Source organism: Acomys russatus, chromosome 11 (genome assembly GCF_903995435.1).
Source record: "Acomys russatus chromosome 11, mAcoRus1.1, whole genome shotgun sequence".
Taxonomy (NCBI): Eukaryota; Metazoa; Chordata; class Mammalia; order Rodentia; family Muridae; genus Acomys; species Acomys russatus.
This window is the reverse complement of record NC_067147.1, coordinates 62,283,132-62,352,447: the sequence shown is the minus strand read 5'-3', so window position 1 is coordinate 62,352,447 and position 69,316 is coordinate 62,283,132. Positions and strand designations below refer to the sequence as shown.

General features: G+C 49.3%; 4 protein-coding genes and 1 non-coding gene across 7 annotated transcripts; 3 read left to right on the top strand and 2 right to left on the bottom strand.

The window, feature by feature from the left end:
• The first annotated feature begins 3,084 nt into the window (after nt 1-3,084).
• Trim40 (tripartite motif containing 40) lies at nt 3,085-9,539 on the top strand. Of its 2 annotated transcripts, none has more exons than XM_051153634.1 (5): nt 3,085-3,426; nt 7,922-8,017; nt 8,692-8,808; nt 9,292-9,314; nt 9,473-9,539. In XM_051153634.1, the coding sequence occupies exons 1-5, from the start codon at nt 3,085-3,087 to the stop codon at nt 9,537-9,539; spliced, it is 645 nt and encodes a 214-aa protein (XP_051009591.1). The 2 variants fall into 2 exon arrangements, with proteins under 2 accessions (XP_051009591.1, XP_051009590.1); XM_051153633.1 differs by having other exon boundaries at nt 8,692-8,886.
• A 5,867-nt stretch (nt 9,540-15,406) lies between these two features.
• Nucleotides 15,407-24,023, bottom strand: Trim10 (tripartite motif containing 10). Its single transcript, XM_051153645.1, has 7 exons — nt 23,478-24,023; nt 22,262-22,357; nt 21,273-21,503; nt 20,520-20,542; nt 19,884-19,999; nt 18,643-18,675; nt 15,407-16,045 (listed from the first exon to the last, which is right to left on the bottom strand). Exons 1-7 carry the CDS (start codon nt 23,904-23,906, stop codon nt 15,492-15,494), a joined length of 1,482 nt encoding a protein of 493 aa, XP_051009602.1. The 5' UTR covers nt 23,907-24,023; the 3' UTR covers nt 15,407-15,491.
• Nucleotides 24,024-26,436: 2,413 nt separating this feature from the next.
• Nucleotides 26,437-32,918, top strand: Trim15 (tripartite motif containing 15). Its single transcript, XM_051152543.1, has 6 exons — nt 26,437-27,246; nt 27,549-27,644; nt 29,794-30,024; nt 30,743-30,765; nt 32,388-32,503; nt 32,899-32,918. Exons 1-6 carry the CDS (start codon nt 26,788-26,790, stop codon nt 32,916-32,918), a joined length of 945 nt encoding a protein of 314 aa, XP_051008500.1. The 5' UTR covers nt 26,437-26,787.
• A 4,001-nt stretch (nt 32,919-36,919) lies between these two features.
• On the bottom strand, nt 36,920-44,220 carry Trim26 (tripartite motif containing 26). Of its 2 annotated transcripts, XM_051153616.1 has the most exons (8): nt 43,679-44,220; nt 43,481-43,576; nt 42,059-42,289; nt 40,582-40,599; nt 39,096-39,118; nt 38,562-38,677; nt 38,298-38,330; nt 36,920-37,873 (listed from the first exon to the last, which is right to left on the bottom strand). In XM_051153616.1, exons 1-8 carry the CDS (start codon nt 44,114-44,116, stop codon nt 37,191-37,193), a joined length of 1,638 nt encoding a protein of 545 aa, XP_051009573.1. In that variant the 5' UTR covers nt 44,117-44,220; the 3' UTR covers nt 36,920-37,190. The 2 variants fall into 2 exon arrangements, with proteins under 2 accessions (XP_051009573.1, XP_051009574.1); XM_051153617.1 differs by lacking the exon at nt 40,582-40,599.
• Nucleotides 44,221-55,764: 11,544 nt separating this feature from the next.
• On the top strand, nt 55,765-55,864 carry LOC127196044 (small nucleolar RNA SNORA51). The gene has a single exon (XR_007831442.1). It is a non-coding gene; the product is annotated as a small nucleolar RNA SNORA51 (small nucleolar RNA).
• Nucleotides 55,865-69,316: the final 13,452 nt, after the last annotated feature.

Sequence of the window (69,316 nt, the reverse complement as noted above, 5' to 3'; positions counted from 1 at the left end):
GGGCCATTAGTTTCAGCTAATTCAAACTAGAATAATTTAGAAGGTACACTGAACTTCAGTTGGTGAGGAGATCAAAACAGGAATGAGATGGGGCTAGAGCTCAGGGGGATTCAAGGCCCTGTTGGGGTTCCCTACAAGGAGAGTGAATTCTGAACCTGGGCCTACACTGGAAGTTGACTTCACTGCACCAGCATGGAGTATGGTGAGGTCCTTAGGTGAATTAAATCCTCTACTGACATAGTTTCCCATATCAGACAAGAAAATAGGAAACAGAATTTTTAAACGAAAAGTGGCTTTGTTTAGTTTGGACAAACCAAAGAAAGAAGTAATCTTAATTTCCTTCTTTTCTGAAGCAATTTATAATCCTATAAATCAGAGAATATGTATGTTAATCTAAGAGGAAGCGAAGGTGGCAGAGCTATGTGACCCTCCTTTTCTGACTGGCACAAGGCTTTATCCTTTCCCTCCTCCAGCGTGAGACTCCTAGAAAACCTATAATTCATTGGGGTTCAGTAGTCTGGTAGCCAAAGGGAAGGGTACCCTGACTCTCCTTACAGCGTCTGGTCTCCCACCAGGGTCAAAATCCCAGCATGCTGAGAGACGAGAAATAACCAACACCTAGCAGACAGGATCCAAGTGGGATCACTGATGATCCAAAGTGTCAGTCATCACTGTGTGTGTAGACTGATAAAACATTACAGGAATCTGTTTAGAATTGTCAATACGGACTTTAAAAATCTGATGATACGGCTGGGGATGTGGCTCAGCTGTGGAGTATTCGTCTGGTGTATATAAAGCCTTGGCTTGCCCCCCTCCCCCAGCATTGGTGGTTCATGTCTCTTGTCTCAAAACTTTGGAGGTGGAGGCAGGGGGACCAGAAGTTAAAAGTCATCCTTGGTTACATACAGAATTCAAGGGTAGCCTGGGCTACAAGAGACTCTGTCTCAACTGTGACCCTTGCCCCAACCCCGAAGAAGAAATAAATGTTGGTTGTTGTAGCTTTTTGGAGGTTGGCATAAATCCATTTAGTTTGTAATTCTGACAACTTACACATTTCTCTCCCAGGACTACAGAATCTGAAAGGCTATGTTTAAAGGCTATGGGATGATGGAAAGATACAGTCTTGCCTCCCTGATGCAGACAGAGTGGGCAGCAGCCTTCAGAGGAGGAAGGAATAGAACTGCCTAGGGCGTCAGTGAAGAACACCCTTGGGTGTGTCAATAAAGATGCTTCCAGAGAGTATAAGTGAGGAGGGAAGGCCTTCTCTCAAGTGGGAGATATTGTTCCATGAGCTGGGGTCCCAGGCTGAAAGGGACAACGCCAGCTGAGCACCACCAGGCATCTCTTTTAGCTTTATGGTCCACGCAGATGTGAACTTGTAGCCTTAGGCTCCTGCTGCCCCAGCTTCCAGCCACTCCTGCCTCCGCGCCTTACCCACCATGTCTGAATGCACCCTTCCTCCTTACGTCACTTCCTGCCATTCTCCCTTACATCACTTCCTGTCAGGTATTCGGTCACAACGTTGAGAAGAATAGAGATACTTAGTAGTAACCAGCAGGTGTCGCCAGTGTTCAAGCTGAGACCATTAAGGAAGGTGGTGTGGACTGTCCCCAGCACAACCCAGGTGTCATGGTCATGTGACACATCTTGTGCTTCCATGTGTGTGAGGTTCTTGTGGTTCATTCTATGAGTCAATTCCCAAGTCCTGTGAGATTTGCATTAAAGGCACCAAGACCTTCCTCTTCCCCATAAGCCAATATGCCGCACCCTGCAGCAAAGTCCATCTCACCACTGAGTTAGCCCAGCTTATGGGTGTTTTCATTTCCCTGATAATTCAGCCCTAAAGCAGGATAAGTCTCTCCACCTTCTCCCTGGCTTACAGGCGGGTGAGCATATATAGTTGGCATAATTCAAGAAGAGTCGATCACCTGTGGCCACTCTCCCTAGGTCTGGAGACCAAGAAAATGAGCTCAAGTTGGAAAGGAGAAATTTGAGGTAGGGCAGTAAGAGAGATATTTAGGGGGGAGGGTGCTCAGACAGGAGCTGGGAAAAGGAGAAGGACAGGGAGGAGACGGTGGTGGAGCAGGAAGGGGGGCAGTGCTTCCTCATTTGGGTCATTTTTGCAAGTTTTTTGAAAGGAAGGGACAAAGTAGCCTCAAATATTATGTTCTCTCTCTCCTCCTTCCCCCTCCCTCCCCACCTCCATCCCCTCCCTCCCTCCCTCCCCACCTCTCTCTCTCCCTCCCCCTCCATCCCCACCTCCATCCCCCCCTCCATCCCCTCCCTACCTTCCTCCCTCCATCCCCACCACCCTCCCTCTCCACATCCCTCTCCTCCTGTTCTCTCTCTCTCTCTCTCTCTCTCTCTCTCTCTCTCTCTCTCTCTCTCTGAGGCAGAGTCTCTCTGTGTACCCTTGACTGTCCTGGACTCACTTTGTAGACCAGGCTGGCCTCGAACTCACAGCGATCCGCCTGCCTCTGCCTCCTGAGTGCTGGGATTACAGGCATGCGCCACCACGCCTGGTTTCTCTTTCTCTTTCAACGTGACAACGTTTCATTCTTGGAAACCTTGGTGGTTAATAAGGACAGGGTTCCACCTTGAGTGGTCAGTGATGCCCAGCAGCAGCAGTGATCCCTGTAGGATAAGAGCCCAGGAAGGACACATGACTCTGGCTGAGCTCTCCCCACCCACCACCCACTACATAAGACTGGCAGCAGGTCATCGATGGTTGCCTTCTGGCCAAGACTGTGACACAATGACCTGAAATTTAGCTTTGAACTGTAAAATGATCACACAGAAAACTCTCAAAACAGAATTGGGCTTTGGACCACCTGCTTCCCCCAGGTGTATGAAAAACAAGGAACAATTTTAAGTTCAGCAAGCGCTGAGTTGTTTCTGAAATTCCTGCATGGTTGTGTTTCTTACAGCCCAGGTTCTGGCTTCTTTGCTACAGGGTGGGCAGTGGCCTTAAGTCCAGGCCTCAGTCCACTCTATACTGTTCCAGATCAGCTTCCACTGAGCCCTCTCACCTGGGACTGTCTAGTCTTCAAAGGGCCCAGTAGGGAAGCTAGTGAGGAGGGGACCATGGTCCCTCTGCACAAGGACAACCAGGAGGACATTTGTCCTATCTGCCTGGATCCTCTGAAGGAGGCCGTGAGCACCGACTGTAGACACCTCTTCTGCCGCAAGTGCCTCAGCCAGCACATGGATAAGGCTTCTGTCTCTGGAGTCTTCGGCTGCCCAGTCTGCAGGAAGCCCTGTTCTGAGGGGGTCCTTGGAGACGGTTACATGTGCTACAGCCACCAGAAGAAGATGTGCGTGTTCTGTGAGGCAAGCAGACATCTCCTGTGCGTGGAATGCCTCCAATCGCCTGAACACCAGTCCCATACTGAGCTCTCCATTGAAATTGCCATCAGCCACTACAAGGTAAGGCTGTGTCACCCCCACCAGCCCTGGCACTGCAGTTACTGCTTCCTAAGCAGTACATGGTGTCCTGTTTAACTCTATTCTTCCTTTACTAATCATGATTGCTGTTTCTTGTTTTATTTAATTTTTTTTTCTAAAAAATGATTCATGCTTTTGGTAATAAACTGAGGCAACAGCAGAATATAAAATATCAAAGCTAACAATCTTGCCCCTGGCATAGGAGATAGTTGTGGGTAAAGGAGCCTGTCACCAAGCTTCAGAATTTGATGGAAATGACTCCCACCCGCCATCTACTAACACACACAAGTTCCATGGTGTGTCTCCGTCCAAATAAATAAATGTGATAAAAATGATGAATCCTTTCCCCTCTTTACCCCTTCTCAGTCTTCAGGGGAATCCAGCATTAGATTTCTTTTAATCTATACTTCCAGAATAAACAGTTTTTGAATGTTCTCTTAAACACACACACACAGAGAGAGAGAGAGAGAGAGAGAGAGAGAGAGAGAGAGAGAGAGAGAGAGAGAGAGGCTATAGCTCAGTGGTAGAGTGCCCGAGCTCTCTACACAAATGAAGCCATGGGTTCAATCCTCAGTATTTCAAAAAAAACAAACCAACAATGAATGCATAAAGGATTCTATTCATTTATCTATATATGATGTGGTCATAGGCATCGGAGGTCAGAGAACAACTTTGTAAAGTCAGTTTTCTCCTTTTAACTAGTGGGTTATCAAGGCTGAACTCGGTTGTCAAACAAGGTGGCAGACGCCTTTACCCACTGAGCCATCTTTCTAGCTCCCTCATCTTTTCCCGTATGTTTTTATCATCTAAAAATATGTTTTGGGTGTTTTCTGTTTTCCCTTTAAGGCATCCAGATCTCTGGAACATCTTTCATCAGCTGCTTTCTCTCAAGTCCTGTGAATGGACCAAAGTTAGAAAACTGGATTATTCACAGCTTGTTGCTTTTAGGTTACACAGAATGTCATGATTAGTATCTTTTAACATGCATCTTGGTGAAAGTATAGTATAGAAACCTGACTTTACCTTTTCCCAAATTATAGTAAATTGTCCCACTGCCACATACTGGATGTTCCATGTAAACCCTGCTTTGTTGTTCTGTATATTCCTGCCTGTGCGCCAAGGCCCCAACTCCTCCCTCTTCTCACCTCCTTCCCTTTCTTCTTTTTTTCACTCTTCTTTCCCTTTCTCCTCCTCCTACTCTTCCTCCCATAGTAGTAAGATTGAACCTAGGGTCTTGTATATGCAAAATATAACCAAGCTATGCTAAATATACAGGGTTTCTCTGTGTAGCTTCGGCTGCCCTGGACACACCTTCTAGATCCTCCTGCCTCTGTCTTCCTGAGTGTTGGTCTTGCAGATGTGCACCACTGCTCCTGGCTCAGTTTTCTTCTTCTTCTTCTCCTCCTCCTCCTCCTTCTTCTTCCTCTTCTTCTTTCTGTTTTATTTTGATGCCAAATCTTACTTTTGATCCCAGTGCTACAGCCTCCAGAGTAGCTAGATTTCATCCTTGTGACACCAGACTGAACATGTTAAACTATTTTAAGAATTGTACATTTATAATATGGCCAGCTTTCATTGTTTTTTTTTCTTTTTATAACTAAATTTGTTTTTATTTTATTATATGTGCACAAATGTATGGCCTGCATGCATTTATATGTGCACCTCAGGCATGCCTGGCATATGAGGAGGCCAGAAGAGGTCAGCACATCCCCTGGAACAGGCAGTTGTCTCTGCAGGGGCAGCCATGCTATTAACCACTGAGCCACCCAACTCTCCAGCCCCATTGCTCATATTTCTTGAGTCAAGAACTTACTCTGTAGCCATAGTTAGTCTGTACCTGATGTCAGTCCTCCTGTCTTAGCCTGCTGAGTGCTGGAATTACAGATATATGGAACCCCACTTCTTTCCGAGTCTTAATTTTGTCTCCTTTCTTCCTTCTTTTTCAAAACTAATTTTTAAAAACAATTCTATGGTTTGAACTCAAGGCCTCGCATGTGCTCTGTAGCTGTACTTTCTCTCAGTTGTATCTCCTCCTCAGCACTGGTGTTTCCTTGCCTGTTATTCACAAGTTGAAGGAGTCAAAGGCATACCTTGTAACCTGCTCATCTGCCAGAGAAACCTGTGTCATCTGGGGAGGCAAAACTGAACACTTCTGAGATTTCCTGTGATTCCATATCCTTAAAATGAGTTCTAGTCATTTCAAAGTCTCCCGTGGAGTGGCCTCACCCACCCTTATCCTGCCACCTTCCTCACGCCTAGGATCCCACTTCCCATGCCCCTCTGCTTCAGAAGCAGTGAGCAGGCACCTACAGTCACTTGACTTCCATCCACACATCAACGCCTAGGAGTGAGAACTACTGTTGCCACGCATACACAAAGTTTAAGCCCCAAAGCTTCATGGGTGCTGCCATGGTGGAAGCCAATGCTGACCTCCGCCTGACTGCATTGTACATGCTTCCCAGTCAGATCCTTCTATCGAGTAATGAAGGCAGAACATTTTCCTGCATGAGTGAGGCCCTGGGTTCAAACCACAGCTCCACAAAGCAAGAGGGTGGGGGGACAATATCCAATCACTGAACTTCTTCCTCAGCCTGGAAGGGTACATTTCCAGCCTCTCAGCTAGCTGGCCTTTACAGGACCTTGTCGTGATGTGGACCAGCAGATGAGGGAGTCTAAATCAGAACTGGATTCACAGGGTGATTTGGAGAGCTGAACAAACCATGCTCTCCTGTGCCTACTAAGTGCAGAGACTACAGCAGGAGGGGCAGGGCACTCCATGAGTCAGGCGTGCAAGGACAAGGCACCTCCATCCTTGAATGATTGACTCAGGTCTGTGATTTCCGTAAGGTGTCACACCAAACACTGGGAGGAAGTACAGAGGTGATTCATGACTGCTGACTTCATGTCCGTATTTAAGTAATAACAGGAAGTGCAGAAAAATAAATAAGAACGTTTGTCGTTTGTTCCCGCAAGGCAAACAGTGAGTGTCTGCTGCACGTACCCAAAAAAAAAAAAAAAAAAAAAAGATGACTAACAAAACCGACTGCACTTGTTAGAGAGGCAGGCCAGAAATCGAAAGAACTACAAGCGTTTATGATCTAAGAAGGAGAATAATGAGTGGCCCTTCTCAATGTGGCCAGCCACAGCCTAATGGGAGGTGACATGGAAGCTGAGACCCAGAGAAAAGACTGCACCAGGACAAAGGCTGGGTGCAGGGGGCAAATGGAGAACTCAAGGCCAGGGAAGTCCTGTTACACTTGGAGAATTTATAATCAGGGTTTGCTTAAAGTTGCTTTAATTACTTTTTCATGTTAGTATCAAAATAATGTCTTGGAGGCAGGTGTGGTGGTGCAAACCCTTAGCCGCAGCACTTGGAGGCAGAGTTTTGGCCACATAGTGAAACCCTGTCTCTACTCAATAACAACAGCAGCAGCAAAAACAGCCCTCCACACACACACGGGTGTGCATGCGCGCGCGCGCGCACACACACACACACACACACACACACGGTCCTGCAGGAGTTAGAGGATTGGCAGTTAAGAGGGAGTATTGATTGCTCTTTCAGAAGACCCAAGTCTGGTTGCCAGCACTGACATCAGGTAGCTCACAGTCACCTGCAATTCTATCTTCACTGAATCTGGTTCCTTTTCTGGGCTCCCTGGGTACCCACATGTGTGCACAGATTCATATTCGTGCATATGCTCATACACATAGTTAAAAATAAAAACAAGAGCCTGGCGTGGTGGCGCACGCCTTTAATGCCAGCACTTGGCAGGTAGAGACAGGTGGATCGCTGTGAGTTCAAGGCCAGCCTGGCCTACAAAGTGAGTCCAGGACAGCCAAGGCTACACAGAGAAACCCTGGCCTGAAAAGCCAACAAAATAAAATAAAATAAAAATAAAAACAAATCTTTACACATGTTTATAAAAATGAAGAATTCCATTTTCAACATGGTGAATGACACCTTGCATTTTCCCAATATTGTGTCGTGCATTTAAAGTTATTGACATTATGTGTTTGTGTGTGTGTGTGTGTGTGTGTGTGTGTGTGTGTGTGTGTGTGTGTGTGTGTGTGTGTCCTTGGAAGTCAGAAGAGAGGTGGGTGATGGATTCCCTAAAGCTGAAGTTACAGGCAGTTGTGAGCTGCCCACTGTGGATGCTGGAAACCAAACTCAGGTCTTCTGAAGACCAGCAGCTACTCTTAACTGCTGAGCCATCCCCCAGAAATTGCTTTGTTTTGTTTTTGGAAACAGGGTCTCACTACATAGCCCTGGCTGACCTGGAAAACTCTGTGCAAACCAGGCTGGCCTCCAACTCAGAGGTGCAGCTGCCTCTGCCCCCTAAGTGCTAGGATTAAAGGTGCAAAGCACCACACCTGGTCTGGGTGTTTATTCTCGGTCTCACCCAAGGCCCCACTGTGCTCTGGGGAGGATGCCCCTGTGGGTACGGCCTCACCCTCCAGCTGTGTCTGTCTCTAGGAAAGACTCAACCGCAGAATCAGAAAGCTCAGAAAGGACCTTGGTGACCTTCAGCGGCTTAAGGCTCAGGAAGAGGAGCAGCTGCAGGCTCTGCAGGTGGGTGTCTGGGTCCCAGGGATGATCTAGAATCCTGAAGGGCCTCCTCTTTCCTTGAGGACAGCTGCTTGTCGCTGGAGTAGCCTGTTGTGGAATCACAGTCTTGCAGGCTGAAACTCTGGGCTGTGGGACTGTCTTTGAGATTGGTAAACAGAGTGACTTGTCACATGTGAAGCCTTCTGGCCACCATGCATCTGTTTCTTAAGGAAAAAAAAAAAAAAAAAGAACACATATCCCCCCAGGAATATGGTGAGAATGAAGAGAGAGTTGAAAAATTACAAATCATGAGATTCCAACCTGTTCATGGCAATCACTTTTCTGTCCCTCTCGATCACTTGGATGAGCTCTCTCCTCACTTACAGGGTTAAAAGCAGACATTAAAAGAACACAGCTGAGTGGTGTGTGTGTGTGTGTGTGTGTGTGTGTGTGTGTGTGTGTGTGTGTGTGTGTGTGTGTGTGACCCAATATCTGTAGATTTGCTCAGAACTGTGAGGTGGGCAGGGAGGTGCTTTGTGAAGAGAGCAGCTGCTTCTGTGGTGCAGTGGGTGGTGAGGCAACGCTGTGGAGGAAGGGGAGTGGAGGCCAGTGTTCCCACCTAGCTGTTCAGTGCATAGAGGGCCAGGAGAGCGCCCTCTATCGTCGAATCTCAGGTAGCTCCTCTTCTGTGGTTTTAGGTAGGTTGGGCGAGCCACGGGCTAAGAACTGAGCTGCAGAACCAAGGCCAAACCAAGGAGCAGCCGGAAGCCCTTCTTCAGCATTGTCTGGACCAACAAGAGGACCTACCGGTGGTGGTGGCAGTAACCCAGCTCAGCATCCTGGTCTCTGGCCTGGAAAGGATGGCCAAGGAACTGGATGCCAGTACTCTGAAGGTGTACTTCCTAAGGCACCCCGAAATTTAGAGAGGGAGTCTTTGAATAATAAACAGCCTGACTGCAGGTTCCCTTCTGGGAGGTATAAGGGGAGGTACTCCTGGGATGTGTGGTGGTGTGTGTGTGTGTGTGTGTGTGTGTGTGTGTGTGTGTGTGTGCTTGTGTGTGTTTGAGTGTGAGCCCACTCATGTGCACGTGCGTCCATGCGTGAGTGCATGTGGTGTATGTGTGTTGAGGGTGGGGAGAATGGCTTGTACAGAGCCACACCACGACACAACAGGGTGAGGAAGGGTGCTGTGCCCTCCAGCTCTCTTGGTGACATGCAGAGTGTCCTTCAGGGATGAGCTAGGAAGGGTCTTCAGTGGTGAGAATAACTGACTGTGACTGTCACCCTTTCTCTCTCAGGATGCCAGTGACTTACTGGACAGGTATGAGTCCCTCCCCCTCTGTCCCACACTTGAAGACATATGCAGACCAATGTGACATAGATGTGTATATGGGCTAAATTAAAGTCAAGGAGGCACTTTCATACTACCCGGCCAGTGGAAGATTCAGTAGTGTTTATGGATGATATCTTTGCTTTCAGGAGTGCACCACAGAAGTTAGAAGGACTCCTCTCTCATCTTCCTTCAGCCAGTCCAAAGCTCAATTAGTTCTCCTGGTGTATTCTCGTGTCCGAGACTCTCGCCTAACCTCTGACACAGTCTCCTTCTTAAGCCAGACTTCAGCCTGTGGTGTGGCCAGGCGTTGCAGATCTCCGCCATGTCCAGGGCCGTTTGCACAGTCTCCATACAAGCTGTGAGCTGGTGGGTATCACCTACTGCTTACGGCCTCCTGTGAGCATCAAACCATCCGGGTGACACAGCAGAAGGAGGCCACCTCAGTGTATGGAGCTCGGTGGGTAACCTGGGTAACAGTTCTGATTCTGATGGACGCCCCACCCCCCGCCGGCCGGCTGTGCTGCCCACTTTGTTCATTCCTTGTGACTGTTGCAAACAGACTCAGGGTGACATCCACAGTTCTCACCCTCATGTCCCTGTACATGTGTAACTCACATGCAACTCTGGAGTGTGGGTGGCTTCTCATCGAAGGACTATAGCAGGAGTGATGGCGGTCACTGCAGTGACCGTGTCTTCTTCCACTGGACTCGTTCTTGCTTTAGCGAGATGCGTTCTACCGAGATACACTCTAGAGACTCTTGCTGAAGTTACAGTGGCTGGGGGGCAGGGAGGGATACGTGAGCAGGTCTTAGTTTCCTAGAGCAGCCTCCATCTTCCTGCTGACAGCAATCAGGGGGCCTGGATCTTACAGTTGCAATAAATTCTCCCAACACCATGAGTCAAGTTGGAGGTTGATCCTTCTGGGAGCTTCTCACCCTGCACCTGCCGTCGTTTCCACAAGGCCTGGAAAATGGTAGAAAATTCCCTGTATTTCTGCATCTGTTTTTATAATAAACTTTCTTATTATTTAAGCTAACTGGGATGGGTTCTCTCTTCTTGGCAATAGAAAGCCCTTACAACATAAGTAGGGGAAAAAGTCAGAATTTAAACCTGTAGACGTCAGGGAAGGTGTGTGACACTTCTCCGGGGTCTCAGAAAGAGCAATTGGGAGCCTGGGAGATTTTAGACACACCGTAGCTCTTCCTGGGGACGCAAATGGAGTCTGGACCCAGCAAGAAAGGTCTGGAAGCCTGTAGGCACCTTACTGGAAGTTTCTCACCATGTAGCAGAGGCTGGCCTTGAATTCCACATCTTCCTGCTTCTGTGTTCTGGAGTACGTGCATACACCACTGCCACAGCTGTTTCACTCACGTTGGACAGGGAGATGGCTCAGTAAATAAAGGGCTTGCTGTGTAAGCATGGAGACTGGACTTTAGACCTCCCCCAGAGCACATATAAAAGCTGAACAGTGCCTGTAAGCTTGGCACTTGCAGAGGGGAAAGTCAGGAGAAACTAGCGAGCTCCTATAAGTGGCGAGTAACTGAGAGAGGCATCTGATGTTGACCTCAGGCCCCACGTACATGCACACATGTATGTACATGAACTCACACATGTGTACCTACACGTATAACCATGCATGCACATGCACAAAGAACACACACATAAAAAAAAAAAGAAAAAAATGGAAAATGATAATAGGACACATCGCAGAGTTACCAAAATAAGTACCAGAAGGGGCATGACGCTTTATAGCAGGAAGAAAACTTCATATACACGCGTCTTAGTGGTTCGTATTTATTTTTAAATACTCAACTAAAATCAATACAAAGAAACAGGAGAATACAGTCCATTTTAGTGGAACACGAGGCTTAGGGGCTGTATGTTTTAGCATCATATAGACCCTTGTACATGCCATTATTTTATATATATATATATATATATATATATATATATATTTTTTTTTTTTTTTTTTTTTTTTTTTTTAGTAGGGACTATTGAACACCCTGGAGAAAGTCCCTCTCTGATACTCTCTGATCTCTACCTCCTACCTGCAAGTCCTTTTCATCTGCTGAGTGGCCTAAGGTGCCAGGTGCCCTCTCCCTTAGGGTTGCGCCCTGGGTGGTTGGTCTTCTCACAGATGCAGCTCATGTCAGGGTAGAGTAAACAGCAAGAGTGTTAAGTAGACTATCAATGAAGGGCTGATTTGGGTAGGTAGAGCGTAGACCCAATAAGAACTAGAATTCATCACAGCCATTCTGTAAGGTTGAGAAAAATGTTTTTACAACGTATAAAAATTTAAAATACCACTTTGAGTTGGTGGATATGATTTTCCAAGTTGCAGGTACCCATTATTGGTGGCCAGCCTGGCACCCAAATAATTTCCAAGAAGGGGCATTGCGGCAGTTAGCACATGACCACAGCATCCCACCTCCTGTAGTGGATGGAAACGTGTTTTTGTTTGACTCCAAATGTGGGAATGTGAAACAGACTCGGGTGAGGGTGTGTGGTATTTTTCTGCAACTGATAAGCATCCTAGTATGGACACTGAAAAGATTATATATAAATATAAAATCTCCTGAAGAGATGCTCCTAAAGAGATTTGCTCCAGAGAATACTTGGAGTTTCCTGTTTCCAGCTGCTGCTCCAGATTCCCGCTACAGCGGTTGCAGTTACCTTTGCTGAATTGCTGGCTCGCTGTTTAACGGGTCTATTGGAATCCTGACCATGAAGAGTGGAATTGCTCCAAGGAACTGAGTATAAAAATGTCCTCTCCTGTTCTCCTTAACCTCTTTTCTCTCCTATCTAGGGTAGATCGGTTGGAAGGTAGGTGTAAGCATTAAAAATTCCGAAATGAAGTATGTTTGAAAAAGCTCAAAGCCTCCAACCTTCCCTCAGCTTCCTGTATCCACCTAACTCCCCACTTTAGATCTTCCCCACCTTCCTCTGTTCCACTGCATCCCACGGAGGTTTCCTTTTGTCCATTCCTAGTATATTTGAACTTGTTAGGCTTACGGAGACAGGCCATCCAAACCATCCCTCAGCATCCTCCGGGACCCTTCGGCCCAGCAGAAGAGTGAAGATGATGCTGTTTCTGTCCCGCCAACTGAGCTATTTGTGGCTACTTCTCTTCCATCGTCTCCTCTTTTATTTCAGCGGGTACCAGCTGATCAGGAAGAGAATTTCCCCAGGGAGTGAGTGTAGCCCTCGGGTTATGGTTCATGGCCATAACCACCATGCCCTGACCTTCACCTCACCTAAAACTGACACCAGCGGAGGGGGCGGCAGTGGGTGGAACTGGTGGGGATGGTACCATCTGTCCGCAAGGACATGAGGATGACCCAGTGCCTGAGGGAGGTCAAAGACCAGGTGAGGCAGCTTTCTCTCTTCCCCATTTCTAGGGTGGCTTCTTCCCTCCCGTCCTCTCTCACCACATGCATCTTTTCTCATATTCTCCCCAACAACAAGGCAGCATCCCTCCCATGCACACCTGTAATGCCACAAAGCGTCCAATGCTCTGGCAGACTCCTCCCACAACAGCCACCACACTTTACCTCATTGTCTTCCCAGGGCTCCTACTTTTTCTTTTCAGATCGCCAGTGGCTACGACGATTCGTTCACAGCTAGCACAGGGAAAAAAAAAATGTTTCTTTCTTCTGTTTTTGAAAGGTTCTACGTATTGTGTTACTGAACCAACTAGCTAGCAAATAAACATGGCCAGACTTTAGAGGTTAAAGCCAACAAACAAAAAACCTTTGTGCTCTATCAGGCAGGTTTGATGGATGACCATGACTCAGCATAAATAGAGAGTCATGCCATTGTATGTGAATCCTAACAGACCCAGCTTGGCAGTCCTGCAGTGTCTTCTCTCGGAATTGTACTGATTTGGTTACCAGTTTTTAATCCAAATCCACCAGGGACTAGGATGACGTGGTGGCTTAGATGTGAGGGGCTCCCACAGGCTCACATGTGCTTGGTTCCCAGCTGGTAGAACTGCTTGGAAAGGACTAGGGGCTGTGGCCTTGTTGGAGGTGAGTCACTGAGGGTGGGTTTTGAGGTTTCAAAAAGCACACACCACTCCCAGTTAGCTCACTCCATCTCATGCTTGTGGATCAAGATGCAAGCTCTCAGGTACTGCTCCAGCACCGTGCCTGTCTGCCTGATCCGTGCTCTCTGTTGCCATGATGGTCACAGACTGCAGCCCTCTGAAACTGCAATCCCTCAAATAAACTTTCTTTATAGGCTGTCTTTGTCGTAGTGTTTTATTGCTGTAATAGAAAAGTGTCTACAAAGACAACTATTTGTTCAGGAATCACTTGATCCTAAAAAGTACTCACACACACACGCTGTTTATTTTTTATTTATTTATTTTTTATTGGTTTGGTTGGTTTTTTGGTTTGGGAGGTTTTTTGTTGTTGTTGTTTTGTTTTGTTTTGGGTTTTTTTGGTTTTGCTTTTTCGAGACAGAGTTTCTCTGTGTATCCTTGGCTGTCCTGGACTCACTTTGTAGACCAGCTTGGTCTCGAACTCACAGTGATCCACCTGCCTCTGCCTCCCAAGTGCTGGGATTAAAGGCGTGCGCCGTCACCTCCCATGCCCGGCATGTTTTTCCTTTTTTTAAAAACTGCATTCAATGCCTTTTATTTTTATTTGACATTGAACAGGCAGTATTAACCAGCATCCTTAGTGAGTTTTGCGAACACTTGTCTGAGTGAGGACAAGACCCTAAAAGCACACCTCCGAAGGTGCACTGTGCTCCTTCTGGGGCTGAGTCTCTCCTCGTAGAAACCACTTGTAGATGGCATCGCCCCTTTGCCCTCCTCATGAGAAGACAGAAAAGAGGGGTGACAAAAGCATGCTTCGCACGTGACAGTGTCGTGAGGGGTTCCCTACTTTGCAGACAGCTGCTAGTACGGTTTTCACACCTAGTTACCTCATTCTGCTTGGTAACAGGTGCTAGGTACCAGGGCTCCCAGATGGTACATCTCATGGAACTTGCCATGATGATCCTCAGACCTGATGCTAAGGTTGGCTTTGTCACACTTCAGTAGCTTCTCTTACTTGGTACAACAGCCAAACGGAGTGACGGAGGCTGGTGTCACTGGGAGGCCTGGAGCCCACATAACCCAAGTGGAGCACGCCATTGATGCCCTGTATGGACATCCATGCCATCAATGATGCTGATGTCATTGCCTTTCATATCGTCCACCAGAAAATGGTGCCACTACCTTGTATTTGGGGTCTTTCCTGCTGGGACCACCCAGGCCCATGAGGGCTAAGGTGTAGAGTTTCTAGGGGTCAAGGATACTCCATGAAATGTGATGGACCACTTCTTTCTTTCTTTCTCTTCTTCTCTTCTTCCTCCTCCTCCTCCTCCTCCTCCTCCTTTTGAGACAGGGTTTCTTTGTGTAGCCCTGGCTGTCCTGGACTCACTTTGTACACCAGGCTGGCTTCAAACTCACAGAGATCTGCCTGCCTCTGCCTCCCTGAGTGCTGGGATTCCAGGCTTGCACCACCACGCCTGGCTGATGGGCCTGTTCTTAACCTGGGTGGACATCAGCACTTTGCCCAGCTCATCCACCTCCATTTTGTGCTGGGGCCACTCATCTACCAGGCTGATGTCCGCAGGAGGTGTCTGGAGTGGGTGCGAGAGCACACAGTACTCCTGGAAGTCTTGTGAGAAGCCACGTTGGGGGTACAGCACATGACAGTAAAAGATGCTCCCTTTTAAAATAATACTTTTATTTGCTCTTTCAGGGTTCCACTCACGTGTACAGGGTACCCTGATCATATCCACTCCTCCAAAGCGTTTCTTGAAGGCATGAATAAATTAGCTAATATCTTTGGAAGAACACAAAATGAAAAGGCCAAGTGTTTTGTTTGGAATCATGCAGCTGGTTGGTTACAGGATTTCAGCCGGAATCCAGGTCTTTAAGCTTAAAATCCGGCAACGGTTTGTACATCTGTGTCTGTGCTCGTTGGTGACAATGGCAAGAAAAGCTGCAGCCAGGGTCGCAGTCATCGTGAGCATCTTACGGGCACTGGGGGGAAAGGCTTGAACAAGGACGAGACTGAAAGCCACCTTGTTCCTCAGTGATGCGTGCCATCCCAGTTGTCACCTTTGTGCCTGGTGCCCCAGCCAAGAGTCAGCTCCCCGCGGCGCCAGATTCTAGTCTTGTACTCCAAGGATGGAGGCTGCACTTCCCTGACAGCTCAGGGAAAAACTGGACCCTCTGCCCCAGAGTCCAAACAAGGGAAAGATCTTCTGAGTGAAAGCAGCGGTGAAGGTATAGATATGTTCCTGGGTGACGGCATTGACGAAGGTTACCCAGCCGACCTCGTAGTCGAGAGACACCCGCACCTTCCGGGGTTGCTCCTGAAGGGCCAGCCTCGTGGGAAAGGATCCCAGAGCTGAGACGAAGCCCCACGCCAGCCTCACTGCCCATATTCCTTCCTCTGGCCTCAGCCGCAGTTCTCCCTTCCGCCGCACGTCTTCTCTCACCACACCCACAGTGCAGCTGCCTCCGTGGGCCAAGTCTACATTCACCACCCAGGTGTGCCTCCCCCCTGTAAAGCCTTGTTGGGCCAGGACACAAGTGGCTCGGTCAAAACGTTGCGGAGTGTCTGGCGAGTTCTGCCATTTGTAGGAGAACCGAGCCCTCCGGTGGTCTTCAGAGAGGAGGAGCTTGGGGTGGGAAGTCTGGAGGTCTAGAGAGATATGAGCTGTGGAATTTAAAAAAAAAAAAAAAAAGGAACAAGTATGTGAGCAGATGCCCTATATGACCTACTGGCATGGCCTCAAAGCTTACTTCCATACCTGCCTGCTAGTGTTGAACCAACGTATAGGGGAGCATGGGCGCCACCAAGGGGTTTGTTAGACTTACGGACTAGAAATCTGCATCCTAAAAGGATGCTGAGGGGATGCATGCACATGTTAAGGCCAGAAGAGTCAGTCACAGAGTGTGCTGCCCTCGCTTGGTCGGCCGACCTCCGGAAAGCTGTATAGCTCATGATGAGCTGTCCAGCCTTCTGTTGGTGAAACACACAACCTGCCTCAGTGGGCAGTGTCACAAACTGCCTCCTCATACACAACCCTCACACTCTATAGCCTTACGATGGCCTTTCGTCTCCACAGCTTCCTCTCAGGTGCAACTTCCTTGTAGAGGGGCACACTGATAACCTACACGCAGGCTCCTCACAAACACTCACACTTTCTCCCTGAACTCCCAGCCAGCCTCCCTCACACACGACCTCCCTCAGATACAATCAGCCACATACTGGCTTCCCTCGCTCACCCAGTCACACGTCTGCATGCACACTCTCCCTTCACAGAGTCTCCTCGCATACACAGCCTCCTCACACATACCCTAACGCACTACTTCCCTCACACAAGGCCAGCCTCGCAGTGTCCACACATTCCACACTTCACACGTGGCCACTCTCACACACAGCCTCCCTTCACAACAGCCCACCTGACACCCAACCCGCCTGATAGTCACCCTCCCACACGCCTCTCCTGCACACAGCCGTCCTCACACAGCTACCTTCCCACACAGCCTCTTCACACAAAACACTCTCACAAACCTTATAGGTAGCCATTTTTACAGCTTCTTAACACACTGGCACTCATGCACAGCCACCATTACACCTAGCCTCCCTCACACAGTTTTCTACACACACACACACACCTTCTCTCATATACAGTAACCCTTTAAACAAACATCCTTCACATACGAGCGCCGTCATGCACACATGTTCTCGTACACGGACTCCCACACAGCCTCCCACACACATGTCCACCGTCATGCACAGAGCCTCATACATACAAGGGGCCTTCACTCCCAAACAGTTTCCTCATACACGGCCCCTGCAGACAGCTACCTTCACACGCAACCACCCTATACACTCTCTCGTGCACAGCCTCCTCACGCATAAACACCGCCCTACAGGTCACTTTTACACATGGCTTTAGATACAGCTTGTGCTCATGCACACCCATGTGCTTCCTCCCTCAAGCATAGCATGTCCCCCACACAACCTCCTCTCACACGGTCACCTTCATGCTCAACCTCTCTTCTCACACTCTCCGTGCACGGCCTCTTCCTCCAGTCTTGTTCTCAGAAGCAGACATTTTCTTCCTTTCAGACTTGATCTAGAGTTTCTTCCCTGCTTTTGCCGGGGATACCGTGACTCACGTGTGCAGCCTTTCCTCCTGCTCACCCTGGGGTTATGAATGCTCCTTCAACCACTCTAAACTCTTGGACTCTGGGTGCCACTTTTTAGGGCCCCTGGTTCTCCCTATAAACTGCTGTTTGATATTCCTAAACTGAAGGAAGTTGGGCATGGTGGCGCATACCTTTAGTCCTAGCGCTCTGGAGGCAGAGGCAGGAGGATCGCTGTGAGTTCCAGGACAGCTAGGGCTACATAATGAGACTGTATCACAAAAAACAACAACAAAAATCTAAACTGAGAAGACCTCTGTATTCAGACTCTTCCGTGGGTAAAGGAGCCCCCTTCCAACAGTTCCATGACTCTCCTGGGTCTTTGGCTTGACAGGTGAGGAACTAACAGCATTAGATGGGGCCCTTCCTGTCTCTCTCATGGGCTGCTCTGCTTATATGGCTTAAATTACATCTGAGGGGGAGCAGAGGTTTCTGACAATTCTGAGAATGTGACTGTAAACCCGGAAAAAAGCTCCCCTCGTCCAGAAAGGCTTCCTTGACAGACTGTGTGTCTTTTTACTTGTTTATTTATTTGTTTATTTATTTATTGTTCTAACCAGCCTATCCAGTGTTCAGGAACAGACCCAGAGGCCAGATTTATCAGGACTATGTCCCGGCCCCCACTTCATGGCCCTCCTAGGGGCCTTCTACAGTCACACCTCGGGATGCAAGGTGTTTCTTCCAGGGCCTCTTTGCACATTAAACTTCACAAAAGTACTCAAGTACCTTATGCAAAAAGACATATTATTTACATGTAAACTACACACGCCTTCCCGAACACTTCAAATTGTCTCTCGGACGTTTATGTTGTACAATACAATGTAAATCCTGTGGCAATAGTTGTTATTTATACTACATTATTTAGAGGATAATGAAAAGGGTTGGTTTCCTATCTGGGGTTGACCGTGGAATCTATGGATATGGGTGTGAACACACACTCACATAAACAAGTGTGTATGGCACCTGTCATGTGTGCGTACTGTGCCTCTGCGCAAATGTCTACATAATTATTTTAACAAGCAGTGCAGAACCCAGAAAAGCCCAGCCTCTCCCTCTCACGCCTTCTTTGTTCTCCCCATCCTAACATGTGCTGCTTACCTGGCTCATAGTCCAACTCAAAGCACAGCTTTTCTGTAAAGAGGAAATAATGACAAGATGAGAGTTCATCATTCTCAAAACTGTGGGACCCTCGGTGATGAGGGGAAGGTGGCTCAGAAGACGGAAGGAACAGAGGGATGAATGGAAGTCAGAACCCTCTAGACCGGTGCTTTCTAAACACGTGCTTTGCGCCCTGACCTCTAAACTTAGTCACTCTCGCTCAAAATCCCGACACCCCGGGCCAGGGCTGCAGATATTCATCCTCGCCGTGGGTTACTGGTGCCCACGGAGCCCAGGGAGAACCCTGGCGCCTTACCTCTGAGCAGACAGGACGGTGTCGGCCTTGCCTACCTCCCTATCGTCACACACATCTACTTAGAACAGATAAGTCGGTTCACTATATTTTCTCTTCTACCAGGAACATAATGTTTGGGCCAGTCAGATGTCAGTGTTTGATTAGAGTAAAACGCCCTTTTACTGTCTAGCCCATGGGAGTACTCGGAGGAAGTAGGCTTCCAGGAATGTCCTCTCAGGGAGAATGGTTTGTGTGTGTGTGGGGGGGGGTGTGACACTTAGAAACAGGTGACATTGTCCATGACGTGTCACAGTCCACGGGGAGCAGAGAGCCGTAACTTACATTTCAAACTTCCCTGACTGGCTGCTGTTATGACTCCTTCTTCTGGGAAAGGGGTGGGGCTTGGTCCCTGTGAGGGTGTCTCAGTTTGGATAGCCAGACCAATAAAAAGAAATGGGGTGGGGAAGGCTGGGGATATAGGTCAGTGTAGAGCACTTGCCCACCATGCACAGGCTCAACTTTCAGTAGTGCAAAAACAAACAAACAAATGGCAGAAAGAAAGCAAAAGAGGAGGGAAGAGCCAGCTTCCGCACTAAGGCAAACGCTGTCACAGGCTGTAATTAACAAACTGAACAACAAAACACACAATGCTTTACACATGCCGCTGGGGGCGTTTTTGACAATGAAGACTATGGGTGTTGTTATTAATCGTTGCCTTTCCCGCTGCCTCATGCCAACTGGTCAGGTTTGTTTGGTAAGATGGTTCCCCGACCCCCAGACTTTCACTTTTATTTTCTCTTCACTGCCACATCATCCTGAAAAAATTCAAGACACTAAAGGAGATGAGACTTGCTAAAGTACATAGTACAGTCACTTGGCAGCAGAGCCAGGAGGCCATTCCTGAGCCTCGGCTAGGTGCACACTGGCATGCTGTGGACCTCCTTACCCAGAAATGTCTTCAGCTCCTGCTGCAGAGGGATGGCCTGTTGCGGGAAGTCCCGGATCCTTTGGCCCAGCTCTGGGGATATAGCCTCGGGTTTCCGGCACTTTCTGGTTTCACATCTAGAGGCGCAGAAATGGCAGAGTCTGGAAATTATTCTTTTAGAAAATGCTTAGTTTTATGTGTATTGGTATTTAACCTGCATGTACGTATGTATGTGCGTCATATGCCTGCAGTGTCCACGGAGACCAGAAGAGGGCATAGCTATCCTATGTGTTTTAGAAATGGGCCCTGGGTCCTCTGCAAGAGCAACTTGTACTCTTAACCGCTGAGCTATCTTTCTTGGCCCCAGAATTCTTCTTCTTTAATGATGTCTCCAGGCAGCCATCTTCTTCTAACAAGGCCCCGAGCAGCAGCTTCCCACACAGAGATGTCCGTTCTCTCAGACGGCCCCCACTGCTGCACAAGTGGGAGGATCTACAGCGGCACGTGAGAACGCATTTGAGCATGTGTAGATTTGCACGCGACTGTATCCTTAGTGGGGAAAAGCGGTTTATCTGCACAGCAATAATGGAGCGGGTGACACATGGTGTATGGATGGATGTCTATGCGGAAAAAAGAGACAGACGTTGTATCACTAACCTTATTAGGGTGCTTCTGATATCCTGGGAGAGGGAAGAAAAAGAAGGAGGGAGGGAGGGAGGGGGGAGAGGGAGAGAGAGAGAGAGAGAGAGAGATTCAGTTCTGGTTTTTCTCTCCCACTTTTGTAATGACCACAAAACACAAAACACCATATCCCTAGCCGTAGGCACGGGGAGCACCAGAAGCAAGCACCCAACTCCTTTGCTTCGTGGACAGAGTTGGAGACGTGACCTACTTCCCCCAGCTGTAGGCAAAAGCAAGGAAGTCCTACACCAAGGTCACTTATTTCTCAGTATCCAGGGCACCCCCTAAATCGTGCTGCTGGGGCCCAATAGCTCCTCCAGTCCAAGGAAGCAGTACAGTCTAAGGAGAAATTCCCAGCCGGTGGAGGGGACATTCGAGTTATAAAAACAAAAACAAAACCAAAAACTTTTGCTTTGGCAACACCAGCCAACAGTTGTTTGAAGAGCAACGTCTACACCATTTTGCTTGGGATCCCCATTTCCTCCCCATTCTGTGGACGGCAGGAGAGAAAGACCAAGGCCAGAGAGCACCGGGGAACTTGGAGGGAAGCTCAGACTGGAATTCAAGCCCCTGGCCCTGTGTTCCACAACCCACCAGGGACGCAGAGACGCGCGCGAGTGCGTGCGTGCGTGCGTGTGTGTGTGTGTGCGTGTGTGTGTGTGTGTGTGTAAGAAGGGGACCAGGCCGTGGTTCCGGGGACCCCAGGGGTGGGGGCAGGCCAGGCCTCACCGTCAGGAGCCCCCTCGCTGGTCGGCTGCTCTTCTCCTCCAGCTCCTCCATCAGAGTGCTGAAGCGGCAGATCTCCCCCGTAGCCAGGGAATCAAACTCTTCCTGTTGCCTCAGGATCTCCCGGTCCAACCTCTCCAGCTGTGCTAAGAGGACACTCTGTTGCTCCTCTAGGAACTGGCTCAGGTGTGCAAACTGAGAAATCACCTGCTGTCTCTTGGTGGCCACCTGAGTCTGAGAAGGGAAGGTGAGAGCCAAGGGGAATTTCTTTTTCCCTCTCCCCCATCAGAATCTTCTCCCATCCTTCCCTCCCCCCACCCACCCCTCCTCCTCCTCCTCCTCCAGCTCCTCCTCCTCCTCCAGCTCCTCCTCCTCCTCCCTTCCCCTTTCTTATACACCCCCACTTCCCTGCTGACCTGTACCCACACCTCCCAAGGCTTGGTGGTAAAATCAGAGCCCCCCGTCCGCCCCCCGACTCCCACCGGTTCCTTGACCGGTATGGATGTGGATCTGTGTTCTTCCTGTTTGCCAGCTCCACTCAGGGAGCTACACAGCCTGGCATTGGCTCACTATCATTACTGCGGCTTCTAACTGGGGGTTCAGAGAAGAAGGGCTCAGAGGTGCCTGGCCTCTTGCCCTGAGGGAAGCACTGAGCTGTTAGAGGCAGGATTACTCTAATTCCTGCAGTGATTCCATGAGGAAATGAACCTTAATCTCCATTTTACAGATGAGTGAGCTAAGGTTAGGGAGTTACTCAAGACGAAAGAATTAGTGTCAGGGGAGGGGGGAGGCAGGTGGATCACTGTGAGTTCGAGGCCAGCCTGGTCTACAAAGTGAGTGCAGGACAGCCAAGGCTACACAGAGAAATCTTGTCTCGAAAAACCAAAAATAAATTAATAATAATAATAATAATAATAATAAAATAAATTCAGAACACCTTCCAGTCTCTGTTCTGGAAGAAGGGGCTGAGCCTGGGGTGGGTGGAAACCTACCAGGAGCACCTGTATTCTTTTGTTTTCTCTTGATTGGATTTCTTCAATCTCCTCTCTCTCTCTCCTTAGACACATGAGACACTTCTGTATTTGTTCCTGGGTAGAAGGAATGTAACATACTAAGACGGAGGAAGTAACTACGAAGGGATGGTCACGCCCTTCAGTCTGTAGACATGAAATGCTCCAGAGATGAGAGCGAACACCAGCACCTCGAGAGACTCAAGAGTTTTCAACCCTGTTCTGACTTTGAGGCTGGATCTCATGTAGCCCATACTTGCCTCAAACCCAGGATCCCCCTGCCTCAGTTTTCCAAACATTAGGGTCATAGGTAAGCACCAGCAGACCGGGCCTTGAATCGCGTGCCCCTCCAGAGATTTTTTTGACCAGGGTTTTCCCTTCTCATGTTCCATCAGAGGTCATGCCTTTGCTCCCCGCCACCCCCCGCCCCAGGCCTTCTTTTGCACCGGACAAGAATTACCCATGATCTGGGCGCCATAAGTTCTTTCCTGGAACCCAGAGGAAATAACATCTCTCTTTTTACTAGAACCGATAACCTAGAAATGATACTAGAAATGAGAAGAAACTTAGATATAAAAATAATTGATGCGCTGTTTCATAAATTGTCCCAGGACAGAGTTAGGAACAAGCAAACACATAAATATCCTCGTCAAAAGATCACTGATAAAAATTGCTACACCAGACATACAAACACCTGCTTATAACAAAATGCAGCATAAAAGCAACTGAAACCAGCAATATACTCATATAATGGAAAAATAAAAGTATATGCCACAAATACCCAGCTAGCTTACTCACAGCAGGAGCACTCAGTCACCTTCTTCAAATACAACACACTCAGACCACAGCCCTCCACACAAACAAGGCATCCACTCTGGTGTAAATAGGCACACGTGGTCATCCCCTAAAATACAAACCTCGAACACACTTAACTACACAGGACACGCACGTTTGATGGCTCATTCGTTCAGAGAGGATTTACTGAGCTCCTGTCACCCTGTGGTCCACAGGGAAACAACACAGAAATCCGTCTTAATCACAGCCCTGTGCTTGATTCTACTGCCTCAGTGATCAACTAAGTAAGGAGAAAGAATCTGGAGTCAGGATATCCGTTCTACTCCAGAACCCACAACACCCGGTTCCATTTCCCTGAGTCCAATGCAGCTCCCACCAGGGCGCCCCCACAGCTCTTTCCTACCCTGTAGGGACCCGCCGCGTCTTCCAGGAAGCGCACCATGTGAGCCCTGTGCTGTCCGCCCTCGCGGCACACCACACACAGCTGTGCCTCATCCTCCTCACAGAAGAAGTAGACTTTCTCCCCGTGCTCGGGACACGCGTCCTCCACCTCAGGGCCTCGCGCGGACGCCAGCTGAAGGTGCTGGATGTTCTCCACCACGTTGGCCAGCTGCCAGTTGGGCCGGAAGCTCCCGGGGCGGAAGGGCTCTTTGCAGAGCGGGCAGCTGAGGGATTCCTCCAGTTCTGGGCCTGGGATCTCGCAGTAGCGATTGAGGCAGCCACGGCAGAAGTTGTGGCCACAGTCAATGGTGACCGGCTCCCTCAGGGTGCCTTGGCAGATGGGGCAGTTGACCTCATCAGCCAGGCTGGTCACAGAAGGAGCCGAGGCCATGTCAGTCCTTACTGGGCCTTCTGCCTCCTGGAAGTCACCGTCTCTGTTTGGCAGGGAAAATACACTCCACAGGCAAGCCAGGCCTGAACTCCGGCATAGTGACACACACTTGGGCAAGGGGCCAAAGGCCCCCCACTTTCCCTTTCTGCACACCGGGAGCTGCTGTCAGCAAGAGGAGGGTGTTTGGTCTCTCAGCAGTCCACTGTTGAAAGGGATCTCTTCTTTGGGGCCAGGGAGGAGCCTGACTCACCGAGCTGCCACCCCAGCTCTGCAACATAGCCACCTGTCTCCAGGGAGATTGGGGGTATCAGCCAGTGCAAGGTCAGTGGGCAGGGGAGTGTGGGGACTCAGATAAGGCTCTTGAGCTCGGGTGTGCACGGTGCAAGCAGCTGTGGCGATGCCTCCACAGGCCTATGATAGACTTTTAAAGAGGACTGGGGAGAGAAAAAGCATGTATGGGGGAGGAAAACAGAACCAGCACCCCCACCCCACCCCACATCTCCCACTGATAGAAGAAAGCATGTCTTAAACAGTTTATTTACTCTACCTCTGCTCTGTTGCATCCTGTGTTTGGACCTCCATTTCCCAAGCCCCAGCAGGCTGCCCCACCTCGTCCAAGGCGAACAAACGGAGCATAAGTGACTTGTGATCTGTCTGTGAGTCCGAGCTCTGAGTCTACCAGAAACACAACGCACAGCCAGGCCTGGTGGCGCGCGTCTGTGGCCTCAGCACTTGGTGTACAGAGATGTTAACACTCAGGAGTTCAAGACCAGCCTCCACGTGCGTAGCAGCTTGCAGGGCAGCCTGAGCAACGAAGAATGCGCCTTGAGAAAAAGGAAAAAAAAAAAAATCAGTGAAAGCCACCTACGCCTACATGATGCAACGTAAAGGATTCTAGTTGCCGGCACAAGCTGAAGTCTGATGGGACGGAATCATAAAGAGGTGTCATTGGAACATCTGGGTGTTGTGGATAGTGACAGCAAACTCACTAATGGGTGGCTAAACTTCTTCTTTAAGTTATCCAGCTATTGCTACTATGTGTGTGTGTGTGTGTGTGTGTGTGTGTGTGTGTGTGTGTGTGTGTGTGTTTATGTATGTGTGTGTTTATGTGCATGTGTGTACGTGCGCGCGTGCGCCTGTGTGTGTGTGTGTGTGTGTGTGTGTTGGCATCCCGGCAATAATATGGAAATCAAAGGACAGTTTTGTGGAGTTGGTTCTCTCCCTCAACCACGTGGGGCCTGGGGCCAGAACTTGGGTCTTCACCTTGGCAGCAGGTGCCTGTATCAGATGAAGTGCCACACTGGCCCATGTTAAATTTCTTAATGGCATTGGAGTTGTGTGGAGGAGTTTCTTATTCTGAGGAGATATATGTTGTCGTATTTATGGAAAAGAGAGCAGGTGGCCTAATAATTACAAAATGTTGAAAGGCACAAAGACACACCAATATTCCTTCATGGTATTAATAAATTCGAATGTTTCTTATAATGAAGGTGAGAAAATGTAAAAATAAATATTATTAGTATGTTTATGTTAGTCCAATGCTTCCAAAATACTATCTGAACACATAGTCAACATAAATTACTAAGCAATACCTCACATTTCTCTGTATTTACGTGAAGTCTTTTACACACACAGCACACTGCAGCCAGGGTTGACCACACACCCTGCTCAACCGGAAGGAGACAGCTGTTCTAGGGCTGTAGGCTGCAAAGGGGGAAGAATAAAAAGGCCTGGCTTTGTCCACCCACGGGGCAGGGGAATGCCTAGGGCCCCTGGCAGCTTCATCTTTGTCTCAGCTGTGGGAAGAGCCCAGGGCTGGAATTCAAACACCCCAGCTGTCCTCAGCCTGTGGCTATCAAACTCCCCGACCTTTACGAATCCTATTCACCTTTCAGTTTGTATCTCCTTCTCCACGTTTGTCCCAGTGAGTTGATATTAAATTAACTGGTTGTTCTGGGGTGATTTCTCGGGGGCTGCATGTTGCTGGAGCTGGAAAGATGGCGCAGGGTTAAGGATTTGCTGCTCAGGCTGGGTTCTCAGTGCCCACGTGGAGTCTCAGAACCATGTGTAACTCCAGTGCCAGGGGATCCAACGCTGCCTTCCGCCCCTATAGGCACTGCACACAGTGGCCCACAGACATAACGGCAGACAAAATAATCATACACATAAAATAATTAAAATTAAAAAATAAAATTAAGGGGCGGGGAAGATGGCTCGGTCCTTAAGAGTAGTTGCTGCACTTTCAAGTAGGATTCCCAGCACTCCTTGTTGCGACCTGGGAACTGCCTGCTCTTGGATTTCAGGGGATCCATCTGAGGGACCTGCACGTGTGGTGCACATACACCCCAACACACACGCACAAACGAATAAACTTTTTTACTAAAAAGAAAATAAAACCCTAAAATTGAAATCCAATATCACCAAGGCTGTATGTGGTGCTCAGCATGGACGTTAGGAGTACAGGAAAGATGGCATGGAGGGCAGAAGAGGCAGAGGAGGCAGGCCAGGAAAGGAAGGGCAGGGGTGAGGGCCTGCAGTCCAAAGTCAGTCTGAGCACCACAGGCCTCCGAACTATGGCTCTCACCTGCTCCGTGTGACAGGAAGCTGCTCCTCCCCAACGGTCCCACCCTTCTGTGCCCAAGAGATTCCAGGAAACCACATTTCCAAGTGAGCTCACGGTGCAATACGCTGCTCTCCACCCCGGGGAGGGAAGGCGACAGGAGCGGAGAGCTAGGTCACCTGCTTGCCACTGGGAAACGCTGGGTAGTCAAGACCCCTGGAGTTTGGACCTGTCTGGGCGCGCCTGAGGCGGAGCCAGGTGACTTCGCTGAGCTGACATTCCTGCCTTCCTTTCATCCTCTGTCCCTTCGCCTCTGTGACAATGACGTACTTTAAAGTGACTCAGTTTCAGGGCAAGGAAATTGGAGTGAACAGAGGCAGAAGGCTGTATGGGCGGGCAGGGGAAGGCACGGTGATGCCTTCAAGCCGGTCCCTGCGGGGACGCCACCAAGTAGCCTGCCCTGCCTGCACCCGGCCCCTGAAGGATGCTGTGACCATAGCCTGTGGACACACTGTCTGCCTGCCCTGCCTCCCACGCCCCGCAATGGGGGCCCAGCTGCTGTGCCCGCTCTGTCAGGGCAAAGAAGAGGAGCAAAGCCAGGCCGCTGTGGCTCCAGTGCCCCTGGGTCACCTAGGCGAGACCTACTGTGAGGAGCATGGGGAGAAGATCTATTTCTTCTGCAAGACTGACGCGTCGCTGCTCTGCGTGTTCTGCAGGGAGGGCCCCGCCCACCAGGCACACAGTGTGGGCTTCCTGGACGAAGCCATCCAACCCTATAGGGTAAGGACTCTGCTTCGTGGGGTGGGTGGGTGGGGGGCAGGACGGTGACTTGCCGTGGGTGACGGTCGGACAAAAGAATAGAGAGTTGCTGTCCCGGTCTCCCTGCTGGCACACACGCCTCACCACACACTTTCTGTCTCCATAGTGCCACTCCCAGCCCAACTCCTGCCCTAGATGGTGATAAAGTGAAAGTCAAGGATTAGGCCTCTGTGAGCCTTGAAGCCCTCAGCCTCAGTGCTGTGTCCACAACACAGCGCACAGTGTTCACTGACAGTCTCCCTCTGTTTTCTTCTCTCTGACAGGATAAGCTCAGGAGTCGGTTAGAAGCTCTGAGAATGGAGAGGGACAGGATGGAAGATAAGAAATGTCAAGAGGACCAGAAACTCAAAGAAGTTCTGGTAAAGGCCACCCCCACCCCACCCTGCCCCGCCCCCCACTTCCCCTTCCCCCTCAGCCCCGGCTGTCTATTCGTTTGTTTGTTTTGTTAGGTACAGGATTTCACGTAGCTCCAACTGGCCTCTGATTCACTACTTAGCTGTCCTACTGTCGCCATCTGCCAGGTGCTGGGATTACAGGAGTGTGCCACCATCCTCTTATGCCTAAAGGAATTGTCCATCCAGCCCAGGGCTTTCTTGTGCATGCTTGACACCAACTAAACTAGGTCCCCCACGCTGCTCCCATGGGGGTTTCCTTCAAAGATGAGGGAAAGTCCGTCAGTTGCTCTCTGCTCCTGGGATGAAAAGAAATTGAGATTTATTAATTCATCTTCCTGCAGCCTTACTAAGGCATCTGATGTCTCAGGACATAGAGACTGGAGGTGGTCCAGGTGCCTTCAAATCCAAGACATATTTTTTTCTTTTCCTGCATAGGGGGAAACTGAGGTCCATAAACGTGGTGCTTACTGCTTTGTGGCAAAGCACAGATCTGTTATGAAGTGACTAGAACTCAGGTCTTATGACCTGGGTCCAAGGCTCTCCTGGCCCAGGGTATCCATCAGAAACATCGTCTTCAGCCTACGATGGGCATCCATTAGTGTCCATGTTCAGGTCCTGAGGACAGTGGATGTGATGAATAAAAAAAAAAGCAGCTAGATTTGGCCGCTTCTCACCACTTCCTTCCTGGAGCTATGTACCCAGCTCTTCCAACATGGTTACAGGTGAATCTTGTAGCTTCTCTAAGCACGGGATAACAGCATGAAAGATCACGCAGTTGTAAGCCATGTAGGGAATAACCCGGTGTGGTGCTCAGCACGGTCCCCGATGCACAGGAACAGCACCTTCACTAGCCCTGCGGTGGTTACAATCCTGCCCCATATCAGTTCCAACCTGGAGCTCAGGCTGGTCTCTGCCCCCCACTGTCTCTTAATCCCTGGGGGCTGAACCTACTGAAGAAGGCAGCTGGAACAGAGCAGCGAGAGAAAAGGGACTGCCTGCAAAGTTCTGCATAATTCAGGAAGCATGAATACTTGGAGCCCTAGGTTCAATACCCACCAATGAATAGAATGGAAGTTGTGATGTAGACTTGTGACGCTAGCACTTGGGTGATGGAGTTAGAAGGGTCAAAGGTGCAAGGTCACCCTTGACTACATAGTGAATTGAGTTTGAGGCCGGCCTAGGATACACGAGACATGGAGATATATCTCAAGAAAAGAGAGAAGTTACTACAGTTACTCATGAGTCTAAAGAAGGCACGGTAGGTGTGCCGGCTAGTTTGTTGTCAACTTGACACAAGCTAGGGCCATCTAGGAAGAGGGAACGCCTCTTAAATGAGGAGTGAAGAAAAAACAGTTGAGAAAATGCTTCCATCAGATTGGCTGTAAGTCTGTGAGACATTTTCTTGATTATTGATTTGGGACCATCCAGCCTACACTGGGCAGGTGGTCCTGGTTGTATAAGAAAGCAGGCTGGGGGGCTGGAGAGATGGCTCAGTGGGTAAGAGCACTGTCTGCTCTTCCAAAGGACCTGGGTTCAATTCCCAGCCACCACATGGCAGCTCACGACTGTCTGTAATTCCAGTTCCAATGGCTCTGACATCCTCACTCTAAAATAAAATTAAATAAATTATTTTGAAAGAAAGAAAGAAAGAAAGAAAGCAGGCTAAGGACAAGCCAGGGAACCAGGGAACCAGTGAGCAGTTTCTTCAAATTCTCTGTCTCTAGGCTCCTGCCCTGAGTTCTCTCAATGATGGACTGTGACGTGGAAGCGTAAGAGGAAATAAAACCTTTCTTCCTTGACCTTTGTTAATGTTTTGTAATAGCAATAGAGAGGAAAACTAAAACAGTAGGGTACCATAGCTATGAAAGGATTTCTTTTAGTTCAATGTGGCTCTGAGAGTTCAATGTGACCTTATTATAATGCCTGGCTGAGACAACAGCACAGACCTTATGGTCAGCAAGTTTATCTTGAGAACTAATCTTTTCCTACCATTGTATTATCTGAGGAAGTCGAGTCTTGAAACTGCTTACGCCTTGCTTCTCTTAATCAATAATAAGTACACAGATGATCCTCATGGAAGCCGGTTCTGAGTCCCTCCTCAACATCCTCACAGATGCAGGTTGAAAGCAGGAAGCAACAGGTGGAAACTGCCTTTGAAAAGCTGAAGCAAGAACTTGGGCAGCAGAGGTGCCTCCTGCTGAGCAGGCTGGGGGAGCTAGAAGAGCAGATCTGGAAGGAGAGGGAGGAGTACCTCGGGAAGGTCTCCCAGGAGGTCGACCGGCTGGGCGCCCAGGTGGAGGAGCTGGAGGAGAAGTGTCAGCGGCCAGCAAGTGAGCTTCTGCAAGTAAGAGACATCCCACAATCTTACCACGCCCTGGGAGAGCAGAGGGTTCCACAGGAAGGGGAGCGCTGTGTTACCGCTGGAAGGTGATGGAGAGAGGCACTAAAGGAAATGGGGACTATCTCTACTGAGAAGTGCTGGGGGGCAGGGGTCTACTTTCTATGTCCCAAAGGACTAGAGAATTCCCCAAGGCATACACGAAAATCATGCAAAGATGACCATGATCAGACCATCTTCAGTTTAGTGTCAGCTCTTCCAACGTCACTTGGGTGAATCTTGTAGCTTCTCTAAGCACGGGATAATAGCATTCTTTCACGCAGTTGTAAGCCATGTAGGAAATAACCCGGTGTGGTGCTCAGCACGGTCCCCGATGCACAGGAACAGCACCTTCACTAGCCCTGCGGTGGTTACAATCCTGCCCCATATCAGTTCCAACCTGGAGCTCGGGCTGGTCTCTGCCCCCCACTGTCTCTTAATCCCTGGGGGCTGAACCTACTGAAGAAGGCAGCTGGAACAGAGCAATGAGAGAAAAAGGACTGGCTGCAAAGCCCTGTATCAGTCAGGAAACACGAAGAGAGCAGTGAAATGCATAGTAAGTAATTAAGGGGCCCCAGCGCTCTGGGTAGGGGCTTCTAGCTGATGTCAAGACAGAAAGACCTAGAGTCCCTGATGGGAAAGGCCACGTGGAAACTAAGCGCATGTTTCTGTGTTTCTTTTGTAGGATGTCAGACTCAACCAGAACAGGTAAGGCTCTCTCCAGTCCCGCCTCCTTCATGCATATCTTAGACTCTGCAACCCATCTGCCCCCTTGTGGATAAATAACCACCCAGAAAAACACTGATGGATACACAAACCACTCTCTGTCTTACTATCAGCTCAAACTCAGTGAACAGATGGGTTGGCACTGGGCACTGCGGCTCATGCCTTTAATCCTAGTGCCTGGGAAGGTAACGCAGACGGATCACTGTGAGTTTGAGGCGAACCAGTGCTACAGAATGAGAGCCTGTCTCAAAATAAATAGCTACCTAAATAATAAATTGATATGTTGGGTTTTTGAAACACTTTTAACCCCTGAAAGCAAAGTTGTATATAAATCATGGCTTTTGGATGGTCCAGGTTTCTTTTAATTATTTGTATTTTACGTGTAAGGGTGTTGCAAACGTCTGCGCACCGTGTACATGCTTGGTGCCAGAGGAAACCAGGAGGCTGGCAGGTGTCCTGGAATTGGAATGACAGTCCAGGTTTCTTTTAATTATTTGTATTTTACGTGTAAGGGTGTTGCAAACGTCTGCGCACCGTGTACATGCTTGGTGCCAGAGGAAACCAGGAGGCTGGCAGGTGTCCTGGAATTGGAATGACAGACATTTGTGAGTCACCATGTAGATGCTGGGAACCAAACTCTGGTGCCTGGTATGGCGAGATCTCAGAAGTATCTTTAAGCTATGAAATATACTAGTATTTTAGCATTTGAAAATACTACAGCCAGCTGGGTGGTGATGGCACATGCCTTTAATCCCAGCATGGGAGGTAGAAGCAGGTGGATCTCTAAGTTCAAGGCCAGCTTGGTCTACAGAGTGAGTTCCAGGACAGCAAGGCTATGCAAAGAAACCATCTAGAAAAAGAAAAAAAAAAAAAAAAAAAAAAAAAAAGAAAGAAAGAAATTAAAGTATTAAGCCATTTGAAAGTGTCTCCAAACACTTAGGATTAAAGTCAAGAAGGATGTGGTGGGTCTCATAGTGTGATGGGAAGCTGAGGGGAGGAAGGCTTATGCAAAGCCACACAGCCATGAGGACTGCAAAGGGACCAGAACCCCCCCTTCCTTCCCAGCTCTTTTCTCATTGTAAAAATGGACACACAGAATGGTGTGGGGGCTGTTTTTCAATCCCATTTCCCTCGAGAGGTCTGCCCCTCCTGCTGGAACAGACCCAAGCTCCAATTCTCAAGAGGTGGCTAAAATTAGCTCCTCCTGTGTCTAATGTAAAGTCTAATGGTCTAATGCTTTAGGAACCATATACACCTAGAGAAGGTAAATAAGTTATGCTGAATCTAATTTTCACAACAGACCCTAAAATTATTCTTCAGTTTGTTTTTGACCCGTATCTCCCAAGTATTACTTCTGGGGCCAGAGAGATGGCTAAAAATGATTTAAAAAAAAAAAAAAAACCACACAAAGCAAGAAAAAACACTGTGGCTTTTCCAGAAGTCAACAGTTTAATTCCTAGCACCCAGAACAAGCAGTTCACAATCAACTTTGGGGCGTCTGGCACACACCCCTGACCTCTTAGGGAAGCCACACTCAAACACACCCATGTACACATAGACAAATGAAGTATTTTATTTTAGTTTGGTTTCCAACTTGTTTGCAGGTATGAGATGAAGACTTCTGTGAGCCCAGAGGCCATTTCGTCCCGTCTCATCAGGGAGATCCGACACCTTCACAGGAAAACGGTTCACCTCCCCACGATGCTGAGGACGTTTTCAGGTAAAGGGGCTCTGGATTCCATTAGCTGCTCTGCTTCTCTCCATCTTTCCCCAGCGTCAAAACCTGGTACAAACCACCAGAGTGGCACGTGCCTGCGATGCCAGCACCAGGGAGACCGAGGAAACGGGGGTGGGGGTGGGGGTCTCAAGTTTCAGGCCAGCTAGACTACACAGTGAAAAGCCAAACAAAAATATAAGCAAATGGCTTCCCTCCCAGACCTTCCCACAAGATCTCACTGTGCTCTGGGAACAACCCCACCCCCACCCCATGCCCCACATGGTGGTCTCCTCTGCCCAAGGACAGAGGCACCAGACTGAGAGTCCAGGAAGGAGAGGCATATTCTATGCTTGTCCTTACACTGTAGCCAGGACCTCCTCCCCTGGGGCTGTCTGTAGGAGACAGTAGGTCTCAGTGATCTGTTTCTGCCTTTCTACAGAAAAGTTGATGCATCATCTGGAAACAGACTCAGGTAATGAGCAAGGGCTGGGGGGAGGGGCTTTTTCTCCAATTTTCTATTCCACCCATGGCCACAAACAGTAACAAAACAGCGCTCACTTGGACCCTGACTGCTTGGGGTCTTGGGTTTATTAAACCCTTTCTCCCCATTACTTCATCATAAAATGTAAACAAAAACAGATTCTACACTATAGTCCCATGTGAAGATTAATTACTGTATGTAATTGACGAGTGTTGTCAGCGACTTGTATATTCATTCAAAGTATGCACTATGGCCCTAAGCTTTGCCTAGAATTCTGCTAGATTCTGAACAAATATCATGAATCATTCAAAAACTAGCATTTTGCTGGGCACAGTGGCACACAGCTACCTACAGTGCCCAGTACTTGAGTGGTAGAGGCAGTCAAGACTGCCACAAGGTTGAGGTCAGCCTGGGCTACACAGTTGGTTCCAGGCCGGCCTCAGCTACAAAGATCCTTTGGGGGAAGGGACTGGGTTCTAGTAATGAATTAACAACTCTCTGCTAGAGCTTGGACTGCCGCACAGGCACCACAAAAAGGGGCCAGGAGAGGAAAGAGCAGAATTAGCACTTACATTCAAACTGGAGCTTAGTTGCCCCCTGTTCTCGTATTGAACCCTACTGCTGTAACTTCTAGAGAGGCAGCCATCCAGACACCTGGTTAAAATGCAGGCTTTGGTTTGGGCAGTCTAGGGCGGGGCCCACGGTTTCGCTTCTTAATGAGCTCCTAGGTACTGCCCTGCTGCTGGCCTGGCCGCTGAGGCAGAACTGCCCCTTCTGTCCTCCAGAATCAGAAGACTGAGAAGCAGGCAGCACTGGATGGTGCTCCATGCCAGAAGTAGCAGGGAGGTGTCACTCTGGACCCTCAGACCACAAACCTGGTTCTCTCCAAGGACGTACTGTCACACTTGAGTGGAGGCTGCACCACGGGAATTCCCCCCGCCCAGGTGGCCAGGGTGAGGGGACAGCAGGATCTGGGCACTGAGGACAGCGTCTGGGCCATGACACTCTTGCTCCAGCTACCCAGCCCTCACCTGTCCTGCAGCAGGGAACACCGCTGCCCTGTGCAGTGTAGATATGGCCCTGGACTACCAGGCAGGGTGGAAGACCCTGCAGGGGTCCCATACCAGGGCACTAATCGCCGTCTCTCTCTCCACCCCTATGCCATCTGGAGAGTAAGTTCCTGTGCAGCTTTGAAAGACTGTGGTGGAGCCAGGGAAGCGTGGCAGAACCACAGCATCCTGGAAGGCAGCTCTGCTCCTACTACTCAAAAATGAGATTGGAACTTGTGTCTTGGAATCTTGTATAGCATTTTGTTGTTGTTGTTGCTGCTGTTGTTTTTTAATGTGTTGAGTACCTCAGCTTCCTGCAGTCCTGTTCCTGGGCATGGTGATCCCTCTGAATGGAAAGCCATAAACAGACAAGGAAGTCTATACCCTAAGACACCAGCAAAGCTACAAGCCAATGGGATTTGGAAGGGAAAACAAAAAACAAAAGTGAAAAAAATAAAAGCTTCGAAATGACCGCTGTAGGGAAACTGGGACTCTGTTTGGCTTGCATTAATTTATAGTGACTTTTATACAGAAAGATGGAGATGCTTTGGGGCCTCATCAACTCTAGGTGGGCCCTGAAAAACCTTCAGGTAATTTCTCAGGGCTTTGAGAGAATGTTCTAATAAAGTGACCCACAGGCCTTTGTGTTTTGTGTCTAATCTGTGTACTGTGACAACGTGGAACTAGGACAGGCCAAGATTCTACAGTTTCAGTGTTCCAGGCCTCTGTAACATGTTAAAGGACTGGTCCAAAGGGCGGAATAATTAGAAGGTGGTGGGATGTCAGCAGGGCATGCTCTGGAAGGGATGTTCTGGAAAGGGGCCTGGGGGGTGGGCTGGTTCATTCTGTTTCCTGGCTGATGAGACGTGCGACTCTGCTCTGTCAAGCACAACTGCCAGGATATTGTCGCTATGACAGCACTGAGACCACTGGTCATGGGCTGCACCTCCAGAACTCTGAGCCAAAGTAAAATGTTTTCTAGGCTGCCTGCCTCAGATGTTTTTAAAGCTGGCCCCAACCCAATATGTGGCAGTATAAGCCTTTAAATCTCACCCAGCCAGTCTGAGCCAACCACATCTACATAGTGAGATCCTATCCAGTCCTTTAATTTCATGCACGTATGTATGTATGCATGCATGTATGTATATGGTATGTATGGTATATGTGTGTGCCTGTATGTGTGTGTTTATATTTGTATATGTGGGTCCAAATGTGCTACCACACAAAGTGACGATACAGGTAAGACTCCCAAACCCCTCTGTAGAACAGAAACAAGCTACCAAGAACGATCACCAGGCAGAGTGCCCACCTGGAAATGCTGAACTTCAGGAGCTTAAGGCAGTAGAGCAATCCTGACATTCTGAAGGATCCCTTAAGTATAAGGGAGATAAATATGTCCAGATGCTGACAACTTAAAAAATTCAACCCTCACACTCTTCTCAGGAAGTTATTGGTATGTGATCAAATCACCCCAGATTAGTGAACAGAGGGTCCAGAAGCAGGGCCAGGGCTGGGGATGTAGCTGAGGCTCCCTGTGATGCTTGCCTGGGTGCACAAGACCCTGGGTTCGGTCACCAGCACTGTTATAAACCAGGCATCATGGTGCCCATCTGAAACCTCAGACCTTGTAAGGTAGAGACAGGAAGGTTTCATGTCTCGCCACATAACGAAACTGAGGCTAGCCTGGGCTACAGGTCTCAGGGAGGGAAAAAAACAATCCAGAGCCCCAAATCTGAGACAGAAGAGGATCTAAAAAGCTGTGCACAGGGGCAGCAATCAATGGCTCAGGCTCAAGGTCACTTCAGAAGGCATCTAGATAAAAACGGAGACAGCACTGGATGACTGTCTTGAGATTTCTGGCCGCTGAAAGAGCTTGTGGTTTATTTAGTAGTAAAGAGACAGGAAATGAAGTAAAAGAGACGGGAGAGAAGCTGACTAACTCTAGGAAAAACAAGAGGGTGGTAAGGGAGCCACTGTGTGTGTACTAGTGACTCAGGCAGCATGTGACATATACAGTGTCCAGTCTTGAGACAGTGTGATGACTCCAGTCTCTCAAGAGCAGAGGGGAGCTAGCGCTCGCACAGGCAGAGGACATTTAGAATGTTTGAGGATAAAGAGAAGGGCGTCGTTTTGACTAAGCAGGCAGGGGCTGTGGTTGAACTGTGGGCACTCGCTGGGTCAGCAGGGAGACACAGTAGGCCCTCTCCCCGTAGTAAGATCTGGGGTGGGGGTTCTCGAGATTCCTCACAGCCCCATCTTCCCTTCCACAACCCACCTCCTAGGCACGTGTCCTGACTATATTAGTTGGAGACCTTGAGGTGTGGTCTTGATCTCCTGGGTACTGGCCTCAGTGCTTTTACATCCAGGGATCAACAGCAAGATGTTGGGGTTGTTTTAAAAACTCCCTTCACAAGGACGACTCTGCAGAGGTAATTTATTGATCACAGCTGCTACCTGAGCCACAGTCGGCCCTGGGGAGTCCCACCTCCTCAGGTCTGGGTTTGGAGGCCTTGAGAGCTTTGCTAGCCACACCAGATGACCCCACCAGCACTCCAGGACATAGACTTACAGAGCCTTGAAAGCTTCGGTGGATTTTGCCTATGTCCACTCCTGCTCTGGTGGGGTAGGAGAAGTGACTTTAGGAACCCAGGACAGGTAGGGGACAGAGTGGGCAAGGGGAACCTCAAATCTGAGGACAGCAAAATGGTTTCAGATGTCAGTCAAAGTCTTCCCTGTGGGCGTTGGGTAACAACTAAACCAGAAGATGCTGCTGCTGCTGCTGCTGCTGCTCAACAGAGAGCACGGAGCCAAGACAAAATGGATGCTCAGGAAGGAGGGGGTCACTTGGTCTTCAGAGAAGGAGACCCCAGAGGAAATGGTCAGGGGCTGAGCAGCCGGAACAAGAAATCTGGATAGAGTGACAGTGCTGAGAGATAACTTGGCTGCAGCAGTGGGGACATCTCTGGCAGCAGATGTGCTGCCCTCCTCTCTCCTCCTCCTGGTGCTCTGGCCAAGAACCTTCCTCCATCACACAGTCTCGGGATCCCAGAGAAGGAAGATTCTGTGGACGTGGGGTCCAGGCAACCCTTCTTCATCTCAGCATCCTGGAATCTCAGAGTAGCGAAGTCTCTGTAGGGGTGGCCCAGGCAGGTTCTGGAATTCAGGGTCTTAGCAGAAGGCGTGTTCCTGGCCACTTGAGCCAGAGGAAGGGAACCAGGCGCCGGCTGAAGGTGGCCGTGAAGGTGTAGATGAGTTCCTGAGACTCTGCGTTGGTGAATGTCACAGTGCCCCCTTCATAATCCAGGGCGATCCCCACTCTCCGGGGCCTCAGCACTGGGAAGAGCTGGGCCTCAGGGCTTGTGTTGGCCCAGATGCCTGAAGGGGAGAGCCGGAGGGCCCACACACCATCCTCGGGCCGCAGGGAGAGGTCCCCTTTCCTCTTCACAGAGTCCTTGGCCACGCCCACCATGCAGCTTTCCAGAACTTCCTCCTCTTCTTCCTCTTCCTCCTCCTCTTCCTCCCCTAGTGATTCCTCATCTTCATCTGTTTCCCAGTCTTCATATCCGTCCCCATAGCCAGCCTCCTCATCTTCTTCCTCCTCTTCCCCTTCTTCTTCTTCCTCCCCCTCCTCCTCATCCTCTGACCAGCCTTCCCTCTCCAACTCCACTTCCCAGTACACCTTGCCCCAGGTGAAGCCCTTGCTGCCCAACACCCCTGGCTCACAGTCGAACTGCTGGGGATGCAGGCCGTCACTCTGGTACTGGCTGGTATAGGTCACACACTTCCAGTCCTCTGAAAGCTGCAGGTACCCGCTGGCCGACTGTGGGTCCAGGGTGACACTTACTGTGTGACAAGTGAGAAAGTAACAGTGTCAGTGGTGGGCTGGGAAGGGGTGACCAGACCCCCTAATATCAGTGGCCGTGCTGCCTCACTGCACAGTTGAAAGAATACTATTTATATCGTGCTGTCTGTGAACTGTGTCCCCTGGAGGTACTCAGCACACACAGCATAGGTCTGGGTAGGGTGCTCTCTGGCCGTGGGCTGCCACTGCTGTTTGCTCTGAAAGAAGGACCTTATTATGGTCAGGTAGATAAGAAAAAGGACTAGAAGCGTGACCCGTGACATCAAAGGATCGCCAATACTGTAGCCTGCACAGTAGACTGGTCTGAAACGTAAGGGATAGGGCTACCTTTGGGCAGTGCCAGTGAGGGCCCCACAGGGCCGTCTTCTCTGTGAGGGAACATGGAACAAACGCTCGTTCACTTACCTGTCTTATACTCCAAGTCTCTCAGCAGCTTGCCTATGAAGGAGAGAAGGACAGAAATGTTTTACAGACCCAGCAAACTCACGGGCCCATTTCTTACTTGGTATTAATTCTGGGACAGGGCTCTACTGGATATCCCAAGGAAAAAAGATACAGAAGACAGAGCTCCTTGGAAAATTAAGATGGGAGAACATGGTAGTGAGAAGCCATGGTATCCCCAAGTGTGGCCCAGCCTGACCTCCAGCCGGGCACCTCCCCGGTGCTTACCCTGGAACTGCCTCAGGCCTCGCTGCAGAGAAAGAAGTTTATCTGAGAATTCTCCTGCCTTTCTTTTAACCATGTGAGGGATGGCTTTTCCAATCCAGAACTTCTTCCGTGGGTACCTGAAAAAGCGACAGACACAAGCAAACATCGTATGGCTCTCTTCCTGCTTTTTTGCCAGTGTCTGTGTCAATTACAAAGTGAGCAGGGAAGGTTTGATTGTCCCTAACCGAGGGCAGAAGAATCGGCCAAATCCAGTATCTGAACCAGGACATGAGACTGCCAGCAGACCCCACAAGAGAGCACCCCGTCTGCCAGGCCAGGCTTTCACCCTCCCTCTGTTACAGGTGAAGACAGTGAGCCCAGCTGGACTTCAGAGACCATGCTAGGAGAGCGCAGCCTCTAATCCTCCCACAAAGTAAAGCAAGGGCTGCCATGCCTCTGGCACCTGTCACTCCCTCTGTTTACATGGACCATGGCCATGGAGGGGGGCGGAGCCAGGTGAGGGAGGGAATGAAGACCAGCAAATGCAACTCTTACCTGTTGGCAAAGTCCTTGGTGTCCTGCAAGGGAAGAAAACACAAGCACCAAAGTGAACTGAGTAAAACGGCATCCACACAGTCAATACCAAGTAACAGGCAGGCACGCAAGAGCAAACAACACACATGGCGTCTTCCCCTAGGGAATTGCTGGTCTAGTGGGACACTGGATAAAACAGAAAACAAACAATGGGCTGGAGAGGCGGCTCAGGGGTTAAGAGCACCAGCCGCTCTTCCAGAGGACGCAGGCTTGGTTCCTAGCACACATTCACACCATCTATAACTCCAGTTTCAGGAAACCCTACGGCCCCACAGGCACCAAGCATGCAAGTGAATAGACAGACATTCAGGTCAAAACAAACAGCCATAGGTGACACGTGACCAGGCCTCTCCAAGGAGACACTTAAGCTAAGGTTTGAAGACTGAGAAAGTACTGGCTGCGTGTATGATAAGAAATGGCAAAGGGCTTAGAGCCGAGGCAGGGCCGGATCACAACAGGTAGGATGGGGTGATGGATCTTACTCCTCCCAGCACCCAGCATACCCTCTCCCCAGCTGTACACACTTGTGTGCACGCAGGTGTGGTCTACCACAACGTATGCAGAAGTCAGAGGACAACCTGGGCCCGCTGGTTCTCTCCTTCCAGCTGGTTCTGTGGACTGAACTCAGGTGGTCAGGCTTGGTGGCAGCTGCCATGTTACCCACCTTCTTCCCTTCTTTATAATACTAACCTTGAGCTCTGGCCTGACATGTGACCAATCAAGACACTACATTTCCCACATTCCCCACAATCAAGTCTGGTCATGTGTCTAAACTCCAATGGGGTGATGGCCAATACTTCCCCGTCTTGTCTTCTCACTGGCTGAATTCTGAACAGTGATTAGTTCAACTCAAACCTCATGGCTGAGAGAGAACAATACTCCCTAAGACTAGAGTCAGACAGAAATGAGCCAGCTCCTGGATGGCCTCACGGATGTCTCAGACCCTCGCCTCTGAACTCCTACAGGAACAGAGAGGAAGTTCTGCTCTACATGAGCTACTGGGAAGCAGCTATCAGGAACCCTAGGTGACCAGACACTTGGCTGCTCCTTGACAAGTGTGGCCGGAGTCAATGGGACAGAGGAGTCGTCCTGGAGCTGCTGTGGACTGAAGTTGGAGAGGACAGCAGGGGGCAAAAGAAAGAAGGTGAGCATGCCACGACTGTTCCAGAGCCACACAAGCTGATATGGTGGCCAAGGACCACTGAGGATAGACGCCTTGTGAAAGAGGAAAATAGCGGTGCTGTCTGCATGGCAGAGACAGTGGGGGGACACATAGGGTGGGAGCATCTTTGAGATGTGTTGCTCCGTCTGAGGCCTCCACAGTTCTGTGTTGACTGGTTTTCACTTTCCTTTCACTCAGTCCACAAAGCTTTGCTAAGTGATTCCTTGTGTCAGGCAGGCACTGATCCAGAAGCTAGAGGGCAGCAATAAAAAAGGCAAATCCTACCTGTGTAGAGCAGGCGTCCTAGCAGAGGGAAGCAGACGAGAGAGAGAAAAGGTCAACATACAAATTAACATCAGGCCGCGCTGTGTTAGAAAGTAGGGTGAGGGGGATGGGCAGAGGGCAGGCTGGCTTCTCAGAGAGGTAACGAGCCCAATCATCAAATCCCGGCTGTTCCAGAAGATTCGGGAGCTTTGCTCCAGGAAAACCCGAATACAGACAAAATCTGCCAACTCCATCATTTTATGTAGTGGTTTTAAGCACATTTTTCTCTCCTCAGCACTTCCTACCATGGCAGCTTCAGAGGCCAAGCCCTGAGGTACAGACTGGGGCCTCTGCGTAGTAGCTACTTCCAGGGTGGGTCAGGGGACAGTCACACTGGTGACAAACCCTAGCACTCTTAGCCGTCCACTCACACCCCGTATCTACACATGCGCAGACAGAAGGGGAAGTCTGACAGCAAAGGAAGGCGACGGGGACGGGGCAGGACACACTGGGCGAAAAACAGGACCAGACCTGGGAGCGCCATTACCAGCTGGAGTTGGACCTCATTCCTAACCTGCCCCAGGGTGGACCAGCCGGGCCTCTTACATGTGGCTCAATCTGCTGTGAAGAGTGGCCTCCTGCCTAGGCAGCCTGTGCCAGGGACTGACATCACGTCTCTTCCCTCCTGGGTACTGATGTGTCCTGCCACTGGTCTGGAACCCCATTTCCTAGAGACCTTTGTGTGTCCTCTGCTGGCATAAGGGTTCATTACCCCAAAACCATAGGTTCAGAGGAAACTAGGAGACAGCCCTTCTCCTGGCTTGTAAGGAGGGATGGTCTCGCCTTCCCCGCTTCAGTAGAACGCTAAGGGTGGCAATTCCTCTGGGAAGTGCTAGGAGGAAGAGGTGCTATCAGTGCAGCCTGGCAGCCACTCTCACTTCGTGCCCTGAGGCATCTGTCACACTTGTCACTGTTCTCCAGGACTGAGCTCCAAGGTTCAGAGGACTCAGCCTCCCCTCCCAGGCACAGCTCAGCCGTTCATCACCTTTATAAGGCAGCTACTAAGTCAGTACCCGCCTTAGTCAGGCGTGGCACTGCACGCCTATAACCCCAGCACACAGAAGGCTGAGGCAGGACTGCCTCATATTTGAGGACAGATGGTATGTCACAGTAAGACTGTCTCAAAAACCAAACACCTGCCTTATGATGAGGAGGGCTTGATGGAGGCCGCAGGAGGAGGGTGATGGCAACAAAGACTTCAATTCTGTGGCACTTTTACATTTTTAGACACCTTTGTAGATGATGATTGTTTTTCTAAAGTGATGCCAAGTTGATGTTAAGCTCATGGGACTCTGGACTAAACAAGGAGGATTTGGCTATTACACCCATATTTTAGACAGTAAACTGAGGACCCAGGAGGCAGAATTTCTTCAAAGGCCACGTAGGAGTGTGAGGGCAGGCCCTACCCTGATGCCCTCCTGGGCCCCTCGCCCCTTACCTGCATTAGCTCTGCAGCTGGCTGCCTCGCTTTGCCTTCCAGCTCGGAGATGACCAGAGTCAAGCGGCCAAGCTCGCTGACGCCCCGGGTCTTGAACTTCTCCCTGCCCTCGGTGAGCAGCTGTTCCAAGGTGGCCAGCTGGTCCAGCAGGTGCTGCTCCCGCTTCTTCAGAAACTGGTGGCCCTGCTTAAACTCTGCCACAATGTACTGCCTCTGCTCCTGCAGCTTTGTCTGTCAGGGCAAAGGGCACGGTGTGTGTGTATGTGTGCGTCACCCCTAGGAACTGGGCCCCATTACATCCTCTGCTGATTGTTGTCCGTGAATCTTTGAGCCAGCCTTGTCACTCAGTCTATTCCCCTCACTGATCTCAGAGCTGACTCCGCCTGACTGCTCTGTCACGGTCACATGGTCTTGCAATGAAAGGTAGCCCATGTACCCTGCTAATGGCATGTCACCCTTCGACATGACATCTGTTACCCCTTTTAGGAAGCTCTGCTTGAGAGATGAAGCCCAAACTCAGCCAGTCTTCCTTTCAGCATCCCCATCATCTGTACATAAGTGTACCCATCCCTTCCAAGTGGGACGGTGCCCTCCTTCCCCAGTGAGGCTGCAGTGTGGGTCCTCAGCGCCTCCAGCAAGGGAGGGTGCCTGCCCACGTGGGTCCTCAGCTGCTCTGGCAAGGGTGGGTGCCTGCCCATGCACTACAGGATCCAGAGGTGCTTAGTGAACCTGAGCTCTCTCTAGCTTTATCTGTTTCACAGCCTGGCTACACACTGCTAGGCCTGACCCCAGCATCCCTCCACGGCCCGTTTTCCCTGACTGACACCCCCACTGTACGCGCGCACGTGCGCGCGCGCGCGCGCGCACACACACAGACACACACACACACACACACACACACACACACACACACACACACTCCCCCCCAGAACTGGACCCGCCTCATCAGCTGTCCCTCCTGACCTGTCTGAGAGCACACAGTGTGCTGCCAGTCTTCTGTACCGCGCACAGTGGGCCTGAGTCTCACCAGACAGCCTCAGAGCCGCTCAGGCTTCCCTTGTCCCTTTCCTCTTGGTCTCTGCCCTGAAGCTATCACCCCCTTCCAAACACCCCAGCTGCCCTCTACTCAGGAAATCACACCTTCCCTGTCCTAGGAGGAAAGCACACAATCAGGTTCCTCAGCCCCTTCACAGAGCAGCCACAGCTGCCAGACAACCCACTTTCCTATCAGAGGAGAAATCAGGCCCAAAGCCTGAGACATACAGCAGGACCAAATGGATAGCCTGTGCATGCAGGGATGGGGCGGGCTAGCCTGCTCTACTCTTGGGGAAGCCCAGTTGGCCTGAAGGCAGCCTAGCAACCATACTCCTAGCAACACGGCGCAGCTGCCCGGCCCCTCCCCACACCTCGGCTCCCATGTACCAATGCATCCAGTATATCAGCCTCGCCCTTGGCTTGAAAGCCCTGAATTTTGTCTCTGTCTCTCCTCAGGGTGTTCAGGTGGTTCAGAATCTTTTCCTGGGGAAAGAGAAGCGGTGCAAAGAGATGAGTGTCCTGAGCTGTGGCAAGAGGGACACCAGACAGAGCCCTCCCTCTCAGGCCTTGGCGGGGAGGCCTTACCCTGTGAGGCAGGGCGGCCTTCTCCACCAGGACTGCGGTGTGGGGGCGGTGCTCCCGGGACTCGCGGCACATGACGCACAGCAGCTTGCCGTCGTCTTCACAGTAGTAGTGCAGCTTTTCCTGGTGGCGCTCGCACAGCTTCGCGTCCTGCGGCTCTCGGGCCAGCTCTCCTGGCTGCCTGCCGTTGTCCACCTTCAGCCGCTCAATGTTCTCCACCAGACTGGCCAGCTGCCACACAGGCCGGATGTTCTCTTTCTTAAAGGGCTTCTTGCATAGCGGGCAGACCGGGCGGTTCCCCGATATGGGGCGGATGTCACTCGTGCAGCTGCGGCAGAAGACGTGGCCACAGTCGATGGTCACTGGGTCCCGCAGGTAGTCCAGGCAGATGGAGCAGGTCACCTCCTCCTCCAGGCTCCTCAAAGGGGCTGACGCAGCCATGGTTCCCTCAGCCTGGGAGGAGTGGGGTTAGCTCTGCTCCTTAGTCGGGCTTTTCTTCCTCAGAGACCAGACCTGAAATTAAGAGCAGACTCAGCAAAAGGAGACGAGTGACATCCATCCCTGCCCAGCATTGTTCAAGCTAAGATCTCGCAAGGGAGATGGCTCTGTTGCTGTTCTGGGCTGTGCAATGGCCCTTCTAGGGACGCGGGAGCTCAGGCAAAAAAAGCTGTTGCTGTCAACTTTCCCAGATCTGGTTCTCTTCCTGCTCCTGCTCCTGCCCCCACCCCCCGACAACAGAAACGCCACTTGAGTACTCTGAGCCTCAGTTTACCCATCCATAAAATGGAGAAAGATATCTACAGGGGATTCTACGCAGGGTACATAAAAGAACTCTGTTGGAAACAGTTAAGTATAGGCCTGGCTCATAGGAGGAAGTCTAGGAGAGAACCCAGACCCCTGGCTCCTTAGTCCACTGCATACAGTCTAAGAGCTAAAACTGAAAGTGGCATCAAGAATGCAGGGCCTGCCTCACCTTATAGGACACGGTGGATGCCCAACCTGGGCAGGGAAGGCGTCTAACCACGCCGCATTCTGCAATGCTGGAACGGCAACACTGTCACTGACAGGTACAATGGGATCAACAGAGCTCAGTGGCCTGTTACAGTCAATTCCATCAGTTCGGCCTAAGAAGCCAATAACTGTCACAGGGAGACTGAAATGTACTTTAAAGCTGCCAGCACTGCGCCGGGCAGGAGCTAAACTGATACAAATCTACTCATAAACTAACATAAACTACTCTAACCCTCATAACATACATTTATCCCAAGCACTTGCCACTATGATCCTCGGAGACGTCTCTCTCCCTCCCTGTCAACTGTCAGGTCCTCTTTCTTCCTGTTAACTGTCAATCTTGGCTCTGCCCCCTCTCCAGGAAATCCCGCCTTCCACTTCCTGTCCTTCTGCCCAGCTGATTGGCTAAACAGTGCTTTATTGACAGTTGTTACATCCACTCAAGACATTCCTCCACAATTCCCCTTTTTAGTCTAATAATAAAAAAAACTTTTACCTATACATTGATATTATTACACCAATTACACACACAAGAACCACAAGACAATCGTTACATTCATGCTATGCTCATAATGTTCCGCTGTCTTCAACCCCATCAGACTTGAGAAGGAATAAAATTAATTAGCTAAGTAAATAGGAAGTGTAAGTCAGCAGCTTCCAAAATGGGGAAAAAATAATGACAGAGACAACTCATTGCCTGAACAGCCACTCAGAACTTTCTAACATGCTGGAGCATCATCTTCAGCCTTCTGGTCCAGTGTATCTGACAGACATACTTGTGAAGCAAGGACTGCTGAGGACTTGCCTACCCTGTCTTGGCAGAGTGTGGCCGTCAACTCCACCTGCTTGCCCATTTCAGGCAGAATTCTGTCTGTGACAGAAAAAAGGACATTTTTGCCCAGTGGCTGGTTTGACACATCTGAAGCCAGCTCCATAAGGAGGTTCCTCGATGCTCATCACCTTCTTTGAGGCAGGCTGGGTGCTGCCAGGAGTCAGTATGTGTCATTTTCAAAGAATCCTCAAAACAATAAAAATTCTGAGGTTTTTGAAGACCTTATCTAAATATTTTACCTGATCTATCTATTGAACCTAGGATGTATATTCTTGTGATAAAATTGAATAGTATAATGAATTAAAAATAAATTTATTTTATATCAATATAAAATATTCTATTCCAATGAATTAAAAACAGCCTTGTGAGTAACAGTTAAGGCCTTAAGTTGAAAAATAGATTCAATAATCCACCTTTTGTCCTATCATTTCTATATATTTCTATATTCTCAGAAAAAAATCTTTGAGTCCAACCTTGTTCTCTCTCTGAATAAAACCAATACTAACACAACCAATTCCCAATGAAAATAAATACCCACAGCCCCAAACCTTACCCTCCCCCCTTTAAGGGAAATGGATGTGTTCTCTTTTTAAAGCTTCTTCAGGCTGATTTGGGGTGAATAACACCTATGTAGGGGCCCAAATAAAACTAGGAAAATGGTTAAACAAGCTGAGATAGCATTTGTGGTCCAGTCTGTAAATGTTGAGAAATTCAGACTTAATAAAAGTCCTTTGTGGGACAGTCTGATATGCTGGAGCTTTCTCCCAAGCTGCCCTGGGAGATGCTCTGTCCTGATGATGAACAACAACCGAAGCACTTGAGGATGGAACACGAGGAACGCAGGAGGTCAGCGTCTCCGCCTGCTGGAGGATGCATCCTGTCAGGTCTGATCCAGCGTCAGTGTCTGGTACTTTTGTTCAGAAAATATATAATATCTCACAAGCATTATACAGTTCTAAAACATTAAATGCAGTGTGCAGGATGCACAGAACAACTGAGGCTGGTTCTGTAGTTTGAATTCATGTACGTATAGACTGACTTAGGTCAGCAGTCTCCCTCTCATCCAGGGCTGTTTTATTTTGGCCTCTTTCACAGAGGAAGTATAGTATTACCATTGCCAAAGAACATGCAATCATTATTTAATTGAAATCAAAACAAGACTGTATAGTTCTTAATGTCCTTCTCTAGGCTCTGTGGCTCCTGATGGATAGGCCAGGCCGCTACCTGTCTCCCGAGAAAATGTTGCCCTGAGCAAAAGAAAAGGCATTAAGGTTATCCTTTTAAGTATATGAATTTTAGCCTTTGAGTTTTGGGGACCTAACTAGGCTGACGTGTACTTTGTCACCTGTAAGTCCTCGGTGTCTTTTTGTATCTGGTGTCACCGCCACCTGTCCCCCGTGAAAGTAGCTCACATTTAGAGGGATAAGCCAGCTGCCAGAGCTGTGACACCTCAACTCAGCATACAAAGGCTTTTCAATGTGGGAGGCACGCAGTTTGCATGTCTGTTAATGAAAAATTTGCCAATTTAAATCCTAGGCCGTTACACTCTGTGGAGACCAGGCTGATCTAGAACTCACAGAGATCCACCTGTCTTTTTCTCCATTGTGTTAAGATTAAGGGTGTGTGCCACCACTGCCCTGCACAAATCTACAAAATCTACAAAAATCTCAAGTAATTTTCAAAAGATAACAAAAAAATCCTGTCTTGGGTCAGTTGCACAAAATTATGCTTCAGTAAGCGAAGCCCTGCCCACCACTCTTTTGAATTTAGTCACTGCTACCTCGCATAGGTGGGCCCTTTCCAGAGAGAGCTGACAAACACCTTGCAGCTACTAAGTTCTGAATTCCAGCCATTATGAACTCTGTGGAAGAGTTTGGTTCCTTCTTCCCTTCTCATTGTTGGTAACTTAGCCTGGCAAATCTCAGCTTTCTGCCTTTCTCCCTGAACAACAAAAGCCAAGAAAAGGCCAAAAAAAAAAAAAAAAAAGATCATAGTGGCAAGTACTTAGGATATATGTATGTTATGAGGTTTAGAGTCGTTTATGTCCGTTTACGAGTAGATTTGTATCAGCTTAGCTCCTGCCTGGCGCAGTGCTGGCAGCTTTAAAGTACATTTCAGTCTCCCTGTGACAGTTACTGGCTTCTTAGGCCGAACCGATGCAATTTACCATAACAGTGGACCCTGCTAACAGTTACAGTACATACAGAGACTTAAAACTGCATGGCCCAAGGAGAAAACACAATGCTGACTCCTTAAGGATATGATGTGATAATATATAAAAGTGCTCTGCAGGTGGCAGCACTACACAAACAAGGAACTACGCTGCTGAGAGCATGAACCAAAACACCCTTGGGTTTAGACATGTGTAACTTAAAAAAAAAAAAAAGTAATGAATAAAAAAGAAAAACGTACATCCCACTTGAAATGAAATTCAACTAGCAAATGAAGAAGTGAGCGTCAGGTCCCCTGAGCGTTGGCTTGCTCTTGAGGAACAGGGCTGGCCCAGTGTTCTCAGCTTAACACATGGCAGAGTCTGAAAGCAGGAAAGGAAATGAAACTGTGGGGTGCCTGTGGGCCAAAGCCCTTCCTAGCCACTTGCAGAATGGCCTGGAAGTTTAAAAGGCAGGCAGGCCTTCTGCTGTGTTTTTGTTTGTTTGTTTGTTTTTTGCTTGCTGGAGAGAGGACAGAATGTATACTTTCTGTGATAGAGTTCAGCTACAGTTAATTTTTCTTTCACCTAGATCGAGCCGCCTTCACCATTAGGAAGCCATGGTAAACCAGCTCATGCAGGCCCAGCGGGTATTTAGATCTCCTCAGGATGAATAAAACTATGTCCATGCACAGTGCGTTACAGTCAACATGGCAGGGCGTACAGAAGGTGACTGGCTAATACCTGGGGAAGGGTTAACAGAGTTAGACGCTCGGGCACTGCACTAGGATTCTGTTTGGAATTAGTGAGGAGACCCTAAGGCTCAAGGGAATCGGGAGAAAATATAAGCATCCTTCCTGTAACTGCCACTGTCACAACACACATGTCATTAACAGATGTCAAGGCCATCAGGTGAAAATTATGGGCAGTCCCCACAGTGCCAAAGTGGATCCTTTCTTAATGCGCCTTGATGAGGGAGAGATCCAGTGGACGGTCACCTTAGGCAAATACCCAAACCAGCCAATCTGGCACAGGTTTCCTGATGAGGAACCATAGGGGTCAGGCAACATCACCTGGGGCTGGAGAGATGGCCCAACAGTTAAAGAGCACTTGCTGCTCTTCCAGGGGACCCAGGTTCCATATTCTTAGCACCCATATGGCAGCTCACAACTGTCTATAACTCCACTTCCAGGGGATGTGATGACCTTACAAACACGTGATGACATACAAACATGCAGGCAAAATACACCCCCACACAAAGAAATAGTTACAAACAAACAAACATAACAAAAAGAAATACGATAACCTATTAAGTTTTCTTGCCAAAAAAATGTTTGACCTGATTGAACTTGAAAAGCCTTTAAATTTAACTTCCAGTTTGAAAACAATTTTAAAATTTAAAGCAATTAAACTTATCACAGAGAAGATGCTAATAGCACCAAGTTAAGCCACACCTTGAGGAAACAATGAAACAAATTCAGAACTTGGGGCATCCACAGACCAATTGTCTTTTAAAACCCTAGGGTAGGGATAGTGAGGTGGCCTGAGGGTAAAGGCATCTGCTGCCAAGCCTGAAAACTTGAATTTGATTCCTAGGACTCACAGAGTAGAAGGAGCGTATTCCTAGGACTCACAAAGTAGAAGACACACACACACACACACACACACACACACACACACACGGGGGAGGGGGGAGAGAGACAGACAGACAGAGAGACAGAGAGAGAAACAGAGAGGGAAAGGGAGAAGGAAGGAGGGAGGGAGGGAGGGGGAGAGAGAGAGAGAGAGAGAAGGGGGAGGATTCTGGCTTGAAAAGGTAGCTGTAATAATACTTCAGGGACTTTCAAGAAAAATTTAATTGGAGATGATCTTAATGGCACTAACTAGGCTATATGAAAAGTCCTGCTTCTCAGCAATCGATGTATTTAGAATGTCATCACTACAAGCTATATTGAAATGGTTAAAAAAAAACTATACAAAAAGAACAATTTGGGGAAACAAAGGTTACGTTTTCCCGTTACATTAAAAGGGTCTGTAACCACCAGAATTGTTGAAACCAGAGTCCTTAAAGCCTCGCCTGACACTGGTATTGAACTAATGGGTGTGTTCAGAACAACCAAAGCCAATGGCAGCGCTGCAGTCTTTTGTTCCTGGGTCGCTATAACTTTGACAGTCGAACCCCACTGCCTGGCTACAAAGATTCATCTTGAACATGTTCTATGTCAGGCCAGAGGTACAAACTAAAAAAAAAAAAAAAAAAAACTCGAACAATCCAGGCTCAAAGTTCAGATTCTAGAATCCAATAACCAGGTGACTTCACACTCAGGATTCTCTGCTGAGGAAGCTGAGGGGTGGCCCTGTTAACCACAACACCAAAAGGCGTAGGGGTAGGAAGCAGATCAGGTGCCAAATTGTTGGTTCAACCCATTGCATTCTTCTTACCAGACGCAGCACAGTGTAAAATGGGGCCTGAGACCAGCTCTTCAGTTCAACACCCAGATGAGCTGCCTACACAGAAGCCTTGGTGAGCTGAGCAGAGCTGACAAGGGGAAAGGGAAAAGCGCCCTAGCCTTGCTGCCACAAGCTCACACCAAGCATTCCTGTTAAATAGCACCTTTTACTTTTCAGTGATGGAATTCAAGCTCGTATAATTAAGAGAAAAATGCCTGGTATGGGGGGGGGTGCGGGGGGGGGGAGGAGGGAGACAGAGGGACAGAGAGAAAGGGAGACAGAGGGAAAAGCAGACCACACCCCTTTGCCCTCCACAAACTCTAGTGTTTTGGCAGAACAAATTGGCTCAGGCTGGCCTTGAACACTCTGCCCTCCTGCCTTCGCCTGAGCACAGGGATGACAGGTGTGTGCCTCTGCAGGGACCATGCTGCCTTACCACATACACCTTGACCGCACTCACCCTTGATCGGCTCCACAGATCTCTGCAATGAGATCAGCCCCTTCACTACCCTCCCCTCCGTCCTTGGTTGCCGGCAGAACCACGAAGTCACCAGAAGTGAGCGGTCCAGGTCTTGTTTTGGTTTTTGTTTTGTTTTTTATTGGCAATCTGACATAACCCAAAGTCACCTATAAGATGGAACCTCAGTTGGAGTATTGCCTAAATGAGGCCTGTGGGGCACTGTCTCAAGTGTTAATTGACAGAGCAGGGCCCCGCCCACTGCAAGCACTAAACTACTATCCCGAGGCAGGCAGTCTTGGGCTGTGCAGCTGAGCACAATAACCCAGCAAACGGGCTAGTAAGTTGTTCCTTTAAATTCGTGCATTCTTGCACCAACTTCCTTCGGTGTTGGCCTGTGACCTGAAAAATGTAAGCTGAATTAAGGTTTTTTTTCCCCTTCTTCAACTTGCTTTTGGTCAGAATGTTTTAACACAGCAGCAGAAACACAAATTAGATCAGCTCACCACCACCGCTCCCTCTACTCAGCTGTGTGTTCTCAACGCCCCAGAAGCTACTGCGTATTAACTGCCTTTTGCTGAGGTCAAGGAGCCCTCCTTCTGGGACAGCAGACCCCAGTCCCTCCAGTAAGCCAGACGAGGGCTGCTACAAACAAGGACTGCCGTATGGTACCCTGATGTTAAGAGAGGACTGGGGACACACTCTACCCTTTGCCAAGTCTCTCTCTGTCCCCAGACCACTTCTCCCTTACAAAGCTGAGGCTCTCATATAAACAGTTAACCTGCAACACATCTGCAGGCGGGGGAGGTGGCGACACTGTGCTTTGGCAACACACTGGATCCTGTGCACGATTCCTGGCTGTGAGAATCACTGTGAGCTGCAAACACTGAGAAAGTGTTACTGTGAAGGTCCACACCTCCTAGGCAGACGCTTGTGCTGCTGCTTGCACACCCCTGTCCCCCTACGGCCCCCGCCTCCCCACCCACCAAGCCCAATTCCAAAAGGAACGTAGCCAGGCTCTGGGCTCACACTTCTTAACATCCACAGTTTCTGGTCTAGGTGCTAAATTCCCTAGACCTGTGGCTCCTCTGCCCCACATCTAGAGCCATACTACCTGCTTCCGCAAACCCCTGCAAGCCAGAGAGAGCACCGAGAAAACAATCTCAGCCGTGGACTCTAGAGCCCAGAGAGGCAGGTAAGGGAACCTAGGTTTGCAGCCTGACCCCCATGGCTCTTTCAATTACCCGCTCCCAACAGCTCCTGGAACATGTCCTTGGGCTTCCCAAGGAGTCCCTTCTTCCTGTCATCCTGTGAGACACTAGCCCCCTCCCCCACTCCACTGACTTAATTGCTCACAGGGTGTAGATTAAGGACTACTTTTCAATTTAAAATAAGTAAATTCTCCCAGAAGTAAACTTCAGCCAGCTATCTCTAACAAACCTGAAGAGAGATCTCTAAGAAACCTCCAGGGCAATAGGGTGTGGCGGCGCATGCCTTTAATCCCAGCACTCAGGAGGCAGAGGCAGGAGGCCAGCTTGGTCTACAAAGTGAGTTCCAGGACAGCCAGGGCTAGACACAAAGAAACCCTGTCTCGAAAAACAAACAAACAAACAAAGAAACGCTCAGGGCAAAAAGCTAGTAACCTAGCTATGTCAACTAGAGAGACGGCTAACCCTGCTGGCTACCAAAGGCCGTGTTCCCCAATATTGTAGCCCTGGTTACGGCTGTGGCTGGGTACCAGGGTAGTTCTGGGAACCCAGGCCAAGAAGGTTCCACAGCCCAAGCCAACAATGGTGTTCAGGGCCAAGCAGTGTAAACCACTCAAACACACCCCAGGGCCAGGCTCTGACCCAGTTAACTACAGGAGAAACTCCCACAGGGCTCAGAGGAAGCTACCAGCTGAGAGATCAATGTGACAAGACTTTAAAATGCCCTCTTCCACAACTGACACTGCCCCCCCCACCCCCGTGTGTCCTGCCTTAGCAGAAAATGGCAGGTTCTCTGTAGCAAGGATTAGAAAAGGAACCTTTATGAACGGGCAGAACGGGTCACCTAAGAATGACCTGAAGAGAGGTCAACACTACCCCAATCCATCAACTGCATCTTGAGAGATGGGCCCAGATTCTGGCTAAAAAACAAACAAACAAACAAAAATTGACAAACAAACAAACAAACAAAAACCCCACTAAAACTCTGAAGGTGTCTTGAATGTCTGTCCGGCATGCGGACCCGTATCCAATCATTAGTTACAAATGGGAGAGTGGGGTTAAAGCACTGGCTTGGTTTGCCAATGGCAGAGCGGATGGGAGAGGCGCTTCTCAGCCTCAGGGAGAGGCGGCTGCTTCCCTTCGGGGCCTGGAGTGAACACAGCAGGGAGGCCAGTGGAGAAAGAGGCTGGAAGACTGAGCAATCAGACAGCCCAGAGGAAACGGGTGGTGGGGTGGCGGACTGAGTACTAAGCAGAAGTGTGAGTAATTGTCAGGGGCCGAGCAGAGAAGGACAGAGAAGTGGGAAACAGATGAAAGAGCTGGCCGCAGTAAGAATTCTGGACCTTGAAAAAAAAATCTGTAGTCTACACCTGTAATTCCAGCCCCTGGGAGGCTGAGGCAGGAGGACCCGCACGCATTCGAGGCTATCCTGGGTTACATAGCAAGACCCTGTCTCAAAACAGTAACAGAAAGTGTGTCTCTGCACTCCTGTTCCCCTCCCCGGGCCTGGGACTGTTTTCTCAGTGTCAGCTCAGCTGGATAAAGAATTCTGAATTGCGTCCTAACACTCCCGGGGAGTTTAAGCATGGTTTGTTTATGAGCGCCTCCTATGTCTCAGGAACCGAGGTTAAACAGGAAACACAAGAGGCATTCCCTGACATCTGTGTGGTGGCTGCACCTCAAGGACTCTAAGCTCGCAAGGGCTTTTCTCAGACCTTCCTCCCCTGCGGGCACTGCTCCTTACAGTGGCTGTCTGTCTTCCTTTCAGTCCCTCAAACATACCCAGCCTGGAATAAAGTGACAGTGTGGCTTTCTGGCACCTCTGCAGGTAAAGTCAAAACTCTTCCTCTGAGGGGGTTAACACAGGCCTTCCTGCCACCCTCCACTTTAAACTCTGTCTCAGTGAGAAGTGAATCCAAACCCCCTCCAGGCCCTAAGCGCACAGGACTGACCTCTTCCCCGCTGACTCACTCACCACCATCCCTTCCCACTCTGGCGCCTTTGCCTGCTGGAGCTCATAGCAGAATGCTAACCCCTCCCCCACCCCACCCCACCCCGCTGGCGACTCCTGACCACACAGAACAGGCTGTGTGTATGTGTCCATGATCAGGTCAGAGTGTACAAGGTTTATCCCAGGAAGGCTTAGGGGCTAGGTGAGAAAATGATGGCGGAGGGGTTATCTCGGTGTTAATAGCTCCCACCTTTTTAAGACCTAGGTGTGCACCAGTAAACTGTGCATCAGTAAACAATATGCAGCCCCCCCCCAACTTTTCCATTTTGAAGAATGAAATCACAGCGTGAAGCTTTCCATTCTGTTTTTGCTAGCATGGCAGTGAGGTTCACTCAGGCTGGTTCTGCTCATTTTCACTGCTGCCCATCAGACTCTGTTTACTTGCTCCTAGTTCAGATGGCCATCTGGGATAGTTTGGACCATTACAAACACCGACCCTGCGGCCCTACGTGTGTACACCCTCGATTGTACTAGAATGTGCCAAGCTGTTTCCAAAGCAACTGTGTTAATGTATGTGCCCACCAACCAGCTCCACAGACTCACCACCAGCTTTACAAATCTAGCCAAGTTGGTGTATAAGATACAGAATCTCATTATGTGTGCATAACGCGAAAAGAGACAAAAACAAACAGTGCACGAGAGAGAGAACCAATTACAGAGCAAGGAACTCAGAAGTGGGGGAAGGCTCTTTGATCCACTAGCAAACGTGGTGGTTTGTGCTGCCCTGGTGAACGGAGGGGCCTATCACCTTCCGTCCTCCCCGACCCCCATAAGTTTTCTCCCTGGTTTCTTTCTGGGGACTCCATGCTTACGGTGGGTGGACCTCTCCATCAGTTCCAGAGTGAGGCAAGTATCAGTCTCAGGCACGTTACTAACCTACACCCTTCGGTTCAGGGAAAAACACAAGTCCATTGCGAACAGTGACAAAGGAGACAGACCTAGCTGGGAAAGCGGAGAAATTCCTCTGGTTTCTTGGGAATTTGCAAGTCATTAGGTTTGTATCTCTGAAAGGTGTCGCCCTGCTGTGCAGAAGGCTAATCTCTTGATAAATAAGGCAACCTGAGAGACGACGGGGAATGGGGGGGGGGGGGCAGCATACTTTGACAGCACTTAGTCGAATCCTGTGCCGAAAGCTAGCCCTACCCTTAAACCTGTCAGTCCCATGAGCCAGTAAGCCTCCTTCTGCCCTACCAGCTTGGAACTGCCTGTCAGCTGTTTTGTTTTGTTTAAGGGGAGGGGACCCAGCTGACACCAAGATGAAGTCAATGGGCTGAAATGAAATACATAATTTACAGGAAGCATGAGCCAACCGATTGAGACAGGTCTCACAGCAAAGGCAGACACATAACCACAGCCTCTGCAAAAACGGTGGGCCGTCAGGTCTGGGACATCACAACTCCCCCGGTATCTCCTAGAATTCTGAGTGGGGAGCACAAAGCCTCATCTTCTACCATGCTTTGCAGTCACTCAGTCAAAGCCTGCATCAAAGAGTCCTGGCCAGCCACCTGGACTTCCACACAGCCTCAGCTACCCTGCTGTGCTGGTCTTGGCTTTCCTGGGCTTCTATACCCGGCACGAATAAAGGTGTGGATTACGAGCTGTTCACAAAACTGAAAGGTTCAACAGGCACACCAGCATATTTAATGTGACACTGCTATTATCAGCAGCAACCCAAGCGGAATAAAGATGGCTGAAATCAATCTCTGAAGGGGAAATTTGGGGTTGGGGGTGCGGTGTGTTACACTTATTTTCGACAAATTGGCTATCAGGCAGGAAAGGGCGGCTTCATCAAATGTAGTGGGGGCTTGGATGTACAACAAGGCCTCATTTATTCCAGGCCAGCCTCAAACTTGCTGCGTAGTCAACCTGACTTACACACCTGTTCTTCTTTCTCTACCTCCCGAGTGAGTGGACTCCGAGTGGGTGCCACCTTCCCCAGCTAAACCAGGGCTTCTAAAGCCACAACTGGTGGCTTCCTCATGCTTGAGGAGGCAGAGTGAATCTATCTACCCATGTACACCTCAGCCCAGGCTACAGCGCTGGGCCCGCATTATGAAAGGGGAGACCTTGGGGGAGGGGAATCACAACTGGAAGGTGGGGCACAGCTGGCACTGTCGGGCAAGGGCAGAGGCAGGTCGATCTCTGAGTTCTAAGCCAGCGTGGTCTATCTAAGTGTTCTAGGTCAGCCAGGGATCTAGTGAGGCCCTGTCTCAAAAATAGGTAAATAGCCACAAATGGAGTCAGGGGATTCAGTGTCCATCCACGAGTTAGTTCTGACTCTTCCTATAGTGGGGGGGGGGGGGGGGGTGGTGGGGGAAATCTCAGCAAGCTAAGAGGGAGCTACTGTGCTGTTATATATCCTGGCGTCTCTGATATGGGATCAGTGACACATGTCATTTAGCTGGCATGATACTCTTCCATGTGGAACATAAATTAAAGGCTATATAAAGTCACTGAAGCCCCAATGGACAGGACACTCTCCACAGCTATGTGGAGAGCGGGGACTGACTCTGACATGAACCCGGGTGCTCCATATTTGACCACGTCCCCTTGGTGGGGAGGCGCGCGCGCACACACACACACACACACACACACACACACACACACACACACACACACGGGATTTATTGGAATGGCTTACAGGCTGCAGCCCAGTTTTTCCAACAATGGCCAGTCGTGACTGGAAAGTCCAAGAATCTGGCAGTTGCTCAATCCCACAAGACTGGGTTAAATCAGCTGGTTTTCTGTCTATGCTGGAATTTTGAAGAAGTAGGCTCCAGTGACAGTGAAGGAACAGATGTGCGAGCAAGACCAGGGAAAGCAGGCAAAAAGCAAGCGTTTCCTTCTTCTGTGTCCTTACAGAGACTTCCGGAAGGTGTGCTCATATTAAAAGTCTGTCTTCCCACCTCAAGATCCACATTAAAGAGCTTCCAGCCTTAAAGTCCAGATCAGAGCTGTGTCTTCCCACCTCTGAGGTCTGCACTAGAAGTAGATTAACCCACTTTAAGTCAAACAAAATCTCTCACAGGTGCGCCCTCCGTTTCTGGATATGTAGTCAGGCTGGTAACCAGGAGCAACCATCAAAGTGGCCTTTCTCCCTCACAGTTCTGAAGGGGTCTCCTTCATGGTGTGAGTCTCATTCTGTCATTCCTCTTGCTTAGAAACCCATAAGGCAGGGCTTTGAGATGGCTCACCAGGTAAAGGCGTTTATCACTAAGCCTGGACCCCTCCACCACCCCACCCCCCGGCCCCGACTCAGACCCACATGACTGGTGGAAGGAAGAAACTAGCTCAAACAAGCTGTTCTCTGACCTCAACACGCACCATGGTACATGTGCCTGCACACCAGAAACTTCCACTTCATGTACACTGCTAAATAAACTCTTCTGAATAAAAAAATAATAATAATCTGGCCCCAATTTACACACTCAGCCCCCGAACCCTGCTTAACTTTGCCTAGTAGTTCACAGTAAGAAAACAGGGGGAGAGGCCTTCATGTACCGGCCTCTTGCTCTGTCCTGGTACATTCCGTTCTCAGGCCCAGCTCAGCCTTGAGTAAAGCATCCCCTATCTCTGATCTTCCCCAGTTCTGTACTTCTACGGTGACACTGTCACACTGCTTTACAGTTGATTGTGTGTGTGTGTGTGTGTGTGTGTGTGTGTGTGTTTTCTCACCGAATCAGAGAGGCATACCTCAATGATCCCTTTTATCTCCAGTGGCTGGCCCCATATCGTGGAATCGTGTCTGTAAAACGCTATTCCCAGATTCAGAGCCCTGTTAGCGTCTCTGTTCTCAATTACCACGACACCCTGCTTCAGCAGCAGGATCTGAGTATCAGACATGTTCCGCCTCAATCACAACCCCCACCCCACCCCCAATCACGGAAGGGCCACATTCTAACATCCCGCGCCCATCAATCCGGCCGAATTCTACTTCCCCCTGAGTGCCAATCATAAGCTAAGCCTTCGTGGGCTACAAACAACTTCTTCCCTCTTGTTTTCTGTCGTGACCCTGGGTGTGTAAGTCCCCTGGAAACCTTAATTTAAAACTGAGTACAGCACCAGCTTCAGAAGTCTTAACCTAAAAGGTTCTACCTGAGGCTCGCAGAGTTCTGCGCTGGCAGATCCAGTCTCCGTCCTGCTTGTTCGTCTCTTTATACAACGTTACACCCACCACCCTTGTGTCTCGGCTCCCTTACCTTCCCCGCTCCCCGCAGACAGACTAGACATCTTTGTTTTGCCTGCTACCCCGTATGTGGATCAGTGTGGCCTCAAACTCATCTGTATGCCTCAGCCTTACAGGTGTTCAGATTACGGGAAATCGCCATTCCAGCTGGCAAGACTGGCTCCCCCCTCCTCCTCCCCCTAAGTGTTTGGGTCTATCTCATGTGTACAGGTGTTTTGTCGGCTTGTATGTACGTGTGTGCAGTGCCTGCAGAGTTCCGAGGAGGCTGTTAGACAGCCCGGAACCGGAGTTACAGATGGCTATGAGCCAAGTGGATGCTAAAAACTGAACCTAGGTCTTCTGAAACAGCAACGCGTCCTGTTAATCATGGATCCGAGTCTCTGGCCCCAGACTTGGCTCTTGACAAGAGGAAATAGTGTCTGAATGCCCCCCCCAAAGCACCCTGAAAAAGGAGAGGGACACAAGGGCAATCGGTTCCCAGTAGTCAAAGCTGCACCGATGTCAGCAACAAAACAGAGTACTACTGGACTATAACCCAGTGTCTAAAATCAATGCCTGCAAGTCAAACTGACACAAATAAATGGATCAGTAAATTAATGAAGGGGACACATGTCTCGTACAGAATAATTTAAAATCCGTTAACTCTTAAATTCCTTAGACGAACAAAGCGACTTCCTTCCAAATAATACTGTATGTAAAGAGGGCAACCAAAACAAAACAAAAAAGTACAGAACTTGACATGGCTTGCGCCTTTAATCCCAGCACTCGGGAGGCAGAGGCAGGTGGGTCGTTGTGAATTCAAGGCCAGCCTGGTCTACAAAGTGAGTCCAGGACAGCCAAGGATACACAGAGAAACCCTGTCTCGAAAAACCAAAAAAAAAGATGAACACATACTCAGGTCAGTATTGTCATAAATCTCGACAACATGGCATCCTTGCTAAAGTGTGCTGAACGCGGCAACCTAATTCCACCCTTTTAACACATAAACCCAATCTTAAAAGTAAGACACAAGATAGAAGGGGAGCACACAATCACACGTGCAGGCGGTACAGTTTACATCCTAACACGCCTCCTCAAAGGTCCGTGTGAGAAAGGCTTGTTCCGTGCACTGGCCCTACTGGAAAGCAGTACAAAAACTAAGGGGTAGGACTCTAGGACAGAGAGCACGTCACAGAAGAGGGCCGAGGTGTAACACTCCCCCCGGCTTCCGGCTATGACTCGAGTGGTTTGGTTCCGCTGTGCACTCCTCATTATGAGGCTGCTCCCTCACCACAGGCCCAGAGCAACAGGTACCGGGTGCCTCATGGCCTGCAACCTCCAAACGCTTGAGCCAAGAGCAAACCTTCTCTCTTTGTGCGGTAATCATCTGAGGGTCTATTACACTAGTATCTCTGAAAAGTTCACGGAGACAAAAATCTAAAAATGGCCACAGCCAACCAAATGCAATTGCAGTGACCCAGATGAGATTGTGCAGGGGTAAGTATTTCAAGAAAAAAAAAAAAAAAAAAAAAAGGAAATGTGAATAAATATACAGTGGACTTGGGCCAATAAACACGTGTAAGATGTTAATAAAGGGGGAATCAGTTTGGGCTTATATAGGAACTGTACAGACTGTTTTCTCAATTTTTTCTGTAAGTCTACAACTGTTCCAAATAAATGGTGTATTAAAAATTGCAACCAGAGCCGGGCGTGGTGGCGCACGCCTTTAATCCCAGCACTCGGGAGGCAGAGGCAGGCGGATCGCTGTGAGTTCGAGGCCAGCCTGATCTACAAAGCGAGTCCAGGACAGCCAGGGCTACACAGAGAAACCCTGTCTCGAAAAACCAAAAAAAAAAAAAAAATTTGCAACCAGGCATGCTGGCAGATGCCTGTAATCTCAGCAACCCAAGCACTCAGAAGGCAGGAAGGTTAACCATGGTGACACCCTTTCTTTTTTTATTATTATTATCATTATTATTATTTATTACTATTATTATTACAAGCAAAAAGCTGCAGTTTCAAAGACACCAATGGAAGCCTGCTTTGAGGGAAGGCGTTTTGACGTTGACTAAGGAGTACTACCGGGATCAGATTCCATCTAACAACAGGTTCAGGCATGCATGAACGCATGTCACTCTTCCCTTTTTTAAAGCATGCACACAAATGGCTGCGCTGTCAAAATCTGGAATGTACTGGGAATTTCTCAGTTCACAAAGTTAAACTTAGACACTTTTTTTTTTTTTGGCTTGTTTTTCGAGAAGGGTTTCTCTTTGTGGCGCCGGCTACCTTGGAACTCACTCAGGAGACCAGGCTGGCCTTGAACTCAGGGGATCCGTCTGCGCCTGCCTCCCAAGCGCCGGCATTAAAGGCGTGCGCCACCATCGCCTGGCTTACACACTTTTTTCTTTCCCCTCCCAAAGCTAATTAGGCAGTAAATCATCAGGGATAGTAACACACATCTCCAGGTACAAGTGGCTAAGCCGGTAAATAAATAAACAAATAAAAGCAATGTAAGGTAAGTAAATACAAGGAGACCTGCCTTCGGGTCACACGGGGCTCCAGGCCACCAGGTGGAACGTCATCCGGGTCCCGCTCACTTTCTGGCTCTTGGGGACAGGAAGGGACCGAAGTGAGCCTGGGCTGGATCTGAAGACGAAGGAACACACAGCCGAGCTCAGGACGGAAAGGCCCAGGCGCGAGCCGAGGACGTGGCGGGCGGGCGGGCGGGCGCCGGAGCTCGCCGTCCCGCTCCGCCCGGGGCCCGCAGCCGCCCTCGCCCTCCCACCCGGGTCGCACGCACGGCGAGTCTCACCGGCGCAGGCCGCGCTCGTGGGGGGCCCCGGTGTCTCCCCTCGGAGGAGCCGCTCGGGGCGCAGCTGCTCCGCAGGCGGCCGGACCGCAGCCTCCCCGCCCAGCGAGCTCCCGGCGCCCCGTGCCCTCCGCCGAGATTTCTCCGGGGCCAGCCCTGGGATTGGCCGTGGCCGAACTCCGCCGTCCAATGGGGAACTCCGGCCTGCGTGACGTCACTGATCACCGGGCAAATCCCCGGGCGGCCGGCGGAGGAGGTGAGGCGGCCGGGCCCGAGAAAAGGAAAGTGAAATCGGAAGGGCCGGTGCGTCACGGCCGTCGCCCCGGCCGCGGAGGTCGCGCGAGGCCTCGTGCGCGTCGGGGTGCGGGAGCTCCCCAGCTCGTGGCTTACTCCCCGGGGGTCTGCCGGGGCTGGGCTTCAGACGGGACTTCCTCCTCAGGGCCTGCCCTTAAGTGGGACAAGCCCGGACATCAGTTTATCAAGTATTTCCAGGGTCCGTGTACCAAAGGAAAAAAAAAAAAAAAAGACCATTTTCGAAGCTCCTAGCCAGGATTAGGCACTTTCGCCAAATAACCAAAAACAAGCCAGATGCTGTTCCCGCAGGACAGAACAAAGTAAACACACACACACACACTCTCACACGCACACTCACACACACGCACACACGCTTCTTGCCAGCAAACCAGATGGCAGGAGTTCGAATCTCCTCGCACCCGCAACACGTTAGAAAGCCAGACCACGCTCACTCAAGCTGTGTTCTGATAGCACGGGCACCCCGCTCCCCTACACTAAGTAAATAAATGTAAAACATTCAAAAGACCCCAGCCTTAGAGAAAACGGAGGCATTAGAGTTCAAAACCAGTCCGGGCTACCTAGGGGGTAAATTTACCTAAAAAGGAGAAAAACAAGAGAACCGGCAAAATCCGGTTCTAAGGCTGCAGGAGCCCTGTGGGCCTCCAGCAGCTCCGCCCCTAGTGGACCTTGGCCCCCCAGGCTGAAGGCCGGGCGTGCGCAGGAGTCCCGTGAAGCAGTGAAGGTCTCTGGGTTTCCCGGCTCCTGATGCTTCTGTGAGTTTCCTGTGAGCTGGTGGAGGGAGCAGGGCTCAGCACAGGGTGCTCGTGCTGTGGACCCGATCTCGGCACATCCCAAAACCACTTGGTACCTGCCCTTTGAGTTGTGTTTTTTTGCTTTTTGGTGTGTGTGTGTGTGTGTGTGTGTGTGTGTGTGTGTTCTGAGGAGTCTTTGGTTGGTTTAGTTTTGGTTTTTGGAGACAGGGTCTCACTATGTAGGCCTAGCTGCTCGCTCTGTAGACCAGGCTGGCCATGCTCAGCCTGGACTCTTCCCGCTGACTGGTGTTTGTTTGTTTGTTTGTTTGTTTTTTTCACTTACAGCTACAATAGAAATCTTCTCGCTAGGCGTGGTGGCGCACGCCTTTGAATCCAGCACTTGGGATGCAGAGGCCCGTGGATCCCTTTTAGTTCGAGGCCAGCCTGGTCTACAAAGCGAGTCTAGGACAGCTAAGGCTACACAGAGAAACCCTGTCTCGAAAAACCGCTATATATATATATCCCCCCCATACTTTAGGACTATGTAGAGTACCTTGGCATTCAGAGCCAAGGAATGCGACAAAAATCACAGCGAGGCCTGGACACATAGACACCAGGAACACTGCCCATCTCCACAGGCCACAGCCAATCCCAGTGAGGGTCACGTAGGCACAGATAGATTCCCCTAGAAGCCTCTAAAAGAGCCTCTGAGTTCCTCCTGGGGTGGTGGCCATTTTGTGTGGATGGCTGACCCCTGCACGCAGGCTGTTTCTGCACAATAAGCTCTCTTTGTTTTTACATACTATTTGAGTCTGGGGTCTTTGTTCAGCGATTTTTGGGCCCTTACAACACTACACAACAGACCTCACAAAAAAGATTTATGGGGCAGGTGGGGGGTGGGGGTGCAGCAGTGATGGGGCAGGCTTTATAGGGGTGTGGAGCTTGCGTATAGGGAAAATACGTGACAGTGGTGAAGATTCCATTGGCCTTTAGTTGATAATGACGGTTGAAGGTGAAGGTCGAGGGGGCACCTGACTCTGGAGTGTGGGTCGTTCTTGGTTGACTAACGCTCTTTTTATTTCACTTTTCCATTCACTGTCTAAATGGGTGCACCATTGTACATTGATCTGCTGTGATTTCTTTATGCATGTATGTATGTATGTGCATTGATAGTATTGTTTAGAAAGATTTGGGTGTGGAGAGACGGCTCAGCGTTAAAGAGTGCTTGTTCTTGCGGAGAACCTGGGTTCCGTCCCCAGAACCACATGGTGACTCACAGCTGCTCAGTTCCAGGGGATTCTACACTCTTTCTGAGCTCTTTGGGCACCAGGTATACAGACAGGTGGTGCACACACATACATGTGGGTGAAATGCTCACATAAATAAAATAAAATAAATAAGCCAGCCACGGTGGCACATATGCTCAATCCTAACTTTCAGGAGGCAGAGGCAGGTGGATCTCTGAGTTCGAGGCTAGCCTGGTCTATAGATCGAGTACTAGGACAGCCAGAATTGCACAGAGAAGCCTTGTCTCAAAAAAACCAAACCAACCAAAAATAACCAATCTAAAATTTAAAAAGGTTTTATTATTACTTTTTGTGTATAAGTGTTTCATGTGTGTGTGTGTGTGTGTGTGTGTGTGTGTGTGTGTGCACGTATGAGTGTATGTGTTGTGAAAGTTTTGGCTTCTATGTAAACATGTTTTTGTTTTAATCCCAGGTGTAGGATATGGAGGCTCCTCCAGTTTGTCCATAGCTTATAATTGCTTATAATTATAATTATAATTGCTTATAATTGTCAGAGGGCTCCTGATGTTTGTCAGCTGTGAACTACCTTGAGAGAGAGAGAGAGAGGGAGAGAGAGAGGGAGGCAGACAGACAGACAGACAGAGACAGACGGACAGACAGACAGACAGACTTGGGGCTCAGAGAAGGAAGAAGGCTGCTGGTGCTCCCCCCGCTGGTGCTCCCCCCCCCGCTGGTGCCCCCCCCCCCCGCTGGTGCTCCCCCCCGCTGGTGCTCCCCCCCCCCCACTGGTCTGGTCGCTGTTGATGCAGCATGAGGTGAGGAAGTCAGAGATCTCCTGAGAAGAAGATTGGACTTGCCCTAAGGAGCCCAATGACCCTGAACAACAGGAAGTAGCTAAGGAAAACTATTCCCCCTCCCCCCACTAACCTTCCTCTCCTACCTGGTGTTAGGTTATTGGAAGGGATTGGGGTGGAGAGCTTAAAGAAACCAAAATAAAAGCACATTTTTAACGTATATGCCAACACATATGTATGTATGTATGTATGCATGTACATATATGCGTCATGTACGTGCCCAGGGCCAGTGGATGTCAGAGAGAGCATCAGATCCCCTGGAACTGGAATTAAAAGCTGTTGTAAGCAGACATACGTAATGACCTGTTATATTTTAGAATATCCTTACGTTAACCTGGGGCGGGGCAGATATCAGTCCAGTAAACTACTTCCCATAGTGGGGCGGTATCAAGCCATCCATAATCCAAAATGTTCTTCATCTGGGCCAAATCTCCATCCACGCCGGCCACACACTTCTCTTCCATCTAACCCATGGCGGCCTTCTCTTCTCTTCTTGGACCCTGTCCTCTCTTCATTCTCCTCCTCCTCCTCCTTCTTCTTCCCAGGATTCCTTTCTTTCTCTAAGCCCCGGAACCTTAGCTACACCTCTGTCTCCTTTGCCCTGCCCAGGTGGGATGGCTTTTTATTAATCAAAAGGTGGGTCACAGAGACAGAAAGCAGGAATTAGCATCACAATACACTATACCAACCCCCAACAGAGTTTTGATTTCATAAAAATAAATAAATAAATAAAATAAACAGAAATAGGAATGAATGTGTTTTCATTTTAGTCCCAAATGTGGGACATGGGCTGCTTCAGACTGTCCACAGCAGCTGACTTGATTTGCCTCAGGCTCTAACAGAAGCATGGTTTTTGCCAGCTGCCGATAAGTCTGCAAGTGTGTGTGGTGTTTTGGAATTCTGGGCCTTGAACTCAGTGGGTCTCCCAGGCTGGCCTCTAACTGCTCTGCCTGAGTTCTGGGAATGAAAGCCATGTGTCACCACATCTGGTAGCTTCTTGGTCTTCGTTTCTGAGGGTCCCCACTCAGTGTAAAACGTGGGTTTTCTCTTGTTAGTAGGTCCTTAGGTTCAGTAGACTCGGCCACAGTATTTATTTTGTTCCCTGTAGTTAGTTTAAGTTATTGAGTTTAGGATAAAATACGTTTTCAAGCATCTCAAAGTTTTGGGCTGAAGATGTAGTTCAGTTGGGAGAGTGCTTTCGTATCTTATACAAAGGCCTGAGTTCAGTCAGCAGCGCTGTAGGAAGTGGGCATGGTGGTACACTCCCGGCACCTGAGAAGCGACAGAAGGGCCGCAAGTTCAAGGTCATCCTTGGTGAACTTGGAACCAAGCGGGAATATATGAAACCTATCAAAAAATTAAAAACAAACAAAAACACAACTAGTCTCAAAAACGTTGGGGTGCTTAGAAGAGGCCCCAAACAACCAAGGTCAAAACTATAAGCTTCTGGCGATTTTGTTTGACTTATAATTGAAAGATGCTGAGAATCTGCCTGAAAAGGTGTGAAGGGTGTCCTGGGGTTGGAGGCAGAAAGAGTGAACAAATGTCTCTAAAAGGAGAGCTAAAATCTCCATCAACTGACTTGAGTTTTAAATACACATTTTCATTTTCTGGCAGAGGTTTAAACTAACAGACAACTTTCCAGGTACTATGAACTGGTGGCTTTCATGCTAGGAACTGGCAGCAGGCTTTGAAATAACAGGTTTAACTGTCTCTTTAAAGAGGAAAAAAGACATTTTGCATTTACGTGACATTAACTGCTGGGTTTGGAGCAGGAAGACATGTAGGCTGACTTTTACATGAAATGTCCTTTTAGTTCAACAGTCAGTGAAAATGGATTGTATAACAAACAAAGACAGTTTAGCCTAAAATCACATAGCGATGGAACAGTTGCCTCAGAATGTTAAACAAAGAATATCATAACATTTTTAAAATTACCATGGATTAAAGAAAAAATATTTTAAGGTATTGTAGAAAAGTTTAAGCCTACACAAAAATAAATATTATGAACCACTTGGCTTCCACCGTTACACCATCTGCCTATGGATTTTGCTGTTTGCTTCTCCATTCGATATCATAAGGAAAACTGAGTGTCTACAAAGGAACACTAAACATGTTCCACATCATCTAAAATGCGTCATATACTTTTCTAATAAAGACTTAGCTTATGTAGCAGAGCACCATGATCAAGCCACACAAAATGTTCACACAATCACTCGATAATTTCATTATCAGATTTTAATACCAAGTTCATATTCAAATTCTCAGGTCTTATTGAAAATGTCTTTTTTACAGTTGACATGTCAGAATTTTTCTTCTAAAAATTGTTATTATTATTTGTTGCTTTATCTGCCCCCCCTTCAAAAAAAACCCACAAGGTTTCTCTATGTAGCCCTGGCTGTCCTGGACCAGGCTGGCTTGAGACTCACGGAGACCTGTTTGCCTCTGCCTCCTGAGTGCTGGGATAAAACATGAGCCACCACCACCTGGTGTCCTTCAAAAATTACTAAGTGGGTGTGGTGGCGCATGCTTTTAATTCCAGCTCTTGAGAGGCAGAGGCAGATGGATCTCTGTGAGTTCCAGGACAGCCAGAGCTACATACTGAGACCCGTCTCAAACAATTCCCCCCTCGAATAAAAAATAATATGAATTTATTTGTCTCTATGTGTGCAGGTGCTCCTGGAGGCCAGAAGATGTCACAGTCCCCTGGAACTAAAGTTACAGATAGTTGTGAGCTGCTTTGTGTGGGCGTCCGGCTCTGAACTTAAGCCCTCTGGAAAAGCACCATGTACTCTTTACCACTGGACTTTCTAGTCCCCCAGTTGTCAGGATTTGAAACTAACCAAGGTTAATAGGATCAAGAAAAAACAAAAACAAACAAATAAGAAAAAAAAAAACCTCAAATGTAGAAACACACAGAATGATGACTCTATGTCCTCCTGTCTTTGAAATGCTACGGTATTTCCCTGTAGGGCCAACCAAGAATCCCCTATTTCTCGTGGTGTTTTCTCTTTGACTTACAATTGTAAGATGTAAGATATTTACCTCTGGATGTCCCGGGTTGATGTCATTTCTCGATGCTGAGGGAAAATAACCTGAAGAGAAACAAGCTAGAGGAAGAATTGACTTGGCTCTCCTGGTGCTGACGTCACAGTTTGTTGGGCATCAGGGAGAAGATCGGAAGTGTGGCCTGGCAGTAAAGCCTTAAGCCCTGGCCCCTGGATTGTCCGCGGATAACCCTCTTCTTCTGATGAGGCTTTACTTCCTAAAGGTTCTTCATAACAAGGCTACCCATCCTTCAAACAGCTAAATACCCTCGAGGCACTCACAGAAGAGCGGTCTCTATGTAACTGATTCTTGGTCAGTAGCAATGCATGTTGGCATATGAACTGATAAGAATTGTGCTCCCAGGGCTGCAGAATGAATGGCTTAGCAGTTGCAGGACACAGGTTTGATTTCCAGCGCACATTAAGGCGGTTCACAACCATCCATAACTGCAGCTCCAGGAATCTAGCACCCTCTTCTGGTCTCTACTGGTACTGCAGGCGGTGGTTCACAGGCATACACGCAGGAGGCAGATATATTCACACATTAAAAACCGGAATAATTAAAAATAATAATAATAAAGGAATTGTGTTCAATAGACTACAAAGGGGAAAAAAAAAAACAAGCCGCCAGACAGTGCAAACTAACTACCTCTGGACCGGCTACCTCTGCCCTCAGTGTGGAACCTCTCAATGCCAGTGACTGACACTGCTGGCATTTGGTGGGCAATGGTGAATAAGTGAGGGCCGGGGAGCGAAGTCTCAAGAATGCTATATGCCTGCTACTTGCTTATGTCCTTAATGTTCACCTGAGCAGTGTTTCAAACGTTAAAAGAGAGACTGGAGAGACAGCTACGCAGTTAAGAGTGCTAGTCGCTTCTTTAGACAACTGGAGTTCCATTCCCAACACCAACAGGGCTGCTCACAACCATCTGTAGCTCCAGCTCCAGGCAATATGATGCCATGTTCTGACATCTCTGGACAACAGGCAGTTACGTGGCACACAGACACAAATCGAGGCAAAACACTCAGATGCATAAATAAATAATAAATACGTCGCCGCGCGGTGGTGGCGCACGCCTTTAATCCCAGCACTCGGGAGGCAGAGGCAGGCGGATCTCTGTGAGTTCGAGGCCAGCCTGGACTACAGAGTGAGTCCAGGACAGCCAAGGCTACACAGAGAGATGCTGTCTCGAAAAACAAAAACAAAAACAAAACAACAAAAAAAAGAAAGAAAAAGACCTTTAAAAATGTTTTCCTGGCACCTCTCAGGCTATACCTGGTTGTTACTCAGCTGTATGCTAAAATGCTATGTGTACATGTTGGTTCCAATGGATGCTCCCTCGTGGGATTAAAACCCTATTTAACTAGCTCAGGGTTGGCAAGGTAACTCGATGACTTGATGGTCTTGTAGAAGAGTTTGGTGCCCAATGGTCACTCAGGACCGGGAATTCTCTCCCACAGGGATGAGAGACGCCAGGGCCAGACCAGCAAGCTGTGGCTCACTGACGCCTGTAAGACCAGCTGGGGGTGGTCTGTGGCTTTCCAGGGCGCCTGACCGTTCTCCAGCTGTCAGGTTGGTAACACGGTGCTGCCCATGCTTTGCACCAGGGAATCTGAACCCGGGGCTCTGGAATCGGGTGTAGGTCACAAGTGGGGCTGCCAGGACATCTTCAGCTGTCTGTCACGCAAGCCTGGGTCACGCGCGTGCTGCACTTCCCACGAGCTTGTCCTCGGCACCTCTGAGGACCTCTAGGTGTCATGCCGCAGCACAGGTTTCCCTGCTGTGACGCCTCAAACCAGTGTGTGTGTGTGTGTGTGTGTGTGTGTGTGTGTGTGTGTGTGTGTGTAGGGTAATCCAAGTGTCTTTAAAGGGTTATCGTCTCGGTGGGTGCCATGAGCACAAAAAGAGAAATCTCCACTGGACCTGATGGTATGAGACCAGAGAGGCAGTTACTGTAACACCATGCTCTGGTACTTTGCATTTGATTGCCAATTATTTTGCTCCCCAAAGTCTGCTTGCTGTCTCTTACAGCAGACACTCACAGCCCCCAAACGTTGCGGGTGTAACCTTGCCTCCAGATAATCCCTGTTTGACCAATAAAATACCTACCTACACCTGGGCAAGGGCAGAAGTGAGGTTAGGCGGAACCAAAGTCTTGTGGGCTTTGAGGACAGAAAGATAACCAGAAGGGGGAGAGACAGGTAAGAGAGAGGAAAGAAGGAAGTGAGACCACTTTGGGTTATCATGGAGAGCAGCACAGGGCTGGGAGGAGCCTGCTCAGAATCTGTGTGGCTGGAGAGAAGCCGCCTCAATGAGAAGCATGCACAAGTATTTATATTATTTTGGAAGTAGC

Coding starts and splice junctions, on each gene's coding strand:
- Trim40 (XM_051153633.1), top strand. CDS start 3,085: ATGGTCCCTCTGCACAAGGACAACCAGGAGGACATTTGTCCTATCTGC. Junction 3,427..7,921: donor TTGCCATCAGCCACTACAAG/GTAAGGCTGTGT, acceptor GTCTGTCTCTAG/GAAAGACTCAACCGCAGAAT. Junction 8,887..9,291: donor TGGATGCCAGTACTCTGAAG/GTGTACTTCCTA, acceptor TTTCTCTCTCAG/GATGCCAGTGACTTACTGGA.
- Trim10 (XM_051153645.1), bottom strand. CDS start 23,906: ATGGCCTCGGCTCCTTCTGTGACCAGCCTGGCTGATGAGGTCAACTGC. Junction 22,358..23,477: donor ACGCGGCGGGTCCCTACAGG/GTAGGAAAGAGC, acceptor CCTTCTACCCAG/GAACAAATACAGAAGTGTCT. Junction 20,000..20,519: donor ATCAGAAGCACCCTAATAAG/GTTAGTGATACA, acceptor CTGCGCCTCTAG/ATGTGAAACCAGAAAGTGCC.
- Trim15 (XM_051152543.1), top strand. CDS start 26,788: ATGACGTACTTTAAAGTGACTCAGTTTCAGGGCAAGGAAATTGGAGTG. Junction 30,766..32,387: donor GTCAGACTCAACCAGAACAG/GTAAGGCTCTCT, acceptor ACTTGTTTGCAG/GTATGAGATGAAGACTTCTG. Junction 32,504..32,898: donor GATGCTGAGGACGTTTTCAG/GTAAAGGGGCTC, acceptor GGCTGTCTGTAG/GAGACAGTAGGTCTCAGTGA.
- Trim26 (XM_051153616.1), bottom strand. CDS start 44,116: ATGGCTGCGTCAGCCCCTTTGAGGAGCCTGGAGGAGGAGGTGACCTGC. Junction 38,678..39,095: donor ACCAAGGACTTTGCCAACAG/GTAAGAGTTGCA, acceptor TCGCTTTTTCAG/GTACCCACGGAAGAAGTTCT. Junction 38,331..38,561: donor AGGCCTGAGGCAGTTCCAGG/GTAAGCACCGGG, acceptor TCTCCTTCATAG/GCAAGCTGCTGAGAGACTTG.